We start from the raw sequence: 72,089 nt of genomic DNA on the forward strand, positions 1-72,089 counted from the left end.
TTGAATATTTATTTTCATCTGTTATGCTTATTTCAATATTCAGTGGACATGTGGATATGATATTCATTTTCAAAATCCTCCTCCCAAAAAAATCAAAGAATAATCCCATTTCCTGTCAACTTTATACCTATATGTACTATCTTATCCTCTTGCACACTGTTTTTGTTGCTCTCAAGAACATACAAAACTATATTAAGTTTAACTTCTACAGACCCCTTATCTGGGATCTGGGAAATGTCCTACTATAGTGAGAATTTCTTCTTCTACTCGATAGGGATTTTTGTTTGAGGGTCAAAGTTTTGAAGCTATGTGTTAACATGGTTAAAGGGAGGGGGATCATTATGTGGTGACAAATTTGAACATACCCTTCAGCTGATAAACAATTACCGTTGCCTAAGTTTAGCTTCTAGATACCCCTCTACTTAGTGAGAATTTCTCCTCGCGTAAGGTTCCAGTTCTCATTATTAAATCCGACTGAAAACATATGAAAAAGCATCCCGACCTGGGAGTCCTTGCTTTCACCTGTTAAATCTGACAGTCAAGAGACAGGTTATTCCACTGGTCCACTAAAAAAAAACAAATTTCACTGACGGCAATCGATAGGGATTTTTGTTTGGGGTCAAAGTTTTGAAGCTATGTGGTAAGAGGAGGGGGTCATTATGTGGTTCATAATGTTCGGGTTTGTTTTTGGGTTGGAGGGGTTCAATCAATTTGAACATACCCCTCAGTTGATAAATAATTACCGTTCCCTAAGTTTAGCTTCTACAGACCCCTCTACTATAGTGAGAATTTCTCCTCGCTTAATTTCTCCTCGCTTAAGGTTCCAGTTCTCATTATTTAAATCCAACTGAAAACATATGAAAAAGCATTCCGACCTGGGAGGCCTTGTCATTTGCCTGAAAAGTCACCTGTGATAAATCTTAGTGTCAAGAGACAGATTATTCCAATGGTCAACTGAGAACAAATTTCACTAACGGCTAGAAATGTTTGCATATATACAAATTATCGACTCCTAGTTATCGACTCCTAGGAGTCGATATTAAGAATTGAACGATGGACAGTTAGTGCGTGATTTTTCTTGCTACCTGATTGGAAGAAATAACGAGACGTGAATAATTAAAGTTTATTGATTGGTTAGGACAATTCAAACCTAGTAAATGTCCTTCAATCCCGTAGAGTATCGGATTTGTCCTCTCTATTTTAGCAATTACATTTTGCCTGGTCATTAATCATGCATATTCATGATATTGGTACACAGGTAATTTTTATCTATAAATAGTCAAATCTTCTGGAGTTTCGTAAACAACAACGTTAAATGATATATACTACTTCATAACGTGTGACCTCACGTGTGTGGTTAAATTTGTTGATTGATGCACGTGGCTATTCTAGTAAATGAATTAATCTACAAAGCGAGAGCACTTTCCATTTTCATCAGCTAAGAGTCGACTAGCCCTTTTTGAAAGGCTAATGCTTGTGCTTACCTTTTCTTTGATGCAAAATATCCAAAAAGAAATGATAAATGTCCAGCTGGCGATATACGATGACCTAATTTTGGGAGAAAATATAAAATAGAGAACTCTACCAAAATTTCACGGAGCTGAATTTCCGGATTATATAAATCGAACGTTTTGGAAAATCTCTCAGGTTTCCCACACAAAACGAAGGTGTCAAGTTAAGAATTTTGAAACAAAAAGATCATTTCAGCGATACAGGCCTAATTTATATGTATGTTTATGTGTTTCATGTCAACCCCATAACAAATTAAAAGTTTTCAAATAATACACTTCCGCCCGCCATAATCCAGTAAATATATATTTTGTTAAAAGTGTAGTTAACAATATGCTAAAACATCTTTGTTTGTTAGAAACCAAGATGTTTGTGAAATTCGAATTGATTTTTTGGTTGAACTAGATGAAGTTCCCTTCTATCTCTGTACATGGATTGACGAACACATTTAAAAAAAAATATCTTTTTTTTTCTATATATATGTTCTTCGTCAACTTTGAAGAGCTCTGAATTATTATCGTAGACAGCTTACTTCCTGTGAGCAGGATCTAATTAAAGAAACAATGTCCTATCACTGGATTGTGATTTTATGTCTTGTGTTAAAATATGCTAGTTTTCGAGTCAAAAGTGATAACTTAGAATAAAAGATTAGAGAAAAAGAGAAAACATAAACCGTAGGAATATAAATACTACAAATGTATCCTGAAAAGAAATTCTGATGTGCTTAGAAGAAATGGCAATGTATCTTTCATCTGTTAAATACATGTGTACTTTAGGTTTATCTTTTTTCATACAAAAACATTTATATGCTTCTATGACAGATATACGTTTTTTATAAGTAAAATATGATATGGGAAGGGTTGGGTACGTGCTGGATCCAAAATCTCATGGAAATAATGTTGTACGTCGCATATAATTATATAAACAGTAGTCCAAATAATTATAATAATTGGAAGGCTATTTTAAATTTTACTTTGACGCCTTCCGTCAATGAAAGGCGTAAAAGAAAAAAGTACAATAGCCTTTCAAGACGTCATAGCTATTAGGACTAATATACACGGGTAAAAATGTAGTTTTTAATCAGTAATATGTTAGGACTAAGCTTTTAGATACGCTTCTTTTGGTTACGACTGCATATTGTATAAACATGTATTGCTGAGTAAATCCTGGAATTCCAGAAAATTTTGGCAATGGGGAAAATATTTCCATGGAATTTTTATTTCACAACTGATGTCTTCCATAAGTGGGTGGCTTATTTTTGGAATAGCATTGTTTTCTCAATAACAATACAATCACTAATCTGTCATTAATCAATCACTAATCCATCAGTAATCGGTCTTAAATCGATAAGTAATCTAATCGATCACTAATCGATCAAACTCCTGAGAGAGTTTGATCGATTACTGATCGATGACTTCAAGTCATCAATTGAGTACTTATACACTACAAACTCCTCAGAGTCTGAATTGACCAGTTTTTGTGCTCGACCAGTAAAATCGAGCACACATTTTACTCGACAAGTCTCGACATTGTCTCGACTGTACTTAACTGTACTTAAGTGTACTCGACTAGGTCTCGACTTTACTTAATTAGTCTGATTCAGTACTTGATGATCTTTGTGTAGTCTGAAATGGTCTTGACCAAGGCTCGACCTGTCTCGACTAGTCTCGACCTGTCTCGACTAGTCTCAACTCAGTCTCAACCAGTCTCGACCTGTCTCGACTAGTCTTGACCTTCAAATTTAGTTTTGACTGGTGTAAATCAGCCCATCTAACTAAATTAAATATTGATCTTACAAAATTCAAGCTTATTAGGTAGTTTGATTTATTGCTGTGAAATGAAGGAATTAAATTTTACAATATGTAAAAAAAAAATTATTATATAAAAATTCAGATAGGCATCTTTAATTTTTCTTATAACTTTTTCAAATCAACTTGGATTTTCATCAAACTATGCAGATATCTTAGATATATATCAAGCTTACTGAATCCCATTTCATTTAGTTTTTTGTTGTATTGCTGTAAAATTTAAGAATTAAAGTAATCTTGGTAAAAAAAAGCTAGGATTTGCAATTCGGACAAAATAGAGATAGTACACTTTAATTTTTTTAATAACTTTTTCAAATCAACTTGGATTTTCATCAAACTATGCAGCTATCTTACATATATATCAAGCTTACTAAATCCCAGGTCATTTTGTTTTTTGTTGTATTGCTGTCAAATTTAAGAATTAAATTAATCTAGGTCAAAAAAGCTAGATTTTGCAGTTCGAACAAAATAGAGATAGTACACTTTAAGGTTTTTAATAACTTTTTCAAATCAACTTGGATTTTATTAAAACTATATAGCTACCTTGGTGATCTTACTAAATCCCAGGTTGTTATGAAGTTTTCAAATATTTTTTTGTCAAATTTAATGACATGACACTATACATGATTTAATTACATCAGTACACGTGAGTTTTACATGTAAAAAGAAAGCCCTACTTTTCTTAAACTCGTGCATTACTTATCTAGTGAATTAAAAGCCCTGCGATTTAGATTTAACAGGATGTTGCAACTTTGAATAAATGTTATTTAGAATTTAAAGCTCTCTGGTAGATGTGATCTTTTTAATAAGTTTGCCCCAAGCAGAAGGTATTGCTTTATAAATCACCACAAATCAGAAGAACTATTTTAATAATTTCTAATGTTTCATCCCTTTTTGATATATTTATATAGTGTATATCAAAAGGAATAAAATATTAAAGGAATTATATTAATATTTTATATATACTTTTCCCCAAATTATGAGAAAAGATATATTTCTAATATCGTAGCTTTTTGACCTAATTAAAATTCTTAAATTCTTAAATTTGACAGAAATACACCAAACAAAATAACAACCTATGATTCAGTAAGATCAATATATTGCAAAGATATTTGTAGAGTATGATGAAAATCTAAGTTGATTTGAAAAAGTTATGAAAAAAATTAAAGTGTACCATCTCTATTTTGTCAAAACTGCAAATCCTAGCTTTTTTTTACCTAGATTAAATTAATCTTTAAATTTGACAGCAATACAACAAACTTTATAACAACCTGGGATTCAGTAAGAAGAATACATCACCAAGGTAGCTATATAGTTTCAATAAAATCCAAGTTGAATTTAAAAATTTATAAAAAAAATTAAAGTGTACTATCTGTATTTTGTTCGAACTGCAAATTCTAGCTTTTTTGACCTAGATTAATTTAATTCTTAAATTTGACAGCAATACAACAAAAAACAAAATGACCTGGGATTTAGTAAGCTTGATATATATGTAAGATAGCTGCATAGTTTGATGAAAATCCAAGTTGATTTGAAAAAGTTATTAAAAAAATTAAAGTGTACTATCTCTTTTTTGTCCGAATTGCAAATCCTAGCTTTTTATACCAAGATTACTTTAATTCTTAAATTTTTAAAGCAATACAACAAAAAACTAAATGAAATGGGATTCAGTAAGCTTGATATATATGTAAGATATCTGCATAGTTTGATGCAAATCCAAGTTGATTTGAAAAAGTTATTAAAAAAATTAAAGTGTACTATCTCTATTTTGTCCGAATTGCAAATCCTAGCTTTTTTTACCAAGATTACTTTAATTCTTAAATTTTACAGCAATACAACAAAAAACTAAATGAAATGAGATTCAGTAAGCTTGATATATATATAAGATAGCTGCATAGTTTGATGAAAATCCAAGTTGATTTAAAAAAGTTATTGAAAAAATTAAAGTGTACTATCTCTATTTTGTCCGAATTGCAAATCCTAGCTTTTTATACCAAGATTACTTTAATTCTTAAATTTTTAAAGCAATACAACAAAAAACTAAATGAAATGGGATTCAGTAAGCTTGATATATATGTAAGATATCTGCATAGTTTGATGCAAATCCAAGTTGATTTGAAAAAGTTATTAAAAAAATTAAAGTGTACTATCTCTATTTTGTCCGAATTGCAAATCCTAGCTTTTTTTACCAAGATTACTTTAATTCTTAAATTTTACAGCAATACAACAAAAAACTAAATGAAATGGGATTCAGTAAGCTTGATATATATGTAAGATAGCTGCATAGTTTGATGAAAATCCAAGTTGATTTGAAAAAGTTATTGAAAAAATTAAAGTGTACTATCTCTATTTTGTCCGAATTGCAAATCCTAGCTTTTTTTTACCAAGATTACTTTAATTCTTAAATTTTACAGCAATACAACAAAAAACTAAATGAAATGGGATTCAGTAAGCTTGATATATATGTAAGATATCTGTATAGTTTGATGCAAATCCAAGTTGATTTGAAAAAGTTATTAAAAAAATTAAAGTGTACTATCTCTATTTTGTCCGAATTGCAAATCCTAGCTTTTTTTACCAAGATTACTTTAATTCTTAAATTTTACAGCAATACAACAAAAAACTAAATGAAATGGGATTTAGTAATTGATATATATGTAAGATAGCTGCATAGTTTGATGAAAATCCAAGTTGATTTGAAAAAGTTATTGAAAAAATTAAAGTGTACTATCTCTATTTTGTCCAAATTGCAAATCCTAGCTTTTTTTACCAAGATTACTTTAATTCTTAAATTTTACAGCAATACAACAAAAAACTAAATGAAATGGGATTCAGTAAGCTTGATATATATGTAAGATAGCTGCATAGTTTGATGCAAATCCAAGTTGATTTGAAAAAGTTATAAAAAAAATTAAAGTGTACTATCTCTATTTTGTCCGAATTGCAAATCCTAGCTTTTTTTACCAAGATTACTTTAATTCTTAAATTTTACAGCAATACAACAAAAAACTAAATGAAATGGGATTCAGTAAGCTTGATATATATCTAACATATCTGCATAGTTTGATGAAAATCCAAGTTGATTTGAAAAAAGTTATAAAAAAAATTAAAGATGCCTATATCTGAATTTTTATATAATAATTTTTTTTTTTTACATATTGTAAAATTAAATTCTTTCATTTCACAGCAATAAATCAAACTACCTAATAAGCTTGAATTTTGTAAGATCAATATTTAATTTAGTTAGATGGGCTGATTTACACCAGTCAAAACTAAATTTGAAGGTCAAGACTAGTCGAGACAGGTCGAGCCTGGTTGAGACTTTGTCGAGACTAGTCGAGACAGGTCGAGACTAGTCAAGACAGGTCGAGACAGGTCGAGCCTTGGTCAAGACCATTTCAGACTACACAAAGATCATCAAGTACTGAATCAGACTAATTAAGTAAAGTCGAGACCTAGTCGAGTACACTTAAGTAATGTTAAGTACAGTCGAGACAATGTCGAGACTAGTCGAGTAAAATGTGTGCTCGATTTTACTGGTCGAGCACAAAAACTGGTCAATTCAGACTCTGAGGAGTTTGTAGTGAATTATGAACTATGATCGATTAGTGTTTGATTACCGATCTGATCGATTAGTTAAGTCTGGACTATATTAAAAGAGAAGTCACATTCTATTTTGAAGACTCCTCATTCAATTTGTGTTTCTTATCTAACTCGATTTATTAGGTTTGAACATCGATAACCTACTGCTATTTTTATATAACTTCCCTATTCGATAATTAACATAATACGAACCTATTTACCAACCACGTTATAAAATACCAATCTTTCAAATTAGTGCAATATGTTTTATATTATAGAAAGATAAAAAAAAAAAAACATTCATACTCGATAAAAACAATAGAATTGCCCCACCCTTAAGCCACGTTTTTTTTCAAGTTTCTTCGACTATTTCTCAAAACAATGTAAACCTTTTCTTAAAGTAAGTATATTGTTTATGAATAAGCTAATATAATTAATTGAAATTAACAGGTATAAATATATGTCATGTTTTATTTTTTTAAATGCACAGTGAAATCAAGTATTTCTAAACAAATTATATTGTTACCACAGAAAATGCAACGACTGTAACAAGTCAGCAATATGACAGATAGTATCCATTCATTTATTGTGTTTGAGCTTTCGATTTTGCTCTCCGTTTGAATTTTTCTCGGAGTTCGATATTTTTGTTAATTTACTTTTTTTTCTATTTAACATTACAGATTTATAAAATAAAGATTTCAGTTTGACATAACTGATAAAAACGGAAGTCATTTTGTGCAAACAAATACTTGTTCTTTAACCATATGTTCAAAACAATATGTACATAAATTAAATAATAAATGACAATTGTAATTATACACCAGATGCTTCACGGTTGTACCAGATGACAAAGTCGTTTAAAGCGTTTACTTAAACAATTTAGATACGGGATGCTTTCTTATTGAGTTGTTGAATTATCAGGTAAAGTTCTTAATATTTTTTTCTATATCAGAACAAGTGTGGACACAGATCAATGTGGATAATATGTTTGAATGTTTGAGGGTGTTTTCTGATAAAAAAAAATCTGTACCCCCCCCCCCCCCCCCCCCATATTGTTCCACACTGACAGCCATCTTCAATATCAGACCAGTACCAAACACTAAAAATGTGTAGTGTTGTTTTTTTCAATATTTGAGTTTTATGTTCAAGATTATCTTGTTGGAGACATTTTTTGTACACAATATATGGATTACCAAATGATTCTGTTAAAATGAGATCCACTACTTTACTTTTGGAAAAAAATAAAAATACTAAAAATTAGTAGAGGAACACATAAGCTGCATTTCTACGTTATATGTAATTTTGATATGCAAGATGGTTTATAAGAACCTGTATGTATGTTCTTCTCGTATGGTTCTCATTATGTCCATTGTGGTTAGCATTTCTTACTTGGAATACTGTAGTCAAGGATCATCCCAGTATCATTAGTGAAAGATTCCCTTTACATGTTCGACATTGTTTCTTAGATGTCTAATAGTTCAAAGTGATGATATCATAATACCTGGCATGCACATGGGGCTAGATGAGCAAGAAAGTACACTTCTGTTGTATCACACATATATTTTAATTCTTTCTTTGAAATTGTCTTTATCTTAGATTCTCCATGGCCTGATTGAAGTAATATAAACATGATAAAGACAAGTTTACCAGAATGAAATAATTTTAATAACATGGTATATCCAATTTATTTGTTTATGATTCTTAATTTCTCTAAATAGATTATTACAAATAGCGTAGACTATAAAAAATATGAATAAGGTTTTGCAGAATTATTCTTGTTTCAAGGTTTTTGTTATGTGGATAGAAATATAAATGAAACTTGTAGGATGCAGTTTTGGATTGGCCATGGTATAAAAATAAATGGTGCTGTAATCCGTCAATTAACATCAACACAAATTAAAGAACCTTAGTGAGCGCGCTCACATACCCCACGCCCCCACATTGTTACTGGACAAATAAAATAACTATAAGAAAAAAAATTTAATTATGATTTCCTGTCGATAAGCACATCAACATAGTATGTCCTTATTATCTAAAAAGTTTCATGAAATTCTGTTGTGATGTTTTAGAGGAGTTTTGATGGCAAATAAGTTCAAAGGGAGGTAACTCCTAGAAAAAAATTTAATCATAATTTCCTGTCAATATGCATATCTACATAGTATGTCGTTATTATCTAAAAACTCCTCTGAAACCATACAAAGTCAGAAATATTTGTGATATGACGTATAAATGTAATGTTTTATACTTCCTTAATTTGTTTTTGAAACAATCTTTTTCCAAAGAAAATGCCAATTTTTGAGAAAATATCCAATAAAGGCAACAGTAGTATACCGCTGTTCAAAACTCATAAATCCATGGACAAAAAACAAAATCGGGGTAACAAACCAAAACCGAGCGAAACGCATTAAATATAAGAGGAGAACAACGACACAACATCGAAACGCAACACACACAGAAACAGACCAATCATCAGACAAAACACCACGAGAATAACAAATGTAACATGAAAACCAAATACATGAATTTGGGATAGACAAGTACCGTGCCACGTCTTATCTCAATATCTCAAAAATAAGAGAAAACACAAACGACTCAACGTTAAAATGCAACACAAAGAGAAACGAACAATATATAACAATGACCATCTTCCTGACTTGGTACAGGACACTTTTAAAGGGGAATAAAAGTGGTGGGTTGAACCTGGTTTTAAGGCATGCCAAACCTCGCACTTTAATGGCAAAGTTAAATATAACATTGAAATGACAACATAATATTACAGGACTACAATACAAATAAATAGGAGAACATATTAGACACAGAAAAACATGATTAATAGATAACAAAAAGCATCAGGTTTAAAATTCAATACGCCAAAAACGCGCCTTGCCCACACAAGACTCACCAGTGACGCCCAGATATAAAAGATCGAAAGTGAAAAAAGTACAAAGTTGTACAGCACTGAAGATCAAAAGTTGAAAAGGTTTCGCAAAATACGGCATTGTTTTTATGCCCGGGATAAGAACATTCTTATTATATAGAACAATTCATGCTATTGCAAACAGTAAATTTTATCAAATGAATATGAAAGAGATATACACAAAGAAACTAAAGTATTAACTAATTACAGAAAACTAAACCTGAATACATAACGCCTAGATATAAAAGATCGAACGTGAAAAAGGTACAAAGTTGTACAGCACTGAAGATTAAAAGTTGAAAAGGTTTTGACAAATACGGCATTGTTTTTATGCACGGGATAAGAACTCGGAGACCGTTATCGATCCGTGTCTTGTACGCTTTCGCATGTTTTAACTTTATATAAATAATATAGGACAATGGGGTAGATTAAAAATTACTCTATTTCAGGCCCTTTTGTTTTCCACATAATTATTTTACCAATAATTAAAAAGTTGCGGGTCGAATCCGATACCGATTCCAATAGTACATGTATATTTCACAAAATTACATGATCCCTGTTAATCTGTACATTCAGCCTGTGTCAGGCGCACAACCAAACGGTGTATTGAAGATTAGCTATAAACACGGGTAATAATCACACCTGAACTTCGTCATTATACAGGGAATAACTGTGCACCTTATAATCAGCGTGACTTTACCAAATGACAATACGAATTCTAAAAATTCAGGCTAAAACTAAGGGGTAGGTTCTTTAATTCAGTTAAGGACCCGCGACATGTCGCGGGTATGGTCTAGTTAGCCTTATGCGTTTCGTCCGTATGTATGAATGAATAACGACTCTTCAGTAGATAGTGCAAATGGTTAAAAAGGTGACAAAACCACCTAGCATCATGTTCCAGGTAGCAATGTTTGGTATATTTCAATGTACCTTTTTTATTTGGCTATCTGGATGCAAAGTATTTGTTTCAAATGCATCTAAAATAATTTAATCTATCTTAAACTATTCATGCTCAGTGGATGCTGCTTCAATAATTCCTGGTGATGACAATTTCAACGATCTTACCTTAGTTGTTTCTATCAGAAAGAATGCATTGGCATAACAATGAACTGAGCTTAATGCAAAGCACTTTAATAATACACTTAGACAGAGAGCTCAATCCAGTGATATACTTCTTGAACACCAAAAACAAACATGCCTAACTGCACGGATCGAAGGTCCATGTAAATTAATTATACAATATGTAAATAAAATGTCTATGTACATGTATATAAACTCGCGCCTACATCAATATTCATAGCAGTGAAAAAGTTTTTCTGTGGATAAATATAGATATACATGATATACAGAAGGCTGGTGTGGACGAATGGACTACATCTAGAAATAAGGCCTATGCAATTTTGATAAATATATACATGTATTTACACGAGGCTGGTGTGGACACACTTGCATGGATGCACAAAAAATCTAGATACATGAAGATAAAGAGAGAGAGGTATTGATGATTTTATACAGAGTCTTATGTATTTTACTTTCGAAAAAAAGACATTCCAATGAAATGGATGTACCAGACATGTCAGATGTAGAAGCTAATCTATTTAACTCTCCCAGTCATCCATTATGGAGTCAAAGTCTGGTGACAGTACTCATGTACAACTAAAACTATGCCTAGTAATTCATCTGATTCAACAAATGCAAGTACTGTGAAATGATTCAAAACAGCCTATTAATTGTGAAGTAATTGAAGGTCTCCCTATTTATGTAAGGTATAACAAATTGACAAATAATTAGATGACCATTAGTCCAAAGCAAGGTGTTACAGAGAAAAAAAATAGCTAACAAATTGACAAATAATAAGATAACCGTTAGTCCAAAGGAACGTGTCACGATAAAAAAAAAATAGCCTTTCAACATGGTCAAGACGTCATAATTATTTGGCTTAGATGACCATTTGATAATTTGGGGGGCCAGAAGTAATATTTTCCAAATTGAATATTTATTTTCATCTGTTATGCTTATTTTAATATTCAGTGGACATGTGGATATGATATTCATTTTCAAAATCCTCCTCCCCAAAAAATCAAAGAATAATCCCATTTCCTTTCAACTTTATACCTATATGTACTACCTCTGTACTCAGATCTAATCCTCTTGCACATTGTTTTTGTTGCTCTCAAGAACATACATAACTATATTAAGTTTAACTTCGACAGACCCCTTATCTGGGATCTGGAAAATGTCCTACTATAGTGAGAATTTCTTCTTCTACTCGATAGGGATTTTTGTTTGAGGGTCAAAGTTTTGAAGCTATGTGTTAACATGGTTAAGGGGAGGGGGTCATTATGTGGTGAAAAATTTGAACATACCCTTCAGCTGATAAACAATGACCGTTCCCTAAGTTTAGCTTCTAGATACCCCTCTACTTAGTGAGAATTTCTCCTCGCGTAAGGTTCCAGTTCTCATTATTAAATCCGACTAAAAACATATGAAAAAGCATTCCGACCTGGGAGTCCTTGCCTTCACCTGTTAAATCTGACAGTCAAGAGACAGGTTATTCCACTGGTCCACTAAAAAAAAAAATTTCACTGACGGCAATCGATAGGGATTTTTGTTTGGGGTCAAAGTTTTGAAGCTATGTGGTAAGGGGATGGGGTCATTATGTGGTTCATAATGTTTGGGTTTTTTTTTTTGGGGGGGGAGGGGTTCAATAAATTTGAACATACCCCTCAGTTGATAAACAATTACCGTTCCCTAAGTTTAGCTTCTACAGACCCCTCTACTATAGTGAGAATTTCTCCTCGCTTAAGGTTCCAGTTCTCATTATTTAAATCCAACTGAAAACATATGAAAATGCATTCCGACCTGGGAGGCTTTGCTATTTGCCTGAAAAGTCACCTGTGATAAATCTTAGTGTCAAGAGACAGATTATTCCAATGGTCAACTGAGAACAAATTTCACTGACGGCTAGAAATGTTTGCATATATAGAAAATTATCGACTCCTAGTTATCGACTCCTAGGAGTCGATATTAAGAATTGAACGATGGACAGTTAGTGCGTGAATTTTTCTTGCTACCTGATTGAAAGAAATTACGAGACGTGAATAATTAAAGTTTATTGATTGGTTAGGACAATCCAAACCTAGTAAATGTCCTTCAATCCCGTAGAGTATCGGATTTGTCCTCTCTATTTTAGCAATTACATTTTGCCTGGTCATTAATCATGCATATTCATGATATTGGTACACAAGTAACTTTTATCTATAAATAGTCAAATCTTCTGGAGTTTCGTAAACAACAACGTTAAATGATATATACTAATTCATAACGTGTGACCTCACGTGTGTGGTTAAATTTGTTGTTTGATGCACGTGGCTATTCTAGTAAATGAATTAATCTACAAAGCGAGAGCACTTTCCATTTTCATCAGCTAAGAGTCGACTAGCCCTTTTTGAAAGGCTAATCCTTGTGCTTACCTTTTCTTTGATGCAAAATATCCAAAAGAAATGATAAATGTCCAGCTGGCGATATACGATGACCTAATTTTGGGAGAAAATATAAAATAGAGAACTCTACCAAAATTTCACGGAGCTGAATTTCCGGATTATATAAATCGAACGTTTTGGAAAATCTCTCAGGTTTCCCACACAAAACGAAGGTGTCAAGTTAAGAATTTTGAAACAAAAAGATCATTTCAGCGATACAGGCCTAATTTATATGTATGTTTATGTGTTTCATGTCAACCCCATAACAAATTAAAAGTTTTCAAATAATACACTTCCGCCCGCCATAATCCAGTAAATATATATTTTGTTATAAGTGTAGTTAACAATATGCTGAAACATCTTAGTTTGTTAGAAACCAAGATGTTTGTGAAATTCGAATTGATATTTTGGTTGAACTAGATGAAGTTCCTTTCTATCTCTGTACATGGATTGACGAACACATTTTAAAAAAAAATATCTTTTTTTTCTATATATATATATATGTTCTTCGTCAACTTTGAAGAGCTCTGAATTATTATCGTAGACAGCGTACTTCCTGTGAGCAGGATCTAATCAAAGAAACAATCTCCTATCACTGGATTGTGATTTTATGTCTTGTGTTAAAATATGCTAGTTTTCGAGTCAAAAGTGATAATTAGAATAAAAGATTAGAGAAAAGGAGAAAATAGAAACCGTAGGAATATAAATCTTTCAAAATTTCTTTTTCGTGCAAGAATTAATTTTATTGTTTTGAACAGTCTTAAAAAAAACTTTTATTACTTTTTTCCTGTTATGTCAACATTTTTTGGGTGCAGTTGTAGTTTTCAAAATCTTTAAAATTTACCTGTACAGGTTACTTGGGTTTCTTTCAAAACTGACATTTCACCTTTTTTTGAAAATGTAGAATAAGACATTGTTTTAGTCTTTGTTAATTAATATTATTTTTGATTTTTCTGTCATTTGAATTTATTCAAATTTTTTTTCTCCATTATTTTATTTGTTTTTATTCATTTTTGTATGATTTTGTTTCTTATTCTTTTAATGTCTTCTTGGAGAGAATTTTGAGAAGCAAAAAGACAAAAATATCAAAGATAAAGTTATTGACTAGCATTTGAAAGACAACAGACATGACAGACTTTAATTATTTTTTTTTTAAAGTAAAACAAATAATTAATGTACTTGAACTTCATTGTATTTAATTGTTTATTTGCATTATTTAATGAATTATCATTAATAATAACTAATAATCAAGCAAATTATATTTTTAAAGAAACCATGAAGGAAGTAATTTTAAGCAAGCCTGTTTCTTAACAAAATAAAATGACCAGACAATATCAATCCTCTTATAATGAATTTTTAAATGTGAACTTATTAAATATGACACCTTCAGTTTGGCTAATATCTGTCAGTTACAAGGCCAAAATTTGACAAAATACACTTATATATATGGTTAAACTTTGATGGTCTATTAATTAAATCATTTTATTTCTGTGTACATTTATATTGTTGGAAGTGCTGGACTGGTATGATACATATTCTTGGTATACATTTGCAAATATTTCCCTAAACCCAGGCCTTTCAGATAAAGTTAACAATTTCAGGGACTTGAATGAATTAAGACTTTAAAACCCTTGATGAAAAATCAATTTAAAGAAAAATATAAGAACATTTTTGAAAATAGATTTAAGAATAAAAACTTTGGTATAAACTGTATGCTCAAATGTGTCACATAGAGAGTTAGTGGTCATAATTTAGAAATAGAAAATAGTGGACAATATAAAATTCCTAGAAAAGATAGAATATGTAAACTGTGCCACTTGCTGGACAATGAAGACCACTCCTTCCTTAATTGTAAAATTAACAAAACAACTTGAGATAATCTATTTGAAAATTGTTTACCTTATCATAATATTGTCTCTTACCCAAGAACAAAAAGTGATAGAAATGCTAAACCTTTATAACATGAATGTGTTGAAAATATTGGCTCCCTTATACATGTTATAAAATAGTCATTTTTAGAACTGAGGGCAGAAACCTAAAAAAATCCATGTGTTTTAATTTCTTATAGAATTGTTAATTCTTTGCATTGTAATTGTTTTTTTTTTTTTTTTTTGTTTTTTTTGTCACAAACTACATGTAAATACCATATGTTTATATGACAATACAAGTTATTATCAAATTTTGTTGGATTAATGAATATTTTGAATATATTTATTCAATAAAGAAATAAGGAATTGCCTAAATTTTATTTAGAATAAGTTCTAAAGACAATCTTAAACATTGGTAAAATATTATTGAATGCAGATAAGTATATCTACTATGATTTGAGTATAAATCATTTTGATTTAAGAAAATTAATTTGAGAAACAACTTTTCAATAGAAAAAGGTAGGTATTTGGGAAAGTTTGCATTATATTAGAAGATGATATTCATTTATTCTTCACTTACCATAAAGTACATGTAAAAAATAACTTAAATTGAATAAAAAGGTATAATGTCAAAACAAATAGTCATGAGTCAAATTAAAAAAAAAATCAGCTATTTATTCAACTAGTTATATTATTTCATTTTATTTTTGAATTTTCTTGTCATCACATTTCACAAACACATACATGTATATTTTACCTGAGACACATGACCTGTAAGTTATATAATTTTAACACTTCCATGCAGTCAAGAATTCTCTTTATCCTTGACTAGTTTTTGATTAATGCCTTGTGTATTAATTAAGCGACAGGGGGTATAATGATGGACATATAGGGCCACCATGGTGGACATAATTTTTATGGCCACCATGCATAAGATAGTGTCACAGGTAGTACTGTATATTACCAATATAACAGGTAAAGCTTTGACAATCATGTCACCCGTTATTAACCTGTAAAAATTGAACTTTTTGGATCAAGATTTAGAAACAGAACGAAGAGGTTTTCTCATGTTTCTTAGCGAGTACTAGTCATATACATTTAGTAACTGAGTGTATAATTTCCGACAATGTACATGTATATCCAGAGACATATATACACATATATAAACATGTGTATATATGTCTCTGATATATCCTACAATTTAAATCTGGCTCTGTAAGGTTTAAGGCATATAAACTCTGACTTATGTATTAATTATTTTGAAATAACAAAATGAAAACTATGTCTTATGAATAACCATGATGAAATAATTGTTTTTTCCATAATTGAATCGTGCATTATTTGTGTATTGGATTCCTTAATTGTCTTCTTTCTAGTGTAATCTCTATTTTGTTTACTGACACATGACGAAATAATGCAATAGTTAAAATTAAATATTTTACAAAACCGTTGTCATGATTAAAAGATTAAAACCGACTGAATAAATTAAAATATGAGAGTTCAATTATTATCGACGATGTCGAAATTAGCCGTCAGTAATAAACAGTCAGTTAGCGTCAAAGGGAGAGAGCTAACAAATTTTATTAAGTATGTACAAAGCATATGATGTATATTGTATATAATCAGCACTTCTGTAATTTACTGTTTTTCTAAATGATTCAACAAATTTCGATTGTCCAGGTGTCAGGATGTCCACACCATGAGTAGTTTGATAATTGCGTGCCGAGTGCAGAATGTTGCCCCTCCTCTGAAAAAGAACGGTATTTTTTATATAAAATCTGGCAAACGATTGTCGTCCAATTAGAACACTCGTTACATTGTTCTTTGGTATATTTAGAATCCGAAATAAACCTAAATTATCTGGAAAATGAGATAATGAATTATCTGAAATTCAGATAATTAATTATCTGGAGATAAATTAGGATTATCTGAAAATCGTTCAGATAAACCTAGATTTTCTTAATATTTTAGAATAAACCGGGATTTTCTCCAGATAATGAATTTTCTGTATTTTCTGAGATAAACTAGGATTTTCTCGAATTTGAATTAAGGTGAGATAATCTTAGTTTATCTGAGATAAACCAGGTTTATCTGAGATAATCCTAGTTTATCTGAGATAATCTAAGATTAATTAATAAAAGTGGTTCAGGCGTGCCATTTATATTGGTGATTTTGAATCTGTTCAAAGTTTTGATTTTTCTACCCTATATACCACATTGCCTCACATTCTAATTAAGAAAAAATCCACACACCTAATTAAATGGGTATTTAAAAAGTCAGAATGTGAATATATATGTTTAAACTCTTTTAGGTCATTTTTAGTAGCAATAAACAAAAAAACTATGTCAATTGGACATGCTTTGATTCTATATCTGCCCTTGAATTTTTACTAGATAACATTTTTGTTCGCTTTGGAGATTTCGTTTATCGTCAGGTTATCGGAATTCCAATGGGGACTAACTGTGCACCACTTATTGCGGACCTGTTTTTGTATTGCTATGAGTTACAATTTATGATAAAAATCAGCAAAGACCCATCGAAACAACATCTGATACACAAATTTAATTATACTTTTAGATGTTTGGATGATATTTTGGCTCTCAATAATGACGACTTCAGTATGTATACTAAAAAAATTTATCATGTTGAACTTACTTTAAATAAAGCTAATACTAACAATGACCACTGCCCTTTCCTCGATCTTGATATATATATATATCATTAACGGAAAGCTTAATACTAAAATTTATGATAAAAAAGATGATTCAAAGTCTAATTTCCTAATTATCCATTTTTAGATGGTGACGTTTCCTTGTCACCATCTTACGGTGTTTATATCTCAACTTGAACGATTCGCTCGTGTATGTAACAATGTTTTAGATTTTAACGAGAGAATTTATGTATTACTGAAAAATTATTACACCAGGGTTTTCGATATCACAAACTAGTCAAAACATTTACTAAATTTTAACATCGGTATAAGGACATCATTCGTAAATATAGCTCAACATGCAGACTTCTTATACGTTCAGGTATTTCACATCCAATAATTTATGGAAATATTCTTTATAAAGCACAAAAATGTCAGTATTCACCTCAGAAGCTAACAAAACCTTTAAATAGACTTATTAAGAAGGGATATAGTTACGATACTGTTGTCAGGTCATTAAAGATTGCATATTTTGGCGTTAATATTGATTCACTTATAGGGTCTTTGCATCGGAACTAAACACATTTATTATTAATAAACCAGTTGTTGGCATGACACGGGTTATGTTCTTTTCATATGTGTTATGATGGTATGATACTAAATCCCTCCCGGGGATCGAGGACTGTGCCTGATATTCATATGATGAAGAAATAATTTTTCAATCAGTTTAATTGTAGTCTGGAGCTGGCATGTCAGTTAACTGCTAGAAGTCTGATGTTATTTGTGTATTATTGTCATTTTGTTTATTTTCTTTGGTTACATCTTCTGACATCAGACTCGGACTTCTCTTGAACTGAATTTTTATGTGCGTATTTTTATGCGTGTACTTTTCTGCATTGGCTAGAGGTATAGGGGGAGGGTTGCTGCTCCATTTGTAACAACATCATGGTGACAGAGGAGGGTAGACTCAACAACTGCATAATAGATACATAATTATGTATATAATGTTTTGTTCTTTTGTTATTTTTTATGATGTTTTTATTATTATTGTAGGAACTATGACGTCACAGAAATACTTCGAGATGCAGCATCGACATACCAGCAGGTGCACGCGTAATTTTCCACGATTTATTAATGTCGCAATTCTTGGAGCGTTTATTATTCTGCTTACTGTTATTGGAACGGATAAATGTAGAGATCTTTTCTCGTCAACTACAAATATAGGTAAAGTATTTTCTTCTGTCAAATGGCCAAAATTCTCAACTTTTTCCCGTGTATGGAAATCTCTAACGAAAATATTAAATAATGAGAAGAAAAGATCTGGTGTGTGGCGATTTCAAAATAACACAGACTGACAAAAAGAGAGGACCAAATAGAGTGGGGGGAATCAAGGACTGAGTTAACTAAAACAAAACAACACAGGGCAATTTTTTTCATCCTCTACCCCCCTAAAAAGAAATGGTAGCTCCTTTAATATAGATTGCTCTTTGGCTCCGCATGTTCAGTGAAAACACATACCAGATAAAAAGATGCAACTGTGGGAGACCGGTTTTATTGACTGATTAGGCCCTAAAAAAAGGGACTAGGTAATTCAATGATGCGTAAATGTATGAACTAGCTTTAAGAATTATGAAATAAAAATGTGTTCAAATTTACTAATTCTAATTTGAAGAACCATTTTTGGGCCTTTTCGAACCTTCTCCTCTACATCTGAAATCAGACGATTTTTCACTTTTCATGTATATATAGTGCATACACTATTTCATGGATTTTCTTTTGTAATAGTTATATATTCAATATTTGTTTAAATGTTACGGTTATGGATAAAATTGACATTATAAAGATAAAGCAAGACTGGATTATCTATGAATGTAGACTTCAATAATCTGTATCCGTGTGACACTTTTGGACCTTACAACCAAATTATAATGTCGCTAAAATTTCAAACAATGATGAGACAGAGTTACTTTTCCCAATATTAAGTCATTCTAAGAAATAAACAAAGATTCCACACATTGTTATTGCTTCCTTGGAGGTTTTGTAATTTTGATATGGTTCGGTATGTTATAAATCAATATTTCAAATATTGAGTCTATATGGTGTGCACGAACTTGTCAGCTTAATATAATGGAGCTTTCAGAGCTGACAACTTGTACAAAAATTATGTACAAATGATATATATTTTTAGAAAACGCACCTGAAGACACACACAAAGCTAGAGACCAGGGTTTTATAGCTCGTCACTCACTGGCAACTACCACGTCACAGAAGCTAACTAATTTATCCAAACAACATGCATCAAAAGAACAAAACAAAAAAGGTAAGGTGCTGGCAACAACCACAGCACAGCAGCTTGATAACGTTTTCAAACTACAAGAATCGAAAGAACATAACAATCAGGTGCTTGCAACAACCACAACACAACAACTTAATGACGTTTCCAAACAAGAACAGGAAGAACAAAACGGAAAGATCTATAATCATAATGATTTAACTGCTTAATTACAAGGGCTGTTCACAGCTGTACCATACAAAACCAGCATTGTACATCTAGTTTATCATCTTTCATGAATATGACCTGCCGAAATAGACTATTTACCGGATTTGTTATCACATAAGCAACACGACGGGTGCCTCATGTGGAGCAGGATCTGCTTACCCTTCCGGAGCAAACGAGTTCACCCATAGTTTTTGGCGGCGGTCGTGTTGCTTATTCTTTTTTTTATGTTGTGTCATGTGTACTATAATTGTTTGTCTGTTTGTCTTTTTCAATTATAGCCATGGCGTTGTTAGGTTTTTTTTTCGATTTATGAGGTTGACTGTCCCTCTGGTATCTTTCATCCCTCTTTTATCACAATATAATATTATTTTGGATGTAATGCGTCTTCTCATTGGCTTACAGTGTTTTGTCTATCAGATCATTAACATAATTTTATCATGTTACCGTGAGGTCACTAACGTTTTTTCATGATTAACACCGGTTTTAAATGGAAATTAGAATTAAATTATAAGGAATGACTGTGATATGTTTCCTGTTCAAAATAACATAAAAATGTAATGCACACTATATATAAATAGCAAGTTATTCTGTGTGCACCACATTGTTTGTGTTATTTCTTCATAGACAAAACAATATTACAGACTTCAGTTATTCCATAAGTTAAAGAAAAACTTTTTATATGTGAAAATTCAAATAATGTTAGCTATATCGTCTTCGTTCCTCTCCTTTTCATCCAACTGCTTTTCTCTACCATTGATGTCCTCTTTTCACACTCGTCACAACTCGGCCAATTCCGTTCCGCTCAATCTGATAGCAGAGTAGCGGGTTCACCCGAGGATTACCGACTGCTCTATTCAATATCTGTTTCAGTTTTTCACTAAATACACAGACTTTCGGCATGTTAAAGCATACACCTAAAATGTATTGAACTTAATTTGTCATACCGGATTTTTGTTTATAGGCAATGGTTTAAAAGTTGACATGAATGACCGTAAAAAACCAAATGAAACGACAAACTGGATCGAGGCTTTTAAAGAGCTAGCGAGGTTTGTAAATGTACTTTTCAATATCGCATCGGTTTTCTGTGGGATTCATTCAAGTAAATAACTTTAATATTGTTGCATAGATTTACACAGATTTATTTGGTTATCAAAAGAGACTAACAACCGATATTTTTACTTTGACTTTTATTCATTAAAATTATATACTAGTACGTATATTTAATGGCAAGCTCCAGTTTTTGTATCCAGAATTTGCCTTATAAACAACATATACTGTATTTCATATATTGTGTGTGTGCGTATGTGGGGGAGAATTTTATGCAATCCCGCTTACTATTTGAAAATTCTATATCTGATGTAAACAAAGAGCGGGTTTAATTTTTTAATCTTTTTGTTCTACCGAGAAATGTAAGAACCAGGAGATCAGACACATTGAACTTATCTGGTCTTAATAAATGTTTTAATTCAGCAATACTCAAACAAAGTATCAGAACACGAAAAAGTTGTTTTTGCTCTGTGTCAATCAATTTTTTCCCCGTTTTCGTTTTACTGACACAAGTGCATTGTTCTGCGTTGGCTGTTGCGCATGTTAATCAGAGGAAGGTTTATATGGTTTTCCAAGTGTGCCCGGGCTCCTCCCAAGCTTTTGAGGGACATATTAGTTGATTATTTGGGGAATCACTGTAGCATGAGTGACGCGGGCCTTCTCCTAGGCAGTCAGTAGTCAGTAGCCTCCCCCTCTTTATGAAAATGTCTTAACCAGCCACTGTTAATATGAGCATCGTTGATGAAATAGCGAGGTTAGACATAAATTAACAAATTAAAACGTCGGAATTGAATTTTAGAGATTTGAGAAAAGACGATTATTTTTGCCAAAATAAAGTAGAGAGAGGCCAGTTGAAGTTTGATTGCAATACAAGTCCATTTGTAGTACTGAAACCATGTCTGGTTTATTCATTTGGGTAAGTTTTAACAGATACAAGAAATCAAATTATTTTCCTCTGTCTTTTTCTCTTCATCTAAAAAACTGATCTTAACAAAGACAACAACAACAACATAAACAGAGAACCGAACAATATAAAAAAGAAGAAAAGCAACACGTGTACCCGAGTCCGCTGACTGATCACCTGTACAGAACAGAACAGTCAGAAGATACGGCAAAATATCAAATAGTATTATGTATAAAAATAACAAAGGAGATGTGGTATGAATGTCGATGAGACTATCCACCAAAAACCAAAGAACAAGACTGTAGACAATTACAAGCGATCGTATATACGACTTTCGACAATGAGCAAACTTCAATGCATCAATCAAAGATGTGTCAATTTAAGATTGGTTATACACAATATAATTAATTAATTCCGAATTATATATTGAATAATTTTTGGCATGATCGACGTTGCCTGAACTCCAATGAAGAGACCAAAATTAAAGTGCTATTTAACATTAGTTTGAGTATAACCGTTGGATCATTATAGAAGATCAGTATACTATGTACAACATCTCTAGATCTACTCGAGTATAACTGTTCGATCATTATAGAAGATCAGTATACTATGTACAACATCTCTAGATCTACTCGAGTATAACCGTTCGATCATTATAGAAGCAGGATATCAGTATACTATGTACAACATCTCTAGATCTACTCGAGTATAACCGTTCGATTATTATAGAAGCAGGATATCAGTATACTATGTACAACATCTCTAGATCTACTCGAGTATAACCGTTCGATCATTATAGAAGCAGGATATCAGTATACTATGTACAACATCTCTAGATCTACTCGAGTATAACCGTTCGATCATTATAGAAGCAGGATATCAGTATACTATGTACAACATCTCTAGATCTACTCGAGTATAACCGTTCGATCATTATAGAAGCAGGATATCAGTATACTATGTACAACATCTCTAGATCTACTCGAGTATAACCGTTCGATCATTATAGAAGCAGGATATCAGTATACTATGTACAACATCTCTAGATCTACTCGAGTATAACCGTTCGATCATTATAGAAGCAGGATATCAGTATACTATGTACAATATCTCTAGATCTACTCGAGTATAACCGTTCGATCATTATAGAAGCAGGATATCAGTATACTATGTACAACATCTCTAGATCTACTCGAGTATAACTGTTCGATCATTATAGAAGATCAGTATACTATGTACAACATCTCTAGATCTACTCGAGTATAACCGTTCGATCATTATAGAAGCAGGATATCAGTATACTATGTACAACATCTCTAGATCTACTTGAGTATAACCGTTCGATTATTATAGAAGCCGGATATCAGTATACTATGTACAACATCTCTAGATCTACTCGAGTATAACCGTTCGATCATTATAGAAGCAGGATATCAGTATACTATGTACAACATCTCTAGATCTACTCGAGTATAACCGTTCGATCATTATAGAAGCAGGATATCAGTATACTATGTACAACATCTCTAGATCTACTCGAGTATAACCGTTCGATTATTATAGAAGCAGGATATCAGTATACTATGTACAACATCTCTAGATCTACTCGAGTATAACCGTTCGATCATTATAGAAGCAGGATATCAGTATACTATGTACAACATCTCTAGATCTACTCGAGTATAACCGTTCGATCATTATAGAAGCAGGATATCAGTATACTATGTACAACATCTCTAGATCTACTCGAGTATAACCGTTCGATCATTATAGAAGCAGGATATCAGTATACTATGTACAACATCTCTAGATCTACTCGAGTATAACCGTTCGATCATTATAGAAGCAGGATATCAGTATACTATGTACAATATCTCTAGATCTACTCGAGTATAACCGTTCGATCATTATAGAAGCAGGATATCAGTATACTATGTACAACATCTCTAGATCTACTCGAGTATAACCGTTCGATCATTATAGAAGCAGGATATCAGTATACTATGTACAACATCTCTAGATCTACTCGAGTATAACCGTTCGATCATTATAGAAGCAGGATATCAGTATACTATGTACAACATCTCTAGATCTACTCGAGTATAACCGTTCGATCATTATAGAAGCAGGATATCAGTATACTATGTACAACATCTCTAGATCTACTCGAGTATAACCGTTCGATCATTATAGAAGCAGGATATCAGTATACTATGTACAACATCTCTAGATCTACTCGAGTTACTTTATAATGGTTAAAGGTTTATAATTCAAATCATATACATGTACACTTTATTATATATTATTTTATTCAAAGCAAACGTTTTACATAATACAGATTCATGGAGTTTGATAAATCATGTCACGAATCTTAATGTCGATATCATCATGAATGGTTGAAACAAATCAATAGACAACTTTCGAGTTCGATGCATTTCCGTCAAAAACTCTGGTTTTAGTGAACGTCATTTGTGCGTTTAGGGGCGTCGTCACTTCCATTCCAATGTTGAGCGAGTGGTTGGAAAACTATAATTCTATATTGTACGAATTATACGACAAATTGAATTCTCAAAATTGACAATCAGCATTGATGTCATTAGGGAATTGTCATTAAGTACCTACAGAACAACCATTATTTCTAGTTTATCCTGCACAATGACGATCACCAAGACGTTTGATGAACGTAAATAGTGCAGGGATACAGGCGACCCCCTCTATCTGGTAAATGACGTCATAAAGGCGCGTATAATTGACGAGTTTTTTTCCGGTGACGGATGAACTCGAAAGTGGTCTATTGCCATTGATTGTTTAAGGCCGTGTTCACATTGACCTAAACTCGGTGTTGTGTAAGTGTAACTTACACGTTAACTAAACAAAATTACGTTCCCATTGATAAAACTCAATGTTTACATGTAGTGTAAATCATGTTTTGTCAACATGCAGTCGATACTCGATGTAGGCCTTGTGTAGATTAAGTGTATACAAAACTAGGCATTTAAAACATTAATTTCACCGTGTATATTAAGGAAGAAACGATGTTTGAATAAAATTGATATTTATAACAATTATTAATAAAGTTCTTTGTAGAAATACATGTATTTGAATAATATAAGAAACAAGTCTAAATGTCCGAAATAAGAAATACATAAATTGGTTCGACTTTTTACACGTTCACATCTTTTCAAATCAACTTGACTTACACAGAAATATTTGCCATTGGTCTTTACTCAAAGAACGATTCACTCATAAATGCATTACTTAAAAAGTGTGAGGTAATGCATTTAATTCACTCACTGTGAGGGCCAAGCAAAGGTGAAGTGCATATCACAAGCCAAGAGCCTGTTACTAGTACTCAGCGGTTGTCGTTTGTTGTAGTATATCATATTTGTTTTTCATTCTTTCATTCTTTGTACATAAATCCGGCCGTTAAATTGCTAGTTTGAATTGTTATGTATATATACGGAGCCTTTTATAGCTGACGCGGTATATTGGCTTTGCTCATTGTTGAAACTTGTACAGCGACCTATAGTTGTAAACTTTTATGTCAGTATGAGAGAATGTGGATGAAACATGCATAATACAGGGGAGATACATTTGGGACTCAAAATAAAAGAATAGAGAAAAGTAGCATAAACAATTGAGTACAGGTTTAAAGAATAAAGGATGTAGAATAAAGAATAATCGGCTAAATTTATAAAGAATAGAGAAAAATAGCTACATGAACATAATAAATAATACATATTTAAAGATCACCCCCAAGCAGACCCTCGTTCATGTATATGCCCTCTGTGCTGTATATGACGTTGTTGTTCTAAGCCCTTTCTCAGAAGTACAGTAACTGATATTAGAGTATAAGGCAGCATATCATTAAGTAAAAAAATGCATGCGCAATTTGTAATCTGTGGTTTGAATTTTCGTCAGATGTGCCTAAGTTTTAACATTGGATTTACTGAAATAATGGCTGTATCATGCGTGAAATATTTGCCACTAGACGTAAAGTAGAAAAAAAAATCAAATCAAAATCAAACCGCTCTATTTGATGCAAAAGAAACCGGAACAGATTTTTTTCAGCCATCAGTGCACATGATAAATAAGTGATGCACGAAAAAAGGAGAAGTAAGCTTAAGGTATACGCCAATGCGACAGCAACCGAACTACACAAATAATCGAAAGACATCTAGAGGGAGACGTGTCGACTTCAACAAAAGACAAATATTCTAACATTATGTCTCATAAGTTCTATCAATTATTTTTTAGTCCAGAACTCGGACATCGTAGAGTCTTTACATTTGTACCATATTTGACTTTCATATATATATATGGTGGTGTTTAACGACCTTGACTGGCTATACAGCCCTCGCACTTTCATATGTTACGATATGTATCAAATTGAAACATGAACGCGGACCTCGATGAGAACACCTGGATTGAAAGTTTGCAAACTTTCAGACCAATGAAATTCATTTTAATATGTAACGCGAACTTTAACGAAAGCACCTAGATGAAATATTAGTTTTTACAAGGATTTGTGTAGTAACTATACCGTACAAGGGCTGTTTAACCAGTCAAGGTCGTTAAAAGCCTCCATTTGTTGAAACAACGCGTATTTCTATATAAAATATAATATATATAGAACTTTTAAATTCATTGGTAGTGAGTCCAATGGTGTCACACACGTCGCACTTTGTCTATGTTTGAGCACAATTTTTGTTTATATTGTTTATATTGTTTATGCTGTATTTGATATTCGTACTTTTTATATTTACATTTACTTAGGATTCTACTTTTAAAGGAGTCTAGTACATTTAATTTAGTTTAATTTATTAAGTAGATATTTTGAAAGTCACCATTGCTTTTGCAATGGATGACAGTCAACATTTTACAGGGAGTGGATATGAGGTAGATCCCCTTGAAGAGTACGTGCATAATTTACAAGATACTCATGTTGATACCCCACATAAGAATTTTGATTCTATTAGTGTTAGGTCAGGTACTGACAGTGAAGTCAGTACGTCTGAATACGAAGCAGCCTATGATTGGCAAACCCAGCGCCATAAGAAAAGGAAGATTAATATCTCTCCTGGTTTAAAAACTTATAGTGAAAGTTTACAAAGCACTATCAAGAAAGCTCCTACTAGAAGGAGACTAGAAGTGAAAAAAACTGTTAGCAAAGCGAAGAAGTTTTTCGCTGTTGTTACATGTGTTGATACAGAAATAAAACTGGGTCTTAAAAACCCTATTTTAATACAAAAACTGTTTAACAAAACAGTTGGTATAATTAAAACTTTAAATAAAACTAAAACAGGCAATTTATTTGTAGAGTGTTTTGATGTAAATCAATTTAATGAGTTAAAAAAGCTCAACAAATTAGGTGAGTGGGAAATCAGAGTTAATATTCCCAAAATTATGTCCACTTCTGTGGGGTGTATTTATAGAACCCCATCAGATATAAGTATTGATCAGGTTAAAGAAGCCCTAGAGGCATATAATGTTATCAAGGTAGAAGAAATGTTCTTCTACGATAAAGTAAAGAAACAGAAGGTACGTTCTGCCACTTTAAAATTATATTTTAATACTCCGGAACTACCGGAAAGAGTCAATCTGGGCTTTACATCATATAAGGTCAAATTTTTCTATACAATGTTTTAAATGCCAAGGCTACGGTCACATGCAGAACGAATGTTCTAATAAAGAAATATGTGTCCGTTGTGGTGGTGCACATACAACACCAAATTGTGATAAACCCCCCAAATGTATTAATTGTAATGGGGAACACCCCGCCTCAAATAAAGACTGTCCCAAGAGGATTGAAAATATCAAAATCATAACAAAGGTCGCTAAAGAGAAGTGCAGTTATAAGGAAGCACGGACAGAAGTAAAGCATGAAATTAAAAAACAAGATATAGTTCACCGTCCTAAAACAAAATCTCCCCTTCCCAAAGAACACAAAGAGATAGAAGATCTATTAGTATTTATAGCCTTATTACTTAAGAAACTACCTGCTATTAAGGAAGAAAATGCCCAATTTATTTATATTACAGATTTAGTTAAAAAGGTTTTTGGGTTTGAAATACAACCACAAAATCTTACAAAACGATTTACTGAACTTATATAAGCAAATATTTGTTTTACAGGGTAAATTGTACAGAATATCTCTTTTAATAATGTATATATTATATTTGTATTTAAACCTAATATTAGTCATGGCAGCACATTTTACAGTACTGCACTGGAATTGCCAGGGTCTTAAAGCCCATGCACCAGAATTTTTATGGCACTTAGGGTCTGTTAAACATAGGCCTGTATTATTTGTTTACAAGAAACTTTTTGTTTAAATGAGTCAGATTTTATAGATATACAAGGATATATGTTGGCTGCCTTCTCCACGAGAGGCACAAAAAGAGGGGGGACGGCTATTTATTGTAAAAATGGTATTAACTTTACTAAGGTATCGTTAACCAGTAAATTAGAGATTTCAGCTATTAACATTATTTATAATAAGAAACGTTTATTGATTGTCAATATATACGACCCACAATCTGATACAGTTCAGACAGACTATGATATTTTAATAAACCAATTTGATACCGAATTTATTTTATGTGGAAATTTTAATGCTCACCACAATTTATGGGGTAGTGAAAGAATAGACACGAAAGGTAGAGAATTAGCAAATTCAATTTTATATAATAATATTTGTTTATTAAATGAAGGATCAGGCACGCGCCTGAATCCTACTAACCTTAAAACTTCATGTATTGATTTAGCCTTTTGTAGTTTGAATTTAGCTCACAGGATTCAGTGGTCAGTTGACCAAAACACTACTTTTAATAGTGATCACTTTTCTATATCACTTAAAATAGATATCAAAGTTAACAATAGTGAAGAAAATAATAACTTTAAATGGAATTTTAAGAAAGCTGATTGGAAGAATTTTTCCAAAGCTTGTGATGAGAGAATTTCAGATAATTATATTTCTGATAATATTGAAAATTCTAATACTATGTTAACTACTGAGCTTATTGATATTGCAACTCAGTTTATTCCTATTAAAAAATTTAGAAAGCAAACGAAACCTTGTGTGCCATGGTGGTCTGACCAATGCACCAAAGCGATAAAGGACAGAAATAAGGCTAGAAACAAAGCTAGACATACAGGAAAGGGGCATGACTTTATTATTTATAAGGAAAAAAACAAAATTAGTCAAAAAGTTTTACAGGATACACAAGATATATATTGGAAAAATTATTGTAACACATTAAATGACAATTCCAATATTTCAGATTTATGGTATAATATAAAAAATGCTTGGTAAAATAAGCAGCAAAAAAGAGATACCAGCTCTTAGAGCATGTGGTCACTTTTTAACTAGTACTATTGATAAAGCAAACTATTTTGCTAAAAAATTTGTAGAAGTTAGCAGTTCTAACAACTATGATAATGATTTTAAAAAGCATAAATCTACTGTTGAAGAGCAGGAAATCAACACGTTTCTTAAATATTATAAAGAAAATCAAGATTGTTTTAACGAAAAATTCACTTTACAGGAATTTAAAGATGCCATTTCAGATACAAACGATAGTTCACCTGGTAAAGATAAAACCAGTTACAGCATGTTCAGACATCTGAGAGACAAAACTTTAAACGTTTTTTTGCTATTTTTAAATAAAATATGGTTTTTACAGGAGATTCCTAAAGACTGGAAACATTCTGTGGTCATCCCTTGTTTAAAACAAGGAAAAGATTCCAGTGATCCGTTGTCTTATAGGCCTATAGCTTTGACCTCTAATTTTAATAAAATTTTGGAAAAGATGGTAAATAACCGATTAAGATGGTTTTTAGAAAAAAATAATTTATATAATCCAAACCAAAGTGGATTTCGCAAAAATAAAAATATTTTACAGCAATGTATTAGACTTGATAATGAAATACATAAAACTTTTGCTAAGAAATATATTACTGTTGGCGTTTTCATAGATTTTCAAAAGGCTTTTGATATGCTATGGAAACACGGATTATTAAAGAAAATGGTTAATTTTGGTATTAAAGGAAATTTGCTAGCTTATGTCAATAATTATTTAACATCAAGAACACTACAAGTTAAAATAAATAATACTTTTTCAGAAACTTATTTTGTTGAAAATGGTACCCCACAAGGGAGTTGTATAAGTCCCACTTTATTTAATATCATGGTTAATGATTTATCAACATGTTTACAAGACTGTGAGATTTCACAATTTGCAGATGACGGTGCTATATGGAAATCAGGTTCATGTATTAAGTTCTTACAGAAGAAAATCCAACTAGACTTGGATAATATTTGTAAATGGTGCTCTACATGGGGCTTTAAAATTTCTCCAAGTAAAACTGTTGCTATGATATTTACAAGAAGAAACAATATAAATATATCTTTAAAACTTGGTAATCACACATTAGAAATAGTTAAAGAAATTAAATTTTTAGGATTAATTTTTGACAGAAATTTAACTTGGCAAAAACATATCCAAAGTTTACAAACAAAGTGTCTAAAAGTTATTAACTGTATGAGAGTTCTTACAGGAACAAGATGGGGCGCAACCAGCAATACCCTTAGAACTATTTATATTTCCTTGATTTGATCAAAACTTGATTATGGATGTGATAATTCAGCTTCTTTTAGTACTAAAAAATGTCTAGATAAAATTCAAAATCAGGCATTACGTATATGTACTGGTTCAATGAGATCAGCTTCCTTGAAAGCTTTGCAAGTTGAAATGGGAGATCCACCTTTAGAAATAAGAAGACAAAGTCTAATAGCAAAAGCTTTTTTAAATATGACTAGTTTTGACAACTCACACCCGGCTAAAGCCGCGGTAAATGACACTTTCATTTTTGATTATTACTCCAAAAACGTTAAACGAAAACCCTTTCCAATAACAGCAAGAGATTTTCTAGCTCAAAACAAATTTTCTACTGAATATATTTATAGATATTCAGAATGTCCATGTCCACCATGGCATATCGAAAAATCATTAGTTAAAACACAACTTCAGGATAAAATAAGTAAAAAGGATCTGCCACATTTAATTAAAAGTGAGGCCGAAATATTAATCGACTCAGAATATTCAAAACATTTGCAAATATTTACAGATGGATCTAAAGACCCACATGGTAATACAAGTTGTGCATATGTTGTTCCAGAACTTAAAATAAAAAAAGGTTTTAAACTACCAAACTATATTTCTATATTTATGTCAGAATTAATGGCAATATTTGTAAGTCTTTTATGGCTAGAAGATTTTAAACCTATTAAAACCGTAATTTTTGTAGATTCTTTGTCAGCTCTTCAAGCCATCAGAGCTCCTATTTTTAAAGTAAAGAATCAAATTTTATACGATATTCATTTAATTTTGACTTCACTTAAAAAAGGTGGATCAGAAATTATATTTGAATGGATACCAAGTCATGTCGGAGTAATGGGCAACGAAAGTGCAGATTTACAAGCCAAAAACGCACTTAATTTAGACAACTGCATAGATTTTATACCTCTCTTTAAAGAAGACATTAAAACTGTCTGTAAAAATTTTCTGAAAAATTCATTGCAAAAAGATTGGGAAACAAACAAAGATAGGTCATTATTTAAAATTATAGATAAAGTAAATTTTCAAATTAATATTCCAAATTTAACAAGAGGGAAAGAAATATTACTCTTCAAATTAAGAACAGGATATATTGGACTAAATAAGCACCTGAATAAAATTGGAGTAGTTACCTCAAATCTATGTATAAACTGCAACCAGATCGAAAGTGTAGAGCATAATATGTTAAATTGTAAATTATTCAATTTAGAAAGGAAAATTTTATTTGAAAAACTAAAAAAGCTAAATGTTACTGATTTTTCACTTAAAAATTTACTAAAAGGTTATAATTTTGCTCCCATTTGTGAATATGTGCTGAGTAAGAAAAGACTACATTATGTCAACAATACGTAGCAATTTTTTTTTTTTTTTTAGATTTTATTAGTTTTTATCTGAACTAAATTCAAATGCTGTATTTTGTTTTACCTTTTACATATAATTCATATAAAAATAGGGGTCTACCTATATTAGGGAGAATTCATTTTCTGCCCCAGGAAAAAAAAAAATGTTAAATTTGTTAATGAATACTTTTAATAGTTAAGACATATCATGCTATATTCACCTACATCAAAACACCAGGATAGCTACCTTCACTATATAGAAAGAAATACACAAAAGAAACTCTTTGCCTAAGTAACACTGGTGGTAAGCGGATGGTCGTAACTAAAAGTTACGACCATCCGCAGATGGGAGACAACTCTAGGCATAAGTTTTTCTTTTCCGATTTTTGTGCACTAAAAGGTTCATTTGAACCAAACCGCTTGTCTCGTACATACTATTCGATAGTCCGGTGATATTAAAACCAAATTTGATGCATTAAAACATTCCAATTTTCGTAAAATAGTCATTCAAAAATTCAAGCATGATGGTCGTAACTAAAAAAACAAAATATTGAGGATGGTCGTAACTTAAATTTGTGATGGTCGTAACTCTGTTTTAAATAAGACCGAATAAGGCAAGTCAAGAGTTTTAAACGTGTCTTTTATTATATGCATACTAGTATTTCATATGATGTACTTCTGAAGATTTTTTTTTCATTTTTTACATACAATGTAAAATAAAGAAATTTCAATGCGTGTAACACTTATCAGAAATTTTAAAAGTTTTCAAATATTAGTTTTGGGGAATTTTGATTAAAGTTCGATTTAAAATTCCAAATTTTTCAAATGTAACCGAACCAGTCAAGAGTTCTAAACGTGTCTTCTGTTATATGAATATATCATATATCATATTATATATTTGTGAAGTTGTTTTCACCAAATAATAAAAACTAGATGGAGAGAGGGATACCTGTAAAGAAGAAAATTGGAACGAATCGAACGAAACAATATAAAATGAAATGAACAGTCATATATTCTTAAAATATAATGTATAAAATTAATAAAGAGGCAAATAGTTGAATTAATGTAAGCGGTTAAATTCATTAACAATGTAAATTTCTCAAAAGTGGAGAAATCATTTTAAAACAAGAAACACAGCTCTGGTTATGATCATTCTTTGTTAGAAATAAAAAGCACAAAATGTATCAAATACATTTAATTGTTTTAATTACAAAATAAATGAGTTTAAGAAACAAATTAACAAATTGGACATCACATGAAATAGCAGTATCCTAATTTTTTTTCCGATTGGAATTCGCATCTATTGCAAACATAAACTTTTTAAGGGTGTACTTACTAGTTGATTTTTTTAAATCTTCAATTGAAGAATGATACATTAAGTCGAAAGAGTATTAATAAGGAGTCAAAATAAGCTTAACATATTGATAGGTTATGAAGGTCGTTATCGAGACTAGAGCATACCCGCGAATTCGCAGGTCCGTACCTGAGTTTTAAAAAGAACATACGCTTTATTTTTAGCCTGGATGCTTAGACGTCATATTGTTGTTTGGTGAAATCAAGCTGATAATCAGGTGCACAGTAATGCCCAATGACGAAGTCCATGAGTAGCTTGTAGCCATTCATACAATGTAAACATATAACTTACACATGATTTTCAACCTGCATACCGGGATTTGTATGTAATAATTGCCGCAGTACATTTAGTTTGACCTAAGTCTTTGTAACATTATCCTGGCTACAAACAAGTATTTTATTTTACTCTTAAATTCAGTGCATGTAGCAGTGTAAAATATATATCAACAATTTTCCTACTTTCGAAGTTAACACAATGATCATTGCGACACCATGGATTCAGTTTTCATTCCGTACCAATACTTAGAACTAATATCAATACTATACAGCAATATATATTCGTTATGTAATCGATAAAAAATAACAACACGTAATAAAATCCTGGGTTGAGTTCAATATCGTAGCGGCTACGTAGCTGCTATCAATATCTATGTAACAACTAGTCTATAGCTGCATGTTCAATCGTCAAGATCTACGTAGCACTACGTAGCAGCTACGATATTGAACTCAACCCTGACTCAGAAGTGCATTTGTGGATTCTATTTCCTCATGAACGACCAAAAGACGAATATTTGAAGGCCAATAGTTTTTAAGACAATAACAATTTTAAAAAAGTCAAGGAGTAAACAAAGACTCAAAAACTCTAAGACATAAGAGCTGCAATAAATGATTTAAAGATGATTGTTCAGACTGTACGTTTAATAATTTCATCTGCCGACATGATTGCAGATAAAAGAAAAGTCGTAAATAAAAAATACTAAAAACAAATATAAGGGAATACACGTGCATTTAATAATTTAATGCCTTAACGTACAGTAAAAAATATATCAATTCTCAACCCTAACATACTTTTTGGCTTAATGCGAGTTGATTAAATTGATGCACTTAATAAATTTGTAAAATCAAAGTTACAAAGGGGTAGTGAAAAATAAATTATACCAGAAATGAGCATTTTAGATGTATTTAAACTATGTATTTAAAAAAACTTGACAAGTCGAAAGCTACTGGTTTAGATGATGTCGGACCAATTATTTTGAGTATGTGCAGCAATGTCATTTTACCAGCTTTGACATATATCTAAACATCAATTATGGTAAATTTCCAAGTATTTTTAAAACTGCAAGAGTATGCCCAATTTTTAAAAGTGGCAATGCCTGTAATCCTGATAATTATAGACCAATAGCAGTTTTGGATTGTCTATCTAAAATCATAGAACGACATATAGTTAATAGTTTGTATATATTTTTAAATAGTAATGACCTTCTTAATACTACACAGTCAGGTTTCAGAACTAAACATTCGTATACTACTGCACATACTAAATTAGTAGATGAATGGTTAGCAAAAAAAGATAATGGAGAGATAAATGGAGTTATATTTTTAGATTTAAAGAAAGCTTTTGATCTGGTTAATCATATAATTTTATTGAAAAAACTTGAATATTATAATGTTTCTAATAGTACACTTGACTGGTTTAAGTCATACTTGTTTGAACGAAGCCAACAAGTTAAGGTCAATAACGTCATGTCTAATACTAAATGCAGAAAAAACTGGTGTATCACAAGGTTCTATCCTGGGCCCTTTGTTATTTATTTTATATATCAATGATTCACCACTTAATATAGAACATTCATTAATAGATTTATATGCAGTGAAGATAAGGAACAGTACTCACCAAGAGAGCGATATCTTTAATTTTTCAACTCGACCTCGATTAAGAAATCACTACTTACATAGCTACAGAATTAATTTTCAATACATTCATTTTCATATTTAAGCTGCTAAATTTATTACACTTTTTTTTAATATTCAAGTATTAATTCATGTTAAGTCATCGACACAACATATAGACAAGTAGATTAGCGGTGCCAACCAGTGGTCACCCCCTGACATGGTAGTCGTGATATACAGGGTATGAAATTATGTTAAATATTTAACCAGATTGTCGTGTATGTAGCTTGTTTAACAATGGCGTCAGCACAAGTACATCGAATGTACTTACGGGAAAAACAAGCAAGTACAATTCAAACTGGAATCCTTGAGCATCCTAGTAAATTAATATAAAAGTATAAAGTCCCGTATTTTATTATAGAAATAAGTTAATTTATTTTTCTTTATATATATATATATACATATATATACAATTTGGCTTTTTTTTGGGGGGGGGGGTATATCATGAAACAGTTTTTTGCATTACGGAATCTAGACAGTGGCATGTCCTCTGCCTGACTGATCACCAGACAGAGAACAGGTCAATGTCTGGTTCCAGTTTGCAATTAACCTACACTACCATGGTTAGTACCTCCGTGGGATAGTGCGTATACACGATTCTCACGGGACCACTGGCTGGGGCAACTGATCAAAACTTTAGTCGTATATTTCATAAGCAAATAAGTAACACCTGATTAAAAACAACAAATGAGCGACACACTAGGTTCTTGTAAAATTCACAACAAAAGTCATAAAAAAAAAAAAAAAAAACATTAAGTAAATTCTTTTTTTTTTTGTTGTTGAAAAAAAAACATTAGGAACATATAGGGCGCAATTTCCAGTAGGAAAGCCGTCCTTAAAAAGCTCACAGAAGAAGAAGACTTTTAAAATATATTATTTAGTTTGTTAAAGTTATATTCCTAGACATTTATAGTTAGTTCACCATGCAGCATTAAACAAAGAGCAAAACCAAAACCGCATAATCATTTTTAATTCTCAAAATTACAAATATGAATTCAAACAACTAACGGTCTGATTGATGTACAATACTTATAAAAAAGATAATATATAACAACGACAGATTACAGCAAAAAGGGGGGTTCAAACCGTATGTCCCAATTAAAAAGCATGTTTGGTCAAACAAATCGGAGTTCTTATCTACGGAACAACCACTAGACAGTCTCCTGGTGTTAAGAAAATGTGGTTTTTTTATGTTTTATTCCATTTAGTCATGCCATTTCTTGATTGATTGAAAAATATTGAAGCAAATAATTTTATTAAGTTATTTAGATTTAATGACCTTAGATTAAAGGGTGCGGAAAGATATATTAATGTAACTGTTTCAAAGTTCAAGTTAATCAATTATTGATTTAAATGAATATACAGAATTTATTTTCTCGGGGAATGCTTAATTTTTTTCGTTAACTCGGACATCGTCGAGTCTAACCATACGTATCGAATTCAAACATGAACGCGGACCTCGTTGAGAACACCTGGATTGAAAGTTTGCAAACTTTTCGACCAATGAAAATCGTTTTAATGTGTAACGCGAACTTCAACGAGAGCACCCAGTTTTTACTAAGAAATTACCGATAAAATATAGCTAATAAAATAATATGAGAGCAACATTGCAGAAGTTTCTTTTCCATTCTTGTATTTTTACAATGTGTATGGTCATTTTAATTTATAAGGCAGAATCAGATGCCCCAAACGTCATTATCATTTTATTGAAATGTATTAAAAGGCGTAAGGAATGCCGACTAACAGCCAGACAAGATCGTTTAACTTAAACCTACCCGTTGCTATCGCAAACTTTTTTTTTGTTCATATATACGGGATACATTTTCATTTATTACAAGAATTTTTGTATTTCACGGTGCATGAGAGCACGATAATATACCGTTCCAGAATCGTAACAACGCTTCAATATGCTCGTCCACAATATGCTCTTCCACAATTTACCCCTGTTTTGCTCCAGCGACCGGTATTACAATTTAACACAGTTTTAAATGTTCACTGATCTGTTACTTCATTTACAATTTTGAGCAAGACTTAACCGTTTATTATTAAAATTCAACAAATGTCAACATTATCTTCATCAATTTTTTTTTTTTAACAAAAACAATGTTTGGCATTACAAGCAATTTCATATAATAATATACAGCTAGTGAATATTTGTTGTTTACCGAAAATATAAGATTTAAATTATATATGCAATGAACAATTTCTGTGAAGTTACTTTTATTTCCGTGACACATTTAATTTACGAGTACAATATAGTAAACCAGAAAAACAGTAACGGTAAATATACAGGAATACCTAAAGTTTCGTGAGCATTTGCTAGGGACCACACGTTACATATCAGGAGTTTTCATAGCACTTAGCAATTTTTGAAACGAATATGTGAGATAAAGATCTACTGTATTTTGGCAAATTCAAATTATGTAATGCATCCTACTATTTTATTTTCAACAGCTTCACATTTCTTAAACCGTGCATCAATATTTTAATGTTTTATATAAATTTCTTAAATGTCACGTGTTTTGTTCATTCATTTGTTAAAAATTGTGAAACATGCGACTTTATTTATAATATACGCATTTAACTAAATTCGATAAAATTTGAAAAAAATAAACGACATCAATCAAAGTTGTTTTGCTTGTGTGATTTACCTATACAAAGCTCTGGTTTCAACGATGTTTAAAACGAATTGATGCCAGTTTAAAATAGTTTAACGGGGGCGTGGCCTATTAGTTTGACGTACATTACCACTAACTTGATTTCAATTGATTCACCGCAAAGAAAACTATTTGACTGGCGTTAAAATGAATTGTAATGAATTGAAATGAATTGAAATTATTTTTTAATTTTTGTCAATCTTTATCAAATGACAATCAATCTCATTTAAATAGCGTTAACACGTTTTTGTCCGTTCAAGCTAAATTCGGGTTACTAGTGTATGTTTCAAACCGTGTTGCGAAAATTCATACAGTGTCAAATTCCAAGCAATGGTCTTATGTGCAAACAGATGGCAACCCAGCCGATCTGGCGACTCAATCAATAATTCCTTCGAAATTAGAAAATAGTATATGGCTATCTGGTCCGGTGATAAAAAATTATGCCGATCAAACTATTGAAAGCTTTGCTCTCATTTATCCTGACACCAATAATGAAATACGTCCTGACATTACAAGTAGAAAAACAACGAGTCTCGATAAACTCTCTTTAGGATCACCACGATTCGAAAGATTTGGAAACTGGAAGTCACTTGTTAGATCAATTGCGCTGATAAAGAACTTTCTTGTTAATAGAATCTCAAAAGAAACTAGGTGCGATTCAGGGATGCAGAGATGTTCGTTGTTGGAGTTGTACTGACAATTTAGTACTTATGGTAGAAATTCGTATAGTGCGTACTGTGGACAAAGACTGTGTAAAACCAGCTTTCTTCCTTAGACCAGTGACAGAACTTGTGCTATTGTAAAGAACTTGTGAATAGTATAGTGGCATAAATAACATGCCAGACGGGAGTGTACTGACTTGTCCGTAAATATTTCATGATGTTTCCGAAAGTTGACTTACATTTACTATCTTCTTCGTTACTTTCCCCTCTTTTGTAATTTTCCCTTCTTTACATGCTCACGTTGATGATTCAGCATCATTTATTGACATATCTGCCAGATTCCAGCACAGTGTAAGTTTATAGCATATTGACAATTTGAAGAACTGTCTATTGTAAACATATATACAAACATGTATTGTGTTTTGATGACGTATAAAACGTTGGGTAAATGACAGTGATGACAAAATATGCCACGTCACCAGATTATTTGTTTTATTGTTTCACAACCGTTTGTTATTACTTGTGAACACACAGAGACAACATTAACACTATAAAAATGTTATATACACTTTCAAATACCCGTTTTGGTAATTTTTGTATGATTCATAGCACCCCCCTCATTTCGATATTTTTAAAGTATGGAAAGCAGTTTGTGTCATAATTTTGCATACATAATTTTTGATACTTGTCGAGTTTTCAACACATGAAAAGCTGTACACACCAATTTTGACTCACAGTTATGTAACCAAACTTGATATATTATTATTGCTTTTATTTTTTATGTGAATGTATGGGACACTATTAGTGTCATAAGCCAACTTTGTATTTTTGTATGTTTTGGCAAATCTTTTTGATTGATAGGTTTTACATTGTGTTTTTATTTGTTCTTTCAGCTTTTTACCGTTCACTTTGGAGTTATACTTACCTGTCATCATTTGTAATCATTCATTGAACACCAGCATACCTTTGTTATTCATGCTACATTGTGTTAATAGAGTGGATTATATGACAATAAATAAAACGGTTATCTTAATGAATTCCATTATTTAATGCCCAGCAAAGAATAGATGGGAGTCATTACAGTCAATGTACGGCCTTCAACACAGAGCATATGTGTGTTTATATTTAACTATGATCGTTTAATATATAGTCAAATAATTTAGAAACTTGTATGATTTTTATGGTCGTATGTTGAACATGTAAAGTTCTTCCTTCAGTAATACAACTCTACTGATTGTATTGACTCACTAATAATCTTAGGGAACACACTGTGTTTGTTGTCTCCCTTTTCCTATGTAGTTTTATTGTCATGTTTCAATAAAAAAAAAATCATCACAATTATGTGTACATTTTAATCAATCAAACTGCAATTGTTCTGCTCATCTGGGCGTCTTGGTTGAAAAATAAAACTATTGCTGTTGTTTAAAAAAGTGTTGGAAATATTTATAAACCTTTTCAGAGGTCACAAATGTTTAACTGTATATTAACAGTTTGATATTGTTTCTTAACATTTAAGTTTGCATCAATAAATTAGTATTCAGTTAAAATCTTCTGTACGCTTGCATTTTTTTCCAAAAACTATTTTTAATGAACAACTGTATTCATTTTCTAAACGCATAATTAACATTTACATAAGCACATTCAGAAACAAGGCGCTTGTTTTTCAAATCGTTTTTCTTGAGAGTAACAGATGGCCTACAATGAAACTGTTTGAAACCAGCTTTCTTCATCGCTTTGTACACATTTAGAAAATGCGGAATTCCTTCCGGTGGCGTGTCCTCAAAAATTTGAAACTCCATGTTCATTTGTTTTATACGGGGAACTAAACCACTTTGTAATATATTTGGAATGATTTCCCATTCATATGATTCTACATCAATTTTCAGCATATCAATAGGCCTCTGAAATATAAAAAAAATGCAATGTTTTCATATATTCAAATACATCCTACCCCTCTACTATAATAACAAATGGTTCTCACCGTATATATTTCTTCGAAAATTTTCGATAGCAATTTTTTGTCTCTTTAAGCGAGGTTTGAAAAATAGACCAAAAAAATAAAGAAAAGAGAATACGTGTGTGCTTAAATAAAACAATAGACTTATGGGCCAATATGAAGGAACAGTGAAAAATGGTATAAATATTTTTAAAATACAGAAATGAACAACCACATACAGACAACTAATATGTATTTTGTCTCATTGACGTCTTTTTCGTTTATTGGTCAAATTCAAATATCTCATGAGCCATTTAAGGTTTTTAAACGTAAAATGATAAAAACATGTATTTGCTTATCCATTAAAAAAACCGAATCGAGATGGAGGTAAATATTTCAAAAGGAAAACACTATATTTCAATTAGTTCATACCTCGCTGTGGTGTAACTCCTTCACGAGGTCTCCTAGTGTTCTTATTTTCCATTTCTGACCAGAATTTTTTTTGACGTAGTTATCTATGCGTGGAGTAAAGTCATCCATGGACTTTGAACCCAATCCAATTGGGTAGAAATGGACCCCAGATGGTCTCACGTGCTCACCAGTATTTCCCATACTGAAAGCAAAACTGATATAAGTAGTACGTCCCCAACATTCATTTCATAAATTCATAAAATTCCGTAATGTTGGCGGAAAAAAGTACGATACCTTTTTCTTCCTGAATATTCTTGATATATTTGCCACTGGCGGTTAAACAATCAAAACTAAATTCAGTCTGTTTTAATGTTGTGATGTTACACTATTGTTTCAGATAAGGGCGAAGATGTGAACCTATTAAAACGTTTCAACCCACTGCGTTTGTTTTTACCTGTCCTAAGTCAGCAATCTGATGTTCAGTAGTTGTCGTTTGTTAATGTGGTTCATAAGTTATTTTATTTTTTTGTTTTTGATAAGACTATTGGTTTTCCCATTTGAATGGGTTTCCACATGTTATTTAAGGACCCTTTTTAGCTTGCGGTCGACAAATCATGGTATACTTATATAAAATGAAATTGTGATTTGGATGAGATAGTTGTCTTACTTGGAATCATACTACATTTTCTTACATCAATTAAATGTTTTAACATACCTAGGATCGAAAGCAAAGACATCACATCCTAAGTTAGCCATTGCATCATCAAAACTCCACTGGTTGTTAATTCTGGAAAGTTAAAACAAAATCAAAAACACATTTAGTTGCACACAAATTACATGTATGTGCACACAATTTATACACTATAGGATATATTTCCATACATGTAGTAGTAAAACTATTTATTTCTGTGTTAGGCCGTGTTCACACCAAAATCCATGTACACTAAACTAGTTTACAATTAGTTTAATATACTGGACATTGGTTTCACAGGGGGGGGGGGGGGGGTTATATTCCGAACCTCAATTGGAAAATTAATCTGATTCTACAGATGCATGATAAAAAAAATTCTGAATCAAGAGTTTCCCCATACATTATAGTGTTAAATGTTGGAAAAAATAAATAAATACCAGCATCGAAAAAAAAAAAGACCGGAATAAAAAGTTTGCGCGGAAAAACTTCTGACTCAGATAAATAAGCAAAATACCCCCCTCCCAATTTTTTGAAGTTAAGTGGTTGCTTTTTTATGAAAGCCATTTTAATGATTTGCAGTAGTTTAAAGATACGAAAGATGTCTCGATTAGGCATTAGAAAACGTATAGGTTGCAGGAGCGTGCTTATAGATGAAGAAGAGGGATATATTAGGGATCACGATATTTTTATCTTTTCTTTTTGTTCAAGTGGTATTTCTCCTCCAATGTGTATTTGGCAAAGGGAGGGGGTAATGTTTTTTTTCCTTTTACTAGACAAAAGGCGGTCACTCCTATCCAGCTTATTATGCTTACTTACAAACATTTAATGGGGCGGGATCAATAAAACGTTATTTAAACATACTGGTTACCGGAACATTGTTTGATACACCAAACCAGGTACTAGCTGAGTCTCTGGGAAACAGGTAAAAATGCACTCAGAGTTAGAATTCATTCATACATGCATTTATGTATTATTCCGAATCGTCAGTCAATATGTGTTCTACAAGGATCACCAGCAGTCAGGAACGACAACCGTCAGTTATTGCATGTTATATCGTAATGTCCCTGTTTTTTTCTTAATTGGAGAATTGCGTGTTAATAGCAGATTTTTGATTTTTTTCTGTTTAATATATATGTCCCTCTCATGAAATCGAGACAATTAAGAGCGAGACATGTTTCATGTGTGTAGTCATCTGTCTGTCGAAGGCTGTATGTACATCAAGATGTTTTTGTTTTTTTTTTTTAATTTTTTTTGTCATCGGGCTACAACTGTCCCCAAATATTTACAAATATGCGAATCCTAGAAGGGGTCTGACATATTCCCGTACATGGTATATACATTATACAATTATATCGCGGCTCGTACGTTCTTGGTAAATTGTGATTCTCTAAATATTGAATTTGACTTAATGATAGCACTCTCACTTATAAGAGAATTTTAAACTTACGTTCTCTGCATGAGAAGAAAAACAATATATATATTACTGTGTATGTTTAATTAGAATCTATAATGTATTGTTGTGACATATTTGTGTGTAATAATAAGTAAGTGTTCATGTTTGCAGTTATGTTAGCGGTAATTTCCGAATAAAAGTAATATTACATCTAGGTGCTCTCGTTGAAGTTCGCGTTACATGTAAAAATGAATTTCATTGGTCTGCAAGCTTTCGATCCAGGTGTTCTCATCGAGGTCCGCGTTCATGTTTCGATTCGATACGTAATATGAAAGTTCAATATGACTTTTAAAATATGTAATAAACAATGTTGTTTTCTTATATTATATGTCTTTAATTTATGTCTAATCATATGTTCTTGTATGTAATGTCATGAAAGCTCTTTATAGGGCCCTTTAATTGGAAATAAAATATTCTTATTCTTATTCTTATTCTGTAATACGGTTTATAAGTAGTTATGTTTATGACAACCATTGGGCGGATCTAGCATTTCAAACAGGGGGGGGGGGGTAGTGGGTTCATCCCAGAGTAAAGGATGTCCAACTTTATGATCCCATTCGATCGTCCAAAAGAGGAGGTACCCCCTTCACTTGATCGTCCAAAAAAAGGATCCGCCAATGACAACGTATAATAATCGGTTGATGTGTTAGTAATACTGACACCTGTGTGTATATGTAGATTCAATAGTTTATTAAAGTCTCACCACATACATACAAGTTTAAACACAATATATTATCATGTACACAATATAAAATTTAGAATGCATGTGCCATTCTTAATAGAACTATGAGAGACTGTTATATACAATTATAATTATGGATCATCTGATCAGGAAAGAAAATTAAAAACTGAAATCTGCTTGAAATGAATATGTACAAATAAATGTTCAGTGACAAGTAGGAACGATATGGATGTCTACATAATACAATTCTCTCATTACCAGTTCTTGCAGTTTTATATTTCGAAACTGTCTCTTTTGTGAATTTATTTCCCCCTCTTCACAATACACAGCAAAAAGTGCCACGCATGTTTCACGCATGGTAAAGAAAACGTGTGTAAAACGTATGTTTTTTGTGCGTTTAACGCATGTTTTTTACAACATGCGTATAACAGGCATGCAAAAACATATATTAAATATGCGTTACAAAACACATGAAATATTTCACATGTGTAAAACATGTGTAAATACAAACTCATGTAAAATACATGTTTTACATGCGTTTTACATGAATTTCAAAATTATATTTTTTTATGACTGATTTTTTTTTAGTTTTGTAGTGGAAATTAACAATTTATAAATGAAAGACATGATTGGAACCCCTCCTTTATCCTTGGTTGGGAAACCCCTTTGAAAAATGGGCTTTTGGCTGGATCCGCCACTAAAGAATGTAATAACTTGAAAGTTTGAAAAATAAATGAAAATTACAAAAACATGTCTGCCTAAAATATTTAATATTTAAATTTTAAAGCATTTTGTTAAGCTTGAATAGACAAAATTTACACATGGTTAAAATGAAATGCTGTAAAGTATGTAGATGAATTAATGTGTTAACTGACTAAATATACATTGTGATATTTGATATGCTGTCATTTATTGTCTTTTCCTTTACTTCTCATCATTGATGTCCTCCAATAGAAGCATGAGAGTATTATCTGACACAAGTTTGGTAAATTCTATATTTTGATTCAGTTTATATTAAAGTTCTATTCGTCACAGTCCTGTTGCTAAAAATGACTGGAACTGCTTCCTAGCAGAGTTACTTCTCCTTTTTAATTTGCCCATTACATTTCCGTGTGACAATTTCTTCTGTAAACATAAAAAAGGTGATTAAGTAAAAAGACATTTGTGATGTTTATATAAGAGATGTTGAATTTCACAAGAACTGAATGTAACTGAAAGTTAAAAGTTCACGAAAGGCAAATATATACTGAACATTCTTATGAAAAAAATGCGCAAAATCAACAAGTTATTATACTTGAAATAAGTAACAAATGCAGTTTTCTAAAGCAGCTTAACTCCTGCAAAAAAAGCTAATCTGCAACATTTATTGAACTCATCCATGACTTTGGCTTGCCAAACTAACCTTTGAATTTAATAAAAAAATTATAAAACCAAACATGAAGTTGAACAATAGGATTGAGATTGACAATGCAATTTTCATTATACTTTCCATTTTAAAGGGGAACTATTAATTCCTGTAAAAATAGTTTCTTAGCACTTAATTTTTAAACTAGAAAAAGTCAAACACCTTCCTTTTTAACAGAATTTCAATGCATAATTGACCAAAGCTGATTATTTAACTGGTCTTAGCAAAGGTGGATTTAGAGTGGGGCCGGGTAAAAATTTGGTTGATTATATAGGGAATCACTGAAGCATGACCGGAGCGGGCGCCTTCTTAGGCAGTCAGTGGCCTCCTACTTAGGAACAAATGATGAAAATTTCTAAAATCCTACAACTCACATAGGCTTGAGAGAGCTCACAATGCTATTTTCCATATGTATCATTTATACTTCCAAGTGGCAACATGTGTACAAACTACTATTATTTAACTTCACCAAAACATTGTATGGGAAAGAGAATGTGCAAACATGAAAAAACTGGATAAAATGAAAACTTGTTGCATTTACTTTATCCCTGCAATGTGTTGTTTTGCAAGACAAAATTTTAAAAAGATGAAAAAGTACTAACCTAACTAGATATGCAAATGCAGTGAAAAATTTGCGGCTAGCATATAGACATAATAAAGGACAGATTTTTTCTGTAAAATTCCTGTTGCATATATTCATACCTTCTTCAGATGAAGGATAATTTATAGCATGGCACATTTGGTATTAACTTTCAGTAAGCAAAATATTTACCACTTGATATATCTCTTCAGATTTATTGTTTGTTGGGATGCTGTCCCACTAAAATATACTTTACACATTCTTTTATTCAAAAACAGATTAACTATTAAACAAAAGTTATTGCAGAATAAAACTTCTTACCTGATGAGTCCATTTTTTCTCCAGTGTCGATTACAAGTACATTTCCTTTTCTTTTCTTTGGTCACGTTTTTTAAACAGTGTCTTCTGTCCCAAAAGTTTTTTGTTACTGCATGTATTGACTTGCTTGGAATTCGAAACTTTAATAAAAAATATATCAGTTATTGATAATTAAACATGTTAAACAAAAATTGTAAAACGAATTTCTCTGATAATTACATCTATACATATATATGTGTACGGGAAAACATGGTTTATATATAATGTTTGAGTTTTTATTAGCTTTTAATGAGCTTTCAATAACTGAAAGTACTATTAAGTTTTGATTGTTTGTCTTCATGTTAGAATTTTTTAGCTTTGTACCAATTCAATGAATCAAAACAATTTCTAACCGATTTCACCACTTTGTTCCTCTTTTGTGCTATTACACAACAGTCACAACATTCTATTTATGCCTGTTCCAAGTACGGATGAAATTTAGTTGTTGTTTGATGCAGTCTGCCATATTTGATTTATTTTGGCAAATCATTTTACATTTTGTCATGTCAAGCCTTGATAGCCTGTTATACATTTTTTGTAGCTGACAGTATGAGCTTTGTTCATTGTTAAAGGTATTAAGGTGTCCTATATAGATGCTTAAATCCAGTTCATATAAACATTAGTAGATAGTAATCTCATAGGCAATCATACTACATTGATCTCATTATTTTCAATATTATTATTCAAAATTGTATTATTTTTAACACATGTATAATTAGTCACAAGGAATATAACTCCAATCTAATGAAGCTTAGTTAATAAAGCTGCCAGTGTAGTGTGCATTCCAACACAAAAATGTATATATCTTAATTTGTTTAACACTGTGTCTCAATTCTAGTCATTTTGCCATGTTTGGAAACCTGGTCAAATGGGCACCTAAGCCACCTTTGATAGTTAATATGGCATAACAAGTCAAATCCGCCCCTTGTTAATTCGGGTAACTCGCACTAGTTAAGTCCATACCCAAAATTAATATTATGTTTTGCAAGTGAACTGTTGAAGACTCCCATAACAGTGGCGGATCCAGAACTTTTCCTAAGGGGGGGGGGGGGGGCCCGCTGACTGACCTAAGGGGGGCCCGCTCCAGTCATGCTTCAATGATTCCCTATATAATCAACCAAATTTTTCCCACGAAAGGGGGGGGGGCGGGTCCCCCCTGGATCCGCCTATGCATAATTGTTTTATAAACTATCTAATATAATTGAACTGATCCTTAAACATGTTAAACCATATTTTCACAGGTAGAATCTAGGTGCTCTATTTATATACAGTGCTGTTTCTCCATCTACCATTGGACATTTAACCAAATTTACATGATCTTATGTTCTCTTTGTATTATTAAACAATCAATGGAGCCACAATAGATCTGCATGTTCCTACTGGAACCTATATTTATTATTATAATGAACTTTTATTTCATGACAACTGCACAATACTAGCAAACAATAGTATTTATTGTTTTCAAGTATACAGGTAAAAGCATAGGCGGATCCAGGGGGGTTTGTGGGAAAAATTTGGTTGATTATATAGGGAATCATTGGAGCATGACTGAAGCAGGCCCCTGTTAGGTCAGTCAGCGCCCCCCCCCCCCCTAGAAAAAGTTATGGATCCGCCACTGAAAAATCAGGAAAATCAGGAAAGGCAGATTATCAAAAAAAAAATCAATGATAAAATTTAATTGTTTTCTCATCTTTTTATCCTCATCTGTATATTGCAGTAGAGAAGAGAACCAATAATTACTTTCAAATTAAAGATGAAAACCGTTTTTAATATCAGGTGACAGTTAAAAAATCAATTGCAGAAATGTCGTGAAAAAAGGTGCCGATTTGACTTTAATAAGGTGACGAATTACCAGGTGCCCGTGTGTTTTGTGTCCAGTAAAATTATTTAGAAATTACAGAGTTTTTTCATGTTAATTAATTCACCGTATCGATATACTTACACTGAGTGAGTCTTTGCAAAATTGTTCATTCTGTTAGGTACATAGTGGCAAGTGATAGTCAAACCGTATTTTATTTATAAGTTGTACAAAAATAACCGCGGGAAATACCATTACACTGGCATGGAGACTCAGAGGAAATTACGGAATCCACATTCATATATTTTTTTAAGGTCCAATCGGTTACATACAATTATTAATCATGTTTACTTGCTTTTATTACTTATAAATCTACGCATGGATTTCAATCATTTAATGCCGTTTAAATGGAATTTTTAATGCTTCGCCTTTGGTTTAATATTAGCCCGTACGGTTCACCCGGAAACGAGCGTTCAGACAGACGACACTGATATTGACATCGTGATTCGTGAATCAAAACGCAAATTTTATGGAAGATATGAGATGCAGCTAGGACAATGTAGGATATCTTCAATCTAGGACACTAAAGACAAGATAGGTAAGAATTCAACTTTAATATTTTATTCGATTAACATTTCACAAAGGATTTTTAAATGCCATTTCCAAAACTGATTTATTTATCCACAGGACTCGGGAGTTTGAAATCCTATATATCAATAACGGGGTAAACATATACCCAGTCTTCACGACGAGTGGCAGCCCAGGCTGGTAAAATTGCTCTCGGGCCTGTAAAAATCAGACCTACAGGCCAACAGAATCTAACTAAATATTTTCAAAAATTGAGCTGCGGGCCTGTAGATTTAGCAGTTCAGCGTGAAGACTGTATACCAAACTTGAATATCACAGTAGAGCTTCACTCGAATCAATCTTCTGTGATTTATCCAGTTTGAGTAAATTATAAAGACATGCACGAACTTAAAGTTAAGACCGTAAAGTAGAACCAGATGACCATTTTATACTTACACTTCCGTAGTCCAAATAATTATGACATCTTGAAAGGCTATTATAATTTTTTTCTTTGACGAAGTTAAGCGTCAAAGAAAAAAAATATAATAGCCTTTCAAGACGTCATAATTATTTGGACTAACACTTCCGGAGCACACGAGATCACCCCTTGTTTTTGGTGGGGTTCGTGTTGTTTATTCTTTAGTTTCCTATGTTGTGTCGTGGGAACTATTGTTTGTCCTTTTCATTTTTAGCCATGGCAATGTCAGTTTATTTTCGATTTATGAGTTTGACTGTCCCTCTGGTATCTTTCGTCCCTCTTTTATCTGTTTATAACCATTGAAATGTATATGTCTCTTTGATAACTACATTTTTTGGTAGCGAGTGAAACCGGAGTGAAGTTAACACTGGCTTCGTAATATTCCCGTTGTCTTCCCAAGTTCTGAGATAAACTACCAAAGCACGTAAACAATAAGATGTTTATTTAAAAGACATGTATATATATACATGTATGGTTGAATATAAGTTATATACAATACCATAAATATACAGTGGGGCTGCCGCTAGTCTACTTGTTAATGTTATTGTAACAGTCCCTAAAGTGGGAGCCATAGGATGAACGTCCTCTCAATTCAAATCCTATTCGTAAACTTTCCTGAACCCAATGAGTGACATCATACTTATAGTTCCTAACTAGGGACAAAGAGTCCAAAAGGGTTTGGAAGTCTGGCAAGATCAAAGTCCTGACAAGAATAATAACATGGCCGGTGGCGGTCTCGGGAGAAAGAGTTACGGAACTATAACTGTATAAGTAATACATTTGTACTAAGACATACCTGCCAACTTTTCAAAATGCCCATGGGGGTATGTGCAAGATGGCTATAGTGTAAAACAATGTAGTCCTACAAAACCTTCAATGGGGCCTTCAAATACATTTTAAAGTTGTTTTTTGGCTTCTCCTTACTTTAACAAGCCTATGGCCATTTTAAAATTAATTGTTTTGTTAAAAATTATGGACAAAATTTATCTTTCAAAATTATTTTTTGGAGCCTTCATGGGGGAAATCCCCCACAAATAGTGACAATTGGCAGGTATGCTAACAATACATAACACCAGACTAGAGGACTGTGAAAACAAGTGACCTGGCATAAAATGAATATCCTGGTCTGGTTTCTCAATCTGGGGTGACTGGTAACATGGGTACATGTAAGAACACATTCAGGGAGCAGCTTTCTACAACCCGCTGAGGGTGAACCATGAATAGTTGGGGCTAGTATCATGAGTATTGACACAACATTCAAGCTTGATACAGGTCTGAATTTTGATTCTGATCAAATTTTTGACATACATGTAATAGGAGTTTCTGACACTAAGCAAATGTCAAGATCTTACAAATCTATTGACACCATAATAAATGAGATGCTCAAGCGCAGCCAATCATATCTGCTTAAATGTTTTGTAAAGATATTTAACATGTTTAACAATGTTAATATTAATGAATGTATTAACAACAGGAAAATTTCCTGAAATATGGGCTAAAGGATTTATTGTCCCATTACATAAAATCGGATCTAAAGAAGCATCATGATAGGAAGTTGTGTAGGAAACTCTTTTTAAAAATACTCAATATTAAATAAATAAGAATTGTTATATAAACTATAAGAAATATAGTTGGTCCAGAGTGGACAATGCTCATTGTTGAACGCTGTATGGTGGCTATGGTTGTTAATTTCTGTGTCATTGGCAATCATATCACATCTCCTATTTTTATAGGACGACTGCAAGTTCTGGTGGATGGTCTTAAAAAATATCATAACATGTACGTGTATACCGGTATGATAGAAATTTTTTTTTCTCCGATTAGTAACTGTGTGGATGATGAATAAATGACAGGGATTTTAACCTCACTGCAATAATATATAATATTGTAGCACTTGGTACAATCACTTTTTAAACGACCGCAAAAATTAAAAAATTTTGGTCGTATCACGTTGGCGTTGTCGTCTGCGTCATCGTTGTCATCCGAATACTTTTAGTTTTCGCACTCTAACTTTAGTAATTTTAAGTGAATGGAAATCTATGAAATTTTAACACAAGGTTTATGACCACAAAAGGAAGGTTAGGATTGATTTTGTGATCTTTGGTCCCAACATTTTAGGAATTAGGGGCCAAAAAGGGCCCAAATAAGCATTTTTTTGGTTTTCGCACTATAACTTTAGTTTAAGTAAATAGAAATCTATGAAATTTTGACACAAGGTTTATGACCACAAAAGGAAGGTTGGGATTGATTTTGGGAGTTTTGGTTTTAGCAAGTATTTTCAATTGCACAGTATTGTGCAATAGCAAGAAATATCTAATTGCACAATATTGCGCAATAGCAAGAAATTTTCAATTGGAGTTATCTTTCTTTGTCCAGAATAGTAGTTGAATCAACTTAAATCATTGTTTTATACAATATACAATGTATATTCACTTTTACTACCAACTGATAAATTAAAACAATCTTTACCATTCAGTGATAACAAGCACTTTTTTTACATTTTAATATTTTATGATGTATTTAAATGAGTAGTTATTGTTGCAAACTCCATTAGAAATTTGAATTGAGATCAGTTTTGGAAAAAGGGAAAGGGGGATGTGAAAAAAAAATTGGGGGGGGGGTCAATTTTTCTCATTTCAGATTTCATAAATAAAAAGAATATTTCTTCAAACATTTTTTTGAGAGGATCGATATTCAACAGCATAGTGAATTGCTCAAAGGCAAAACAAAAATTTTAAGTTCATTAGACCACATTCATTCTGTGTCAGAAACCTATGCTGTGTCAACTATTTAATCACAATCCAAATTTAGAGCTGAATCCAGCTTGAATGTTGTGTCCATACTTGCCCCAACCGTTCAGGGTTCAAGCTCTGCGGTCTTATAAAGCTGCGCCCTGCGGAGCATCTGGTTATCATTATACTATTGTTTGTTTTAATACAAAAATGTATATAAAATATTAATACAACTGTTCAAAATATATAGCATATTCCCTCAACCAATATAGTGAGTTCAGTATAATATAGACTTCTTAGTTTTATTATTTGATTGACATGAATTGTTTATACTGATATCTGAAATATTTGCCATTGAGACACTATGCAGACTGCCTTATGTAGGCATTAAAAATTTAAGGGACTGTTGGTCCATCTTTCAGTATTACATTAGATGATGATTCAATTTTTGTTTCCTTGTGTTAACTTTAGTTTGCAATTGCCTCATGCAAAGGATTAGGTCCAGTAAGACCCCTTTTTGCCCCAAAATATAGCAGTTTTACAAAATTGTTTAGATGTAAACTTCTAGTTATTCATCGGAAAGTAGAATGCTACTGCTACATAAATGTGGGCTGTTTTCAACAATACAACGCACATATATCGGGTACTAGCATCATTAAGTCATGCTAAATTACTGAAATCTTCACAATTTTAGAATTTTAGTTCAATTTTAGACGTTTTTTTGTCTTGAATGAAAGTGGCCGCATTGGTGTCCATTCTTAAAAATATTGAAAAGTAAGTTGTATTTGATGACAACACATAACATATATAAAGGTTGAGGATGAACACGAATCAGCCTTTTCAATTAATATTTTATAGTGTGTCATTCTATGTTGTGATGTTACACTATTGTTTCAGATAAGGGTGAAGGTTTGGTACCATTTAAAAGTTTAAACCCCCTTCAATTGTGTGTCACCTGTCCTTAGTCAGGAATCTGATGTTTAGTAGTTTTCGTTTGTTGATGTAGTAACTAAGTTCATAAGTTTTTCTCATTTCTTCTTTTTATACGCCCATTTATGTGAGTACATATGTATTATGGTATACCGTTGTCTGTCTGTCCATGGTCAACATGTTGGACATTAACTCATAAATGCTTTAACCATTTTGCATAAAACTTCGGTGAATTGTTTATATCTATTGACAAAAGCTGCCTTTCATTTTTTATAAGGTTTAGATTTTAAGTTTCTGAGTAACAGGGTTGTTCATAAAAAAAGGTGATTTTCCAGTTTTTAGTCAATAACTCAAGAATGTTTTCTCCTACTTGCAAGAAATTTTGGTGTATTTTTTATATCTATTGACATGAACTCCCTTTCAATTTTTATAAATTTTAAATTTCTGAGTTACCAGGTTTTATATTCATAAAAAAAGGGTGATTTTCCAGTTTTCAGTCAATATCTCCAGAATGTTTTCTTTTTCTTGCAAGAAATTTTGGTGAATTGTTTATATCTGTTGACACGAGATCCCTTACAATTTTTATAAATTTAGATATTGGGTTTTTGAGTTACCAGATTTTATTCATAAAAAGATGGGGAATTTTTCCAGTTTTCGGACAATAACTCAAAAATACTTTCAGCAGCTGTTCTCGTGAAACTTTTGTGAATTATTTATAGCTTTGATGGAAGCTCCCTTTAGAATTATAAAATTTTAGATTTTACATTTCAGAGTTATGGCATGGGGTTTTATTCATTAAATAAAGGGAATTTTCCAGTTTTGGACAATAACTCAAAAATGCTTGCAGCAATTCTCATTGGATGGTTTTACTCTAGTAGTAATTTTTTGGGCCCTTTATAGCTTGCTGTGCATTGTGAACCAAAGCTCTATGTTGAAGACTGTACTTTGACCTTTAATGGTTTTACTTTTACATGTTTTATAAATTGTGACTTGGATGAAGAGTTGTCTCATTGGCACTCATACCACATCTTCTTATATCTATCATCTTCACTTTGGCTTTCACATGAACACATGTGTCTGTAATTGTAAAGTAATATGAAAATAGTTTCTGTAAATTTTTTATGAAATGGATTTCTTTTTATCCTATAGGCTAGTTATCAAATTTGACCTCCCCTAGTATGTCAGGAAGGTACATGTACATGGATGTTTAAAAAATTCCACAAATGGTGAAGAAAATGGCAAGGGAAGACACCTAGTAAATGTTTCAAGTACAATTCAGCAATGGTAAGTATATTTTTTGTATGGTGCAAGATTTTTTTGCTGTGTTGAAAACAATTTGTGGCCATCCGTTGTTTTTTGCTCTTTGTCAGACTTACTTTATTAAATATATATGTACTTTGTAAGACAACTTGCTTTCAATACATTATTTATGCTGAAACTTTATTACTATATATTAAGGAAACTTTGCTGTTACAGTCTTTGCCAAACTGAAATTTGAACTTTTCTACTATACATTCAACTAAAACATCTTGAAAGTTCTTTCTGTCTGAATTGCTTTTTGTCTGAGACTTGTTGGTAAGACAGACTTTGGGATTCACAGCTGTTACAAATAGTAAGGAGGATTTATTAAAAAAGATATAATGCAATAGAGAAACAACTGATAACTTATAAGGGGTATACTATACATGGTATATATCAATGAATCAACATTAGTAAATACACACTAAAACACAGTGAAAAAAAAAGAAACACATACAAATGCAAGATGGCCCCTATATCATGTATATGGTTTTTTGAACCTCATGGAAAATTGACCATCAGGTCAAAATACAGCTATGGCAATTTAACCCCCTTGTATGGAAGATTGAACATTGGGGTAAAATATAGATTTTGGCTTACAAAAAATGTATATCTCTGAAAACAAAGCATTTAGAGCAAATCTGACATGGGGTAAAATTGTTTAACCAAATATTATGAAACTTACACACCCTGATAATATCAACTAAATGCAGATCAAGTACAAATTTGGGTAGGTCACTTTTACTGTTCTGGAGTTATTTCCCTTATTATAACATTATACCTATGCAAGAGGGGGCATCATCTGTGTCCCATGGAGATAAAAAAAAATAATTATGAAAATGGACAAATCTGACATATTGATAAACCAAATATTTATAGTGAATCTAGTGTTTTATCTAGAGATGTCTAAAAGGATGGAACATCATGATCCGGCATGTATTACAGCTGATTTCCTTATGCTTGCAAAGTAAAACTTTGGTTGGCTTGCTTGCTTTGTTTGTATAATTGTTTATACAAGCTTTGTGAATAAGATTGACATCTTTAAACAATATATATATATATAGGCATAGTTAAACCTGTATATTTGAATTCAATTGGGTGTTATCCTAATATGATTGTACAATATACAAACAAAACAAGCAAGCTAACCAAAGTTTTGCTCTACATGCAGTAGGAAATTAGCTGTAACCCTGTATGGAAAAACACTGTCATTGAGAGTGAATTGAAACTATTTGTACCTTTACCATGTTCATAATTAGTACAAAATGACATCTAATAAAGAATTAATTCAAAACTTAATTTTATTTCATTTATGTTACAGGAGTTTCTGGAAAGCCAAGCAAAACCAAAGGATATTTTCATAGAAAGGACTTCTGTAGGCAAAAAAAGTAGGTATGATATAAATATATTTATATTTATGTAATATTTGGAGAGAGATTTAAAAAAAATAAATGTTTTAATCCTTGCTCTTCCAAACACATTGCAGTTGTTGAAGTTTCATGGGTTACCTATAAATGAATGAATGAAAAGTTTCAACTTAATTCTTATGGTTATAACACTTTAAAAACTGCTCGATTTTGTAAGTAAAAAGATCAGTTGTGGTTACATTTTGTATTGCAAGATTGTTTTTATTACAAATATTAATTGCTTCCAATTTTTAGCTACATATATTAAAGTTTAATATAAAAATAAGAAGATGTGGTATGATTGCCAATGAGTCATTACTCTCCACCAGAGACCATTGAAGAAGAATTTAAAAATTAGCAAAACTCATGCCAAATGTAAAATTAAAAATCATGTGTCTAAGACTTAAATATCAATCAGTAAACATCTAATTGATTGAGAGTCTAGAGAATAGACTGCCATTAATCATAGGAGAAGGACATGATCTTGTACAATGCCAAAATATAGGTATCAACAGTTTGTAAAACTGGTCAACATACATATGTGTATAACAATAATGTTTAATTTGGTTTTAATTTACTGATAGCAAAATCGAAATTTATATTTATAAAATACTTTCCAGTTTTATTCAAATATGTTGTTATATCAAAACGAGACAAATATAAAAAAGTAGATGTGGTATTATTGCCAATAAGACAACTCTCGGACAGTCTCCACAAGAGACCAAAATGAGACAGAAAAGCATGTTTAAAAGTCACTGAGGATATGTCATTATTTTTAAAACTAACAACTTACAGTATATGGGAATAAATCAAATTAAGTTTTTAAATGTATGAATGAAATTTATTTTTTTCAGATGAAGACAACTTCAAGAAGAGTGACATTTAGAAGATAGAACATTCTATTGATATTGTTATTATGACAACAACAAAAAAACATAAAAAGTTGTGTAACGTTTTGAGATTGCTGTATAAAATAAAAGAAGAGTGAAATCAAATTTTTGGAAGTTTTTTGAAAAATTTATATTCTGCAACAACTAGACAACAGAGAAAAAAAATATGAATGAAATTCTTTAAAGTGGATTTATTGAATTTTTCATTTAACATGTTTAAAAAAATAATACAATCTCAGATTTCTCAAGACATTGGTTATTATCAAACCGGCAAGGGACACAACTTCAAAATTTTATTTAAATTGATGCTAGAGGAAACATCTTATACACTTTTGGGGTTTTCCTTTTCATATTACATGCATAAGTCAACAAATGTGTTTGTCAAAGTTTAACCATAAGTAACATTTTAACAAAAAATGTCAAATACATGTACAACATTCCACAAAATCCATTTAAGACAATTTTGACCTCTTTTTAAAAGAGTTGTGATATTACTGCCAATAAAACTACAGAGACAAAAGATTGTCGGTTTATATTCCATGAAATATTTCATATCATGGTCTTTTCAATCATCTTAGTGTCAAATGTACCTGATCAAGGTTTTAGAAACATGAAAATCATGTTACAGATATTTCTTTTGTTTATTGGTGTATTCAAACAGGAAAATTTTAAAGACTGATGAAAAGTGAAGTCTGGTCTGCAATATATGATTCTGATGTTGCTTGTCAAACATGTCAAAAGGAGATTTGTGGTCAAAATAACATGAAGAGATGTTGTATGATTGCCAATTGGACAACTATCCAACAGAGTCCAAATTAAACTGATTAAAGCAATTATATGGCCAGGGAACAGCCTTCAAAAGTAAACATAAGTCGTCTTGGTTGTATGGAACATATGGAATGTGAACTAGTAAACTTCACAAAGGTTTTATGGATGATTTGGAAAAATATCTTATACCGGTAATTTGTTTGAAATATGCATTATACGCATGTTTGTTACACACATGCTATACGCATCATTTAAAACGCATATTATACACATGTTTCTTACAACACATGTTTAACGCATGATTTTGAAACATGCGTTTTACATCACATATATTTTTCATGTGTAAAACGCACGAATAACGCATGTTTTAAACATACGTTTTACATAACATGTATTTTTCATGCGTAAAACGCATAAATAACGCATGTTTAAAACATGCGTTTTACATAACATGTATTTTTCATGCATAAAACGCATGAATAACGGATGTTTAAAACATGCGTGGTAGGAAAAAGACGTTTCCCATGCGTTACCAAACATATGTTTTACATATGTAAAACATGTGTAAAACATGCGTGGCACTTTTCCCTGTGTAGAGGAAAAACTACATCCGGCGATATATTTGTTTTTAATTGGTAACACCCTCCCATCATGGTCTTCGTCCAGTTTCTGGCGCTGAGTACACTAAGGCTGCCGAGGTGGTGTTTAGACGTCCCCCTAAGCTAATATGTATACTTTATCATGTGTAAATCCCTTAAGTTTGCACACATTTGTGTTTGAGGAAATAAAATTGTGACGTCTTGTCTTTGTATTGTATATCACCAGTAATTGTCACTTTTTAGCTGTAGGATTTTCTTTTAATAATTATAAGATTGTGGTCATTGAAATTTCAAGGACAAGCTTAAGTTCTTACGACCTAATTTATGTCACACAACCTATCATAAGTAAGCTTAAGACTAGTTGATCTAATAAAACAAAAAATGGATTAACCGTTTATCATGTTGTTAGCTATTTCGATTGGATATAAGTGTTGGTTTTACAACTAGTTTTCGTTAATGATATTCATTAGGGACATCATTTTATCAATAAGAATTAATTAAAAAAAGATATGATTTCCAATGATACAGCTCTGATGACATATAAAGTTAACTACTATGGGTCATCGTACGGACTTTAACAAGGAGCGAATTTAGTTATATTTAATGTTTTAATGCTTAGAAATATCACAAATGCATGTGATATTAATGTTAAGTACGATTATGAATTGCCAAAGATAAAATTGTAACATAACATTTTATTTTTCGAAATGTACTGAAACTATTGATATCGACTATTTATCCATATCAATATTATAATTCAAATTTTAATTCTTAAATTCAATTTGTCGTGGCATACATCATAAATAAATTGACAGTATTTTCACGATCTTTATAAGAAGGCGTGCATCTATTTTACCAGAGACATATAATACAATATGTCTCTGATTTTACATATAAAAAAATATATAAAACATTTCATTTTAATGACTTCCTCTAATTTATTTTTGGAAGATCAATTGAAAATCTATTTAAAGAAACCTTATCGGCAATGGACATATGCGCCGCATTGTAGTAGTATTTTTAACGAGGCAAATGTATACAAGAACTGCAGAAATATAATAAAATAATCAGTTCTCTTTGTGAACATTCTTATTATAGACCTAATTTTAATGATGTATATTATAATAAGATGAGCTTGCATATTTAAAACTTTTTATTAGAACACTGATATTTATAAAATAGTAAATCTAGATCCAGAAAGCACAACTTAACCCCATGATTAAAAACTATTTTCTGTTTTCAATACTTAATTTGTACACCAAAACAACGCTTGTCAAATGAAGAACTAAGAAGTCATAAAAATGCATTGAATTAATTAAAATATTCTAAGAATCGTTCTCTGACTAATTTAAAGTTTATAAGAGTGTTTGTTCTGCATTCGATGAAAATTTTCATTTGTCAGAAATTGCGTAATTACTGTGCGTACCCCTTTGTATAATCAAAACATGACATGTATTACGTAATAAATATGCAAGCCATAATGAAAGTGCCGGACGCGAGTTTTTGCCTATTAATCAGCTATAAAAACAATGTCAAATCTTTTATTTGTATTTACCAGCAAAATTTTATTTTATTTTATTTTTTCGTTCCTACCAAAAATCTTTTACATTGTTATATTTGTATTTCCTGCACAAAACTTTTTTTTACCGGAATCCTCGGGTTTATCTTTACCGTATAAGGTCTAGTCTGTTTGGTATCACATGAGCGTTTGACATGAACACTTGCATTTAAAGTTTCAAAGCATTTCTTTAAAATCAATGTTGAACGCTTTGAAATCATTATACGACGTACTTTACTCTGTTTCTTTATACTTGAAGAGCAGGGTTCATTTACAAAAAAAGTTTGTTTCATACAAAATTATCAACGTGTGTATAAACTATTTTATAAACGGCCGTTGTATTCTATATCATATTCATTTTGTGATCCGTTGATCAGGATGATTATATTAACAATGCCTTCAACCAGCATTGCTATATATTATTTATATCTGACATGAACCAAAGATGACAAAAGCCTGTAAAATGGAGAATATTTGGCAGTAAAATCAACCAAGTTTTCCATACAGATCATTTATAAATGCAATGTAAAATATGTGACAATTGAGTTTTATGTCTTGTAGCATTTTTTATTGGAAACGTAGGTACACACGAAAATTTAAAAACACTCTAGGGACTTTTTCTACTAGTAACCTATGTCTGCCTGGACATATTTTACCAGGACAACCTGTAGGCTAACTTTATAAATGCTACGCTATTTTATTCAATTGTGTATGTAAATGGCCAAGACAAATATTTACTTAGTTTACAAATTGTTTAGTCAATGGGAGGGACATTTTGACTTACATGTAAACATGTGAAACAGTGCTTATTGTCTGAAAAAAACCCTTTAGAAAATAGGGGGAACAGAAACACATTTTTTTTGCATTGGCCTCAAGATGTTACATAATAATTTTATTATTATTTTTTGTGTTCATAAATTTGAAAATTGCACATTTTTTTTAATACAAGCACATGACATTACTGCGTAAGAAACAGAATCCTTGTTTTTATTGGCCAACTGAAGTATGTCTTCAAATTAAAGGTCAATTTATTTATAAAATGAAATTAAAAAAAAAACACAAATGGACAATTGTGTGCAGTCTCAAAACATGCTCAATGTACATGTACATGATATAACATGTATAAAAAGGGTAAATAAAAAAGATCTCTATGGTCATTTGATGGTAGGACCCTGTAGGTACCCTATTGTTTCCAAAGATGTAATGGGAAAAACAGGTTATTTTCCCCCCTTTAATACATGTACCTTCAGACAGAATCTGATTGCTTTTTTAAAGGAACGTCCTCTTTCAAACATAAATGTGTAGAAACTAACTATATGGTTTTTTTAATTGATACCTAAGATTAACAAGCTTGAAATCTGACCTATATCTATATTTTGTAGAAAGAAAGAAATTTCTATAGCCTTGCAAGATGTCATAATCATTCAGAGTAGTATGTATATATATGTACAATAAAATTGAGAATGGAAATGGAGAATGTGTCAAAGAGACAACAACCCGACCAAATAAAAAAACAACAGCAGAAGGTCACCAACAGGTCTTCAATGTAGCGAAAAATTCCCGCACCCGGAGGCGTCCTTCAGCTGGCCCCTCAACAAATATATACTATTTCAGTGATCATAATGAACGCCATACTAATTTCCAAATTGTTCACAAGAAACTAAAGTTAAAATAATACAAGACTAACAAAGGCCAGAGGCTCTTGACTTGGGACAGGCGCAAAAATGTGGTGGGGTTAGACATGTTTGTGAGATCTCAACCCTCCTCCTATACCTCTAACCAGTAACCAATGTAGAAAAGTAAACGCATAACATATCACACATTAAAATTCAGTTCAAGAGAAGTCCGAGTCTGATGTCAGAAGATGTAACCAAAGAAAATAAACAAAATGACAATAATACATAAATAACAACAGAGTACTAGCAGTTAACTGACATGCCAGCTCCAGAACCAGACACAAGTTGGTTCCTTTTTCCTTTTTCCTTTTTCGATATTCAAATTTTGAAAATATTACAAGTCCAAACTGAATTTTTTTTTCCTTCAAAATTTTTTTTCCTCAAAATTTTTTTTTCCTCAAAATTGTTTTTCCTCAATTTTTTTTTTCCTCAAAATTTTTTTTTCCTCAAAATTTTTTTTCCTCAATTTTCTTTTTCATCAATTTTTATTTCCTCAAATTTTTTTTTCCTCAAATTTTTTTTTTCCTCAAAATATTTTTCCTCAAAAAGTTTTTCTTCAAATTTTTTTGTCATTTCCTTATTCGTTTTCTTTTCCTTTTTCGATTATCATCCTTATTTGATTTCCATTTCCTTATTCGATTTTCATTTCCTTATTCGATTTTCTTTTCCTTATTCGGTTTCTTCTTCCTTTTTCAATATTCATTTCCTTTTTCGGTTCCTATTTCCTTATTCGGTTTCTATTTCCTTATTGGATTTTCATTTCCTTATTCGATTTCCATTTCCTTATTCAATTTTCATTTCCTTATTCGATTTTCATTTCCTTATTCGATTTTCTTTTCCTTATTCGGTTTCTTCTTCCTTTTTCAATATTCATTTCCTTTTTCGGTTCCTATTTCCTTATTCGGTTTCTATTTCCTTATTGGATTTTCATTTCCTTATTCGATTTCCATTTCCTTATTCAATTTTCATTTCCTTATTCGGTTTCTTTTTCCTTTTTCAATATTCATTTCCTTTTTCCGTTTCTATTTCCTTATTCGGGATCTATTTCCTAATTGGATTTTCGTTTTCTTATTCGATTTCCATTTCCTTATTCGATTTTCATTTCCTAATTCGGTTTCTTTTTCCTTTTTCAATATTCATTTCCTTTTTCGGTTTCTAGTTCCTTATTCGGTTTCTATTTCCTTATTGGATTTTCATTTCCTTATTCAATTTCCATTTCCTTATTCGGTTTCTTTTTCCTTATTCGGTTTCTTTTTCTTTTTTCAATTTTCATTTCCTTTTTCGGTTTCTATTTCCTTATTCGGTTTCGATAACCTTTTTCGATTTTCATTTCCTTATTCGGTTTCCATTTCCTTTTTCGATATTCAAATTTTGAAAAATATTACAAGTCCAAACTGAATTTTTTTTTTCCTTCAAATTTTTTTTTCCTCAAAATTTTTTTTTTCTCAAAATTTTTTTTTCCTCAAAATTTTTTTTTCCTCATTTTTTTCCCTCAAAATTTTTTTTCCTCAAATATTTTTTTTCCCTCAAAATATTTTTCCTCAAAAAGTTTTTCTTCTATTTTTTTTTTCATTTCCTCATTCGTTTTCTTTTTCCTTTTTCGATTATCATCCTTATTCGATTTCCATTTCCTTAGTCGATTTTCACTTCCTTATTCGATTTTCTTTCCCCTATTCGGTTTCTTCTTCCTTTTTCAATATTCATTTCCTTTTTCGGTTTCTATTTCCTTATTCGGTTTCTATTTCCTTATTGGATTTTCATTTCCTTATTCGATTTCCATTTCCTTATTCAATTTTCATTTCCTTATTCGGTTTCTTTTTCCTTTTTCAATATTCATTTCCTTATTCGGTTTCTATTTCCTTATTCGGTTTCTATTTCCTTATTGGATTTTCATTTCCTTATTCGATTTCCATTTCCTTATTCAATTTTCATTTCCTTATTCGGTTTCTTTTTCCTTTTTCAATATTCATTTCCTTATTCGGTTTCTATTTCCTTATTCAGTTTCTATTTCCTTATTGGATTTTCATTTCCTTATTCGATTTCCATTTCCTTATTCGATTTTCATTTCCTTATTCAGTTTCTTTTTCCTTATTCGGTTTCTATTTCCTAATTGGATTTTCGTTTCCTTATTTGATTTCCATTTCCTTATTCGATTTTCATTTCCTAATTCGGTTTCTTTTTCCTTTTTCAATATTCATTTCCTTTTTCGGTTTCTAGTTCCTTATTCAGTTTCTATTTCCTTATTGGATTTTCATTTCCTTATTCAATTTCAATTTCCTTATTCGGTTTCATTTTCCTTATTCGGTTTCTTTTTCCTTATTCGGTTTCTTTTTTCTTATGCAGTTCCTTTTTCCTTTTTCAATATTCATTTCCTTTTTCGGTTTCCAGTTCCTTATTCAGTTTCTATTTCCTTATTCAGTTTCTATTTCCTTATTGGATTTTCATTTCCTTATTCGATTTCCATTTCCTTATACGATTTTCATTTCCTTATTCGGTTTCTTTTTCCTTTTTCAATATTCATTTCCTTTTTCCGTTTCTAATTCCTTATTCGGGTTCTATTTCCTAATTGGATTTTCGTTTCCTTATTAGATTTCCATTTCCTTATTCGATTTTCATTTCCTAATTCGGTTTCTTTTTCCTTTTTCAATATTCATTTCCTTTTTCGGTTTCTAGTTCCTTATTCGGTTTCTATTTCCTTATTGGATTTTCATTTCCTTATTCGATTTCCATTTCCTTATTCGATTTTCATTTTCTTATTCGGTTTCTTTTTCCTTTTTCAATATTCATTTCCTTTTTCGGTTTCTATTTCCTTATTCGGGTTCTATTTCCTAATTGGATTTTCGTTTCCTTATTCGATTTCCATTTCTTTATTCGATTTTCATTTCCTAATTCGGTTTCTTTTTCCTTTTTCAATATTCATTTCCTTTTTCGGTTTCTAGTTCCTTATTCGGTTTCTATTTCCTTATTGGATTTTCATTTCCTTATTCAATTTCCATTTCGTTATTCGGTTTCTTTTTCCTTATTCGGTTTCTTTTTCTTTTTTCAATTTTCATTACCTTTTTTGGTTTCTATTTCCTTATTCGGTTTCTATAACCTTTTTCGATTTTCATTTCCTTATTTGGTTTCCATTTCCTTTTTCGATATTCAAATTTTGAAAAATATTACAAGTCCAAACTGAATTTTTTTTTTCCTTCAAATTTTTTTGTCCTCAAAATTTTTTTTTCCTCAAAATTTTTTTTTCCTCAAATTTTTTTTTTCCTCAAAATTTTTTTTTCCTCAAAATTTTTTTGGCTCAAAATTTTTTTTCCTCATTTTTTTTCCCTCAAAATTTTTTTTCCTCAAATATATTTTTTTCCTCAAAATATTTTTCCTCAAAAAGTTTTTCTTCTAATTTTTTTTTCATTTCCTTATTCGTTTTCTTTTTCCTTTTTCGATTATCATCCTTATTCGATTTCCATTTCCTTAGTCGATTTTCACTTCCTTATTTGATTTTCTTTTCCCTATTCGGTTTCTTCTTCCTTTTTCAATATTCATTTCCTTTTTCGGTTTCTATTTCCTTATTCGGTTTCTATTTCCTTATTGGATTTTCATTTCCTTATTGGATTTCCATTTCCTTATTCAATTTTCATTTCCTTATTCGGTTTCTTTTTCCTTTTTCAATATTCATTTCCTTATTCGGTTTCTATTTCCTTATTCATTTCTATTTCCTTATTGGATTTTCATTTCCTTATTCCATTTCCATTTCCTTATTCGATTTTCATTTCCTTATTTGGTTTCTTTTTCCTTATTCGGTTTCTATTTCCTAATTGGATTTTCGTTTCCTTATTTGATTTCCATTTCCTTATTCAATTTTCATTTCCTAATTCGGTTTCTTTTTCCTTTTTCAATATTCATTTCCTTTTTTGGTTTCTAGTTCCTTATTCGGTTTCTATTTCCTTATTGGATTTTCATTTCCTTATTCAATTTCAATTTCCTTATTCGGTTTCATTTTCCTTATTCGGTTTCTTTTTCCTTATTCGGTTTCTTTTTCCTTATGCGGTTTCTTTTTCCTTTTTCAATATTCATTTCCTTTTTCGGTTTCTAGTTCCTTATTCGGTTTCTATTTCCTTATTTGGTTTCTATTTCCTTATTTGGTTTCTATTTCCTTATTTGGTTTCTATTTCATTATTGGATTTTCGTTTCCTTATTCGATTTTCATTTCCTTATACGATTTTCATTTCCTTATTCGGTTTCTTTTTCCTTTTCCAATATTCATTTCCTTTTTCGGTTTCTATTTCCTTTTTCGATTTTCATTTCCTTATTCAGTTTCCATTTCCTTTTTCGATATTCAAATTTTGAAAAATTTTACAAGTCCAAACTGATTTTTTTTTTCTCCTTCAAAATTTTGTTTCCTCAAAAATATTTTTCCTCAATTTTTTTTTTCCTCAAATTTTTTTTTCCTCAAAATTTTTTTTCCTCAATTTTTTTTTCCTCAAAATTTTTTTTCCTCAAAATATTTTTTTCCTCAAAATATTTTTCCTCAAAAAGTTTTTTTCGTTTCCTTATTCGTTTTCTTTTTCCTTTTTCGATTATTTATAGTATAACTAATCGCCGTATTTGTATATCAAAATAAGACAACGCGTGACCGAACGACGCATGGATTAAACGAGCTGATATTGATGTCTCGGGATGATACGAAATATGATACGGATTTTGCCATGTATTATACGCTTTATCATATGTTTCAACAGAAGAGTATTATATGAACTGTTTTCTGTTCCATAGCACTGGGTTACCTTCAGTTCTACTTCTGTCTTGTTTCAAAGGCCTTAAAAGAACTGCTCAATTACTAATCCGAAGCACCTTGGTTACCTTACAATTTGCGTGCTGTTGTTTTAAAAATACTTTGTTTATTTTTGTATTTTTTATAGTTGCATTTAGTGTGCCAAAAATATGAAAACTTGACGTTCGTGACGTCACATACAATATGAAAACGACGTTCGTGACGTCACATACAATATGAAAACGACGTTTGTGACGTCACATACCAAACAATGACGTCATTAAACAAAATTTTTAGGAAAATTTTTCATAAGCAAAAAAAAAATCCAAAACTGACTTTATGTAAAAAAAAAAAAAAAAAAAAAAAGTAGGGGTGTGATAAAGGGTATGCGATAAAGGGTGCGCACCAAAGTTGCGCGATACGGATTAAACAGCAGGCTATTTATCAAACATGCAAAACTACTGTATTTACTACTAAACATATGATAAAAGGATATATTGACCTGAAAGAAGTATATTGACTGAGAACGTAGTCCGAGGTCGATATACTTCTTTGGGTCGATATATCCTGTATTGACCTCATACAAAGGCTATATTTGTTATATTATTAATTTCCGACCATATTTGTATCAAAATCGTCATTTGATTTTGTTGGAATTTTATAGATATCGTATTGTCTCCTTAACAATACAAAATATTAGTTGTTATTTCAATTGCTTTTTTTTTTTTTTTTTTTTGTCATCTTAAGTATTTGAAGATTTTTTCCGTCAAATAATCGATCACAGATATCATCTGTTTCAAAACGTTAAGATCGTTTAACAATATCCTGAAATTCAATACATGACGTCACAAAGTTTATCGGTTTTTATATTTTCTAAAAATAACCGTGCAATATGCTTTTTGCCGTACAATATGCTTTTTGCTATCCGCCGTTTTCTCTCTACCTTCGAAAATATAGTTTAACATGTGACTATCCCTAAACGAATCAAATTTGTTAAAATATACAAATTAATAATATTATTCCGTATCATGTCTTTGTGACGTCAAATACGTTGACCCGGCCTTAATAACTTTGACCCTGATATATCAGCGACGTCATAATGTTTGAACCGACGTTAATAACTTTGACCCGAACTTAATATCAAGTCATCTTTTTTGTGCTGTTGAAACAAAGAAAACACTTCCGAAACACGCAAATATAGCCCGATAAATCGATTATCAGATTATCTGCATATTGATATTGTAAAATATCAGCTGCTTGACATTATATGAAGGCTAGTTGATCTCGTTCGCTACGCTCACTCGACAAAAAGCTTCATATTATGTCTCGCAGCTGATATTTTACGATATCAACATGCAGATAACCTGATAATCGGTACTTATTGTATGACGTCAGAGAGTGAAATAACCACGTTTATTTCACATGTGAAATTATCGGTTTTTATTTAACTGGGAAATCAATGTAATTCATTGCAACCAATGTAATAACATTCCTTATTCGGTTTCTTTTTCCTTATTCGATTTTCATTTCCTTATTCGGTAACTTTTTACTTATTCGGTTTCTATTTTCTTATTTGGTGTCTATTTCCTTATTCAATTTTCATTTCCTTATTCGGATTCCTAATTCAATTTTCATTTTCTTATTCGGTAACTTTTTCCTTATTCGATTTTCATTCCTTGTTCGGTTTCTATTTCCTTATTGGGTTTTTATTTCATTGTTATAATATTAGATTTCCATTTCCTTATTGGGTTTCTATTTCTTTATTCAGTTTCTATTTCCTTATTCAATTTTCATTTCCTTATTACTCTTTATCGTTAAAAAAGGGTTCACCAAGAAGGGAGTTTCGGGGGCTGGAACCTCCCTTTTTCGGCCGATCAATGCATTTGAATAGGGACATATAGTTGGAACCCGCTCCCTTTTTAAAATGGCTGGATCTGCCCCTGTATAAGATGTGCATTTATAAGCTGTTTCGTAAGAACAAATGTCCCTACGTAACAATACATGATAGATTATGAAATGCCAGCGTATTCCCGAGTTTGATATTACATGCCCCGTTTTTTACTCCTTTTACAGAAGCGACAAATGACAACCTCAGTAGCCAGGTCAATAATTTTCTATATATAGATCGGAATTCCTTCTAGTTATTTAAAAGACTCTGATTAATATCGGTTAGGGAAATTTTTTCCGGAACTTTATATAAATAAAAAAAGAATAGGATATAGATAGCAATTATCGTGACTAAGTGATGAAAACATCGGGTTATTCAATGAAATATGACTTATAGTGGAGGGGGCATTAAGTTTTTCCAGCTTTGTCTGTGTGTATGTCCGTACGTCAAAAAATTAGTTTTTGTTCTTTTATCTTGAGTTTGCCTCAACAAAATGTTAAGAAACATACACAATCCGTATTACAACAAAATACAGATCACATTTGAATTTTGATGGCGTCATTTATACCATTCTAGGGTTATGCGCCTTAACAAATTAAAAAAAAAATACTGATTTTTGTGTTTCCGTTTTCTTTCATAAGTTTGACCGACATCAAAATCAAGACATATACACAATACATTTGCAGTAAAGAAACAGCGTCTTTATTGCTGTTCTCTTGACAAATACATTGAGATCTTTTACACAGAGAAATCATGCTCGTTTCAATGAAAGTTGAAAGACAGTCCCTAGCACCGGTTTGAGCAGAATTGTTTGCTAAAGTCAATATCGTCACAGTTGTATGTGGCATAGAAGACACGCATATGCGAGGCAATATGAACAATTTAATATGAACAGCTGGCAAAGGCTACTTGGCAAAATCTGTCATGGATTGCCCGACTATTTCACTTATACATTAGTATAAAACGAGACACATTTAAAGTGAAATACAGGGTAAGTTACTAGAGGTTGTATGTATATATATAATCCCTCAAAAATGAAGTTTTAGGTGGTATGTACATATGATTAACTAAGAGTGTTCCGTCCTGCCTGTCGGGTTGTCCATAGATCTGGGAAGTACTGGAACACTACATTATGTAGGTGGTCTTTTTACCGGGCACAGAAACAAATCCATCATACTTGTCATTTTTACCGCGCTGAAGTACGTCCATTATTCATTATTCATTATTCAAAATTCAATAATGAATAATGAACTAGTTCACTATTCACTATTCAATGTTAAGTAATGAATGATGAAATAGTTTAGGTTTCATTATTCAAGTTGGAGCGGTGAATAGTGAAATAAAAATAACTGACACTGTAGCTAAATTCCGTATTTTTAAATTCGTCATTTTAGTGTTATCAAACGATCATTCAAATTATTATAAAAAAAAACTTTGTAAATCTTTAATTTCATTTATATATTTAGTTTCGGAGGATATAAACTTATGGCTTTTTCTTAACTATTTTTAAAAGAAATTCCATGTATGAACAACCTGAATACCAAAACATATATATATATATATCAAAATTAAAATACTCTACGTTGTCTTTTTTTATTTTCTCTGGACCTTTGCTATTCTTCATCCTCTGATTAAAGATATAACAAGTTGATTGTGCAGCAATGACCATTAGAGGGGTCACGGAGGACCTAAATGACAAAACACGCGTGAAAATTAAGGAATAGCCAATTTTGAATAATGAAATGGATATTTTGAATAATTGAATGGACTGCTGTTACCCTTCAGCCCCGAATAATAGATAAACCTTATAACTCATTCGTAAGCTTATTAAGAGAGGAGCAAAAGGTATATAGTCAATATGTTCCGCAACGCATATAAGAGGAGTACCGACGGACTTAATATCGAAATACGCGTGAACATTGAGAAATAGCTTATTTTGTATAATGGAACGGACTGCTGCAACCCGTCAGCTCCTAATTACGATAAAAATTATACACCAATAAAAAGCTTATTGATAGAGAAATACACTGATAATAAACAATATGTGCGGCAATGACCATTAGAGGGGTTACGGAGGACTTAAATGCCAAAACACGCGTGAAAATTAGGAAATAGCCAATTTTGAATAATGAAATGGATATTTTGAATAATTGAATGGACTGCTGTGACACTTCAGCCCGTATTTACAGATAAACTTTATACCTCATTCGAAAGCGTATTAAGAGAGGAACAAAAGGTATATAATCAATATATTTCGCAACGTTCATAACAAACGACATTGTGTGTACTCGATTATGCTTTCAAACAACCGTTGCAACGAACGGTTTGTGATTAAGATTTATTTCCCTTGAAATTGCACAGACATAAACAAGCTAAAAATAAAATATTTTCATATTTTTTTCAAATAATCGCCTGTGTTACAGATACAACAGTTTAAATTGAATAAGTTGGCAATTTTTTGAAGTAGACTTTCAAAACCATGATAGAATAAGGGAGATACCATTTGATTTTTATGGGGGGGGCTAGGATGAAAAATTTTGTCCTGCATTTTTTTTTAGTTGTAATCTCTGTCCTGCCTTTTTATTTTTCACTCTATTCGGTCCTGCCTTTTTTTTTTATTAGTTTATCCTGACTTTTTTTTACCTAAATGGTCATCCTGCATTTTTTTTTTTGCAAAGTGTCCCATCCTGCCTTTTTTTTTACTCAAAACTCCTGTCCTGCCTATTTTTTTCAAATTTCATCCTAGCCCCCCCCCCCCCCCCCCCCCCCCATAAAAATCAAATGGTAGCTCCCTAAGAGCTATTTTAACATATAAAATCGGCCTTATTGAAAATGTATATTATGATAAACATAAATACAAAACCTTTTTTAATACAAATGTGTAACAAGGACTGTGAAGGTCTTATAAATTCACAATTCTAATACAACAATTGGATGGTTTAATAGCCAGTCAAGGTCGTTGAAAACTTCTAGTTGTTGTATTACAACTGTGAAACAAGGACTGTGAAGGTCTATTAAATTAACCAATTGTGAGTTTCCACTTAAACATAGTACAACATATGCGTACTGCATACGCGAAAGCTGAAACTATGCATTTCATTAGAAACAAATACATATTTAAGATAGATTAAGTCCGATGCCTCGTGTTAAGAGAAAGTCATGCTCTTTGTACGTTAAGAACCCTTACAACAACTCTTTGAGGGGTTCGTAGGTTACCTGATGCAAGGCAAAATTCATGTCCCTATCCAATATACCCTCATCTTCCTGTGGCAGGCAAAATTTCCCTGATCATCATCCCGGATGGCCTCAATTATTACGAGACCTACCTATTGTATTTATTGTTAAATTGTTATCGTCCTGAATATTCATGAAATATTTGCCACTGAACGTTGAGAAACCAACAATCAATCAATCAATATATTTTCAGCATTTTCAAAATAAATCGTAATACACACGTATGCGATATTTAACCAATAAAGGTGGAAGGAAAGCTGCAATTAAAAGATCGTTTATAAGATATTTAAAGAATACAATGTCAGTACAATTTAATTAATAATTATTCTAGTCTTTTTAATTCTATGATGATTAATTATTTAGTCTAGGATGCATGATTTCGTTTATTATTTGTTTTTGGCTTTGAACTAGCCGTTAATAACTGGAAAAACTCTCAGATATGTACCAGGCCACGTACACTCTGTGTTTTAGCAAGGTGTATTTCTATTTGTATCTCATGATCTGAGTTAAGTCAGGCTTAAGTCTTTTTCAACTGATTTTTATAGTTCGCTCTTATGTTGTACTGTTACACCACTGTCAAAGTTACATGTTTAACGCCGCCACATTATGTATGTATATGTGCCTATCCCAAGTCAGGAAACTGTAAATTAATTCAGTGGTTCTCGTTTGTTGCTGTGTTACATATTTGTTTTTCGTTCATATTTTGTACATAAATTAGGCCGTCAGTTTTCTTGTTTGAAATTTGTTAGCACTTGACATTTCGGAGACTTTTAAAGCGGACTATGCGGGATGGGCTTTGTTCAATGTTGAAGGTCGTACGGTGGTCTATTATAGTTGTTTATTTCTGTGTCATTTGGTCTCATGTTGAGAACACATGCACTTGCCTCAGACAAGTGCCTGTGGTGGAGAGTTGTCTCATTGGCAATTATGTCATATCTTCCTTTTTATATTAGTGTTTTTCATCGACGACAGAATAGGCAAATATGTCTTATTTATCAATAAATTGTCAGTTACTTTTATTTGGAATGCATTTCAAGAAAAAAGTCTCAAGTTGTTGATAAAATAAAAACATGAGATGAGTGTCCTTTTCTCACTGAGTCAATGCAAAATCTCAGGTTTCCAATCATCAAAACAAAATCTTT

The 72,089-nt window shown here is 31.5% G+C and overlaps 2 protein-coding genes and 2 long non-coding RNA genes across 6 annotated transcripts; 2 read left to right on the plus strand and 2 right to left on the minus strand.

The window, feature by feature from the left end:
* The first annotated feature begins 18,875 nt into the window (after nucleotides 1-18,875).
* On the plus strand, nucleotides 18,876-22,780 carry LOC139499475 (uncharacterized). The gene is made up of 4 exons (XM_071288153.1): nucleotides 18,876-19,040; nucleotides 20,005-20,136; nucleotides 21,278-21,362; nucleotides 22,163-22,780. Exons 1-4 carry the CDS (start codon nucleotides 18,899-18,901, stop codon nucleotides 22,281-22,283), a joined length of 480 nt encoding a protein of 159 aa, XP_071144254.1. The 5' UTR covers nucleotides 18,876-18,898; the 3' UTR covers nucleotides 22,284-22,780.
* Nucleotides 22,781-40,386: 17,606 nt separating this feature from the next.
* LOC139497159 (probable methyltransferase-like protein 24) lies at nucleotides 40,387-42,015 on the minus strand. Its single transcript, XM_071285248.1, has 3 exons — nucleotides 41,910-42,015; nucleotides 41,216-41,396; nucleotides 40,387-40,748 (listed from the first exon to the last, which is right to left on the minus strand). The coding sequence occupies exons 1-3, from the start codon at nucleotides 41,948-41,950 to the stop codon at nucleotides 40,449-40,451; spliced, it is 522 nt and encodes a 173-aa protein (XP_071141349.1). The 5' UTR covers nucleotides 41,951-42,015; the 3' UTR covers nucleotides 40,387-40,448.
* Nucleotides 42,016-44,773: 2,758 nt separating this feature from the next.
* Nucleotides 44,774-46,452, minus strand: LOC139499182 (uncharacterized). The gene is made up of 2 exons (XR_011658141.1): nucleotides 46,327-46,452; nucleotides 44,774-45,145 (listed from the first exon to the last, which is right to left on the minus strand). It is a non-coding gene; the product is annotated as an uncharacterized lncRNA (long non-coding RNA).
* Nucleotides 46,453-48,614: 2,162 nt separating this feature from the next.
* LOC139497160 (uncharacterized) lies at nucleotides 48,615-56,567 on the plus strand. 3 transcript variants are annotated; one of them, XR_011657696.1, is made up of 4 exons: nucleotides 48,615-48,758; nucleotides 54,017-54,151; nucleotides 55,488-55,558; nucleotides 56,427-56,567. It is a non-coding gene; the product is annotated as an uncharacterized lncRNA (long non-coding RNA). The 3 variants fall into 3 exon arrangements; XR_011657698.1 differs by lacking the exon at nucleotides 48,615-48,758 and adding an exon at nucleotides 49,328-49,348; XR_011657697.1 differs by lacking the exon at nucleotides 48,615-48,758 and adding an exon at nucleotides 50,334-50,356.
* Nucleotides 56,568-72,089: the final 15,522 nt, after the last annotated feature.

The sequence above is a fragment of the Mytilus edulis genome, chromosome 12 (genome assembly GCF_963676685.1).
Source record: "Mytilus edulis chromosome 12, xbMytEdul2.2, whole genome shotgun sequence".
NCBI lineage: Eukaryota > Metazoa > Mollusca > Bivalvia > Mytilida > Mytilidae > Mytilus > Mytilus edulis.

Excerpts from the sequence above, each read along its gene's own strand:
- LOC139497159 (XM_071285248.1), bottom strand. The coding sequence starts at position 41,950 with ATGGCTAACTTAGGATGTGATGTCTTTGCTTTCGATCCTAG. Across the intron at positions 41,397-41,909 it reads GTCTTTGCTTTCGATCCTAG|TATGGGAAATACTGGTGAGC; the intron begins GTATGTTAAAAC and ends TTTTGCTTTCAG. Across the intron at positions 40,749-41,215 it reads AGGAGTTACACCACAGCGAG|AGGCCTATTGATATGCTGAA; the intron begins GTATGAACTAAT and ends TTTATATTTCAG.
- LOC139499475 (XM_071288153.1), top strand. The coding sequence starts at position 18,899 with ATGCAGCATCGACATACCAGCAGGTGCACGCGTAATTTTCCACGATTT. Across the intron at positions 20,137-21,277 it reads AAAAGAACAAAACAAAAAAG|GCAATGGTTTAAAAGTTGAC; the intron begins GTAAGGTGCTGG and ends TTTTGTTTATAG. Across the intron at positions 21,363-22,162 it reads GCTTTTAAAGAGCTAGCGAG|AGATTTGAGAAAAGACGATT; the intron begins GTTTGTAAATGT and ends ATTGAATTTTAG.